This window comes from Rhinopithecus roxellana, chromosome 8 (genome assembly GCF_007565055.1).
Source record: "Rhinopithecus roxellana isolate Shanxi Qingling chromosome 8, ASM756505v1, whole genome shotgun sequence".
In the NCBI taxonomy this organism is placed as follows: domain Eukaryota; kingdom Metazoa; phylum Chordata; class Mammalia; order Primates; family Cercopithecidae; genus Rhinopithecus; species Rhinopithecus roxellana.
The window spans coordinates 773,327-844,891 of NC_044556.1; the positions used below are offsets into that span (position 1 = coordinate 773,327).

General features: G+C 44.9%; 2 protein-coding genes and 1 pseudogene across 2 annotated transcripts; all 3 read left to right on the forward strand.

Annotated features, from left to right (window-relative positions):
- The first annotated feature begins 4,356 nt into the window (after positions 1-4,356).
- On the forward strand, positions 4,357-24,168 carry LOC104661011 (cytochrome P450 4F11). The gene is given in 14 exon segments (XM_030936052.1): positions 4,357-4,399; positions 4,788-4,927; positions 4,930-4,967; positions 7,353-7,497; positions 9,463-9,516; positions 9,607-9,734; positions 12,121-12,242; positions 13,004-13,274; positions 14,850-14,916; positions 15,114-15,243; positions 22,995-23,128; positions 23,222-23,286; positions 23,501-23,583; positions 23,991-24,168. Coding segments are annotated over 13 exon segments (1,554 nt in total). The 5' UTR covers positions 4,357-4,399; position 4,788.
- A 1,789-nt stretch (positions 24,169-25,957) lies between these two features.
- On the forward strand, positions 25,958-27,202 carry LOC104661133 (annotated as a pseudogene).
- A 10,535-nt stretch (positions 27,203-37,737) lies between these two features.
- LOC104661012 (cytochrome P450 4F2) lies at positions 37,738-57,494 on the forward strand. Its single transcript, XM_010361508.2, has 13 exons — positions 37,738-37,826; positions 38,255-38,453; positions 40,272-40,416; positions 43,344-43,397; positions 43,489-43,616; positions 45,476-45,597; positions 46,223-46,493; positions 48,510-48,576; positions 48,777-48,906; positions 55,615-55,748; positions 55,844-55,908; positions 56,091-56,173; positions 56,582-57,494. The coding sequence occupies exons 2-13, from the start codon at positions 38,256-38,258 to the stop codon at positions 56,745-56,747; spliced, it is 1,563 nt and encodes a 520-aa protein (XP_010359810.2). The 5' UTR covers positions 37,738-37,826; position 38,255; the 3' UTR covers positions 56,748-57,494.
- The last annotated feature ends 14,071 nt before the right edge of the window (positions 57,495-71,565 follow it).

The following is a 71,565-nucleotide window of genomic DNA, read 5'->3' on the forward strand; positions in this document are numbered from 1 at the left end:
GCCTCTCAAAGTGCTGAGATTACAGGCATGAGACACTGTGCTTGGCCCATAAACATTTATATTCTAAGCTTAAAAATTATTCATGCTAGAGTTTATTTATATAAATATGACAGAAGTGTATGCACTTATGCACTGTCCACCTCATTTCTGTGAATATCTAGCAGACATACCTGCTGTTCTGTACCTCACTCTCTTAGCCTCATATCTTGCCTCCCTTGATGTGTGTGCACATAGAGGAAGATGCATTTTAAATGATCTTCTTTCTCATTGATTTAGAACTGGTTGAGTTCAAAGCTCATTTCTGTAGAGTGTGTACCCTCTAATATTCTGTAAAGCAGGGGCCCCCAACCCCCGTGCAGCAGACAGGTACTGGTCTGTGGCCTGTTAGGGACTGTACTGCACAGCAGAAGGTGAGCGGTGGGTGAGTGAGCAAAACTTCATCTGTATTTACCGTGGCTCACCATCACTTGCATTACTGCCTGCGCTCCACCTCCTGTCAGATCAGTGGCAGCATCAGATTCTCATAGCAGTGCAAACCCTAATGTGAACTGCACATGCAGGGGATCAAGATTGCATGCACCTTATGAAAATCTAATGCCTGATGATCTGTCACTGTCTCCCATCATCCGCACATGGGATCATCTAGTTGCAGGAAAGCAAGCTCAGGGCTCCCACTGATTCTACATGCTGGTGAGTTGTATAATTACCTCATTATATATTACAATATAATAATAATAGAAATAAAGTGCACAATAAATGTGATGTGCCTGAATCATCCTGAAACCATCTTTGCCTCTCCTCCCCTGCTGCAGCCTGTGGAAAAGTTGTCTTCCACGAAACTGGTCCCTGGTGCCAAAAAGGTTGGGGACCACTGCTGTAAAGGCATAGGCTGTGTGTGTGTGTGTGTGTGCGTGCGCGCGCGTGCTGAGGTCTCCATACTGCGGAGCATTCAAGCAGAGACTATCAGGGATGCAGTAGCTGGGCTGTGCAGAGTTCACGTCTTCATTGGATGGGAGGCTGAACTCCCTGGATGTTCAGTTCCCAGACACAGAACAGCTGATGTCTCCCCTGGAAGAATCCACCTGTGAGTCTGCCTTAACACCTAGTAGGTGTTCAAATCCTCTGTTGCTGCTTCACCACAGATAACTCTTCTGGATTGAGGCCAAGGCTCCTGTGTCCAGGAGGTTGCTCCCCTAGCCATAATCTACAGCCAAAGAGAGCAGGTGGTGAGGGCAGGCTGGACCTTTGGGGCCCTTCTCCAGTACAGCGCCAGGCCATGTCTCTGCCCCCTGCGGGATCCGGGTCAGACCCCATATCCAGCTTACACAGCAACCACAGCAACAGCAGGAACAGTGAGTTGCACTTGCTGAGCCTTTAGTCTGCCTTGTGCATTTTGCCTGCATTGTTTGTTTTAAATATTATTACAGCCATGTGAGGTGGGTGCTACTGAAACGCCCATTTACAGATGTGAAGGAGCACAGCCCGGTGGTGGGGGTGGCACAATGTGAGGCTGGGTGGGTAGTCTGGGTGTATAGCCTGGCTCCACCAGCTGTGTGACTGTGGGTGGTCACTTAAATATCTTCCAGGCTTAATGTTTCATTTGTAAAACAAAAAACAAGGTGGCTGATATACTTAAAGGACTTAAAACAGGCTATGTGAGTTATGTTGGCAAATGATGGTGGCCACCATTCCGGCTCTAGGCTGCCTGCTCATCGCAGGCACACAGCAGGTCCGCAGTGTGCCGAGCCCCTCTAGCTGCTGAGGACGCTTTCTTCTGCGTCCCTAGAACCCCGCCTGGTTCATCAAACTCTGGCTTTGCTCCCTGAGCCTAACAGGGATGGAACCACCAGCAGGTGAGGTCTGTCTTTGCAGAGGGAGTGGGGATTTTGGGGGATGCACCCTACCCCACTGAGGCTGTAGGGCCAGCTGCCTGAATCCACTGGCTGATTGAGCTGGCAGCGGTGGTGGGGTGGGGGAGGTTTAGGGGCTCCCCAACACCCAGCCAGTGTCAGGAGCAGTGTCTTCCCTGCTCTTCTGCTCAGCAGCTCTGCTAGGAGCCCCCTCCTTCAAGCACCCCTTCACCCGAGTCCACCCCACAAGGCAGTTCTGGACAGGATCCAGGGACAGCCAGGAGGGGAGCCCTGGGTCTGTGGGCGGAGCATCCTGCATGTGGGAGGAGGAGCCAGGTGCTGATCCAAGGGCCTCCAGATATTTCCCCTCTGGGGCCACTACATAGCCTGAGATTCCTTCATTATTAATGTCCCTGTATTACTATGACATTGACCCTAATGAATGGGCACAGAACAGCATGGCAGAGGAAAAAGGTTTGGGCTTGAGGGTCTCACAAACCTGGCTTCCTGTGAGCTCTGCAACTTGGGCTAGAGGGCTGCCCTCTCTGAGACTCAGTTTGCTCTTGTGTTAAATGGACGCATTCCCTTCTCTGGATGCCATCACTCGGGTCTCTCCAACAATCGGCTCAGAGAACCGAGGGGAGGTTGGTGTGAAGGCGTTGGGCATGGTGATGCAGGTGAGCATCTGACATGAGCAGATGCACTTGACCTAGAGTAGGTGGAACGCAGTAGGCATGCTTTACCTAGAGCTCCTGCCACACAGTAGGAGTGCTTTGTGGAGAGTGCCCTGCACACAGTAGGCATTCTTTATGCCAAGAACTTTGCACAGAGTAATTTTACTTTATGTAGAGCACTCAACACACAGAAAGAACACTTTATGTAGAGTATCTGGCACACAGTAGGTGTGCTTTATGTAGAGTATGGGACACACGGAGTCAGAGTTTATGAAGTGTACCCAGCACCCAGAGTAGGCACGCTTTATGTAGAGCACTTGACACACAGAAAAACACTTTATGTAGAGCATCTGACACACAGTAGGTGTGCTTTATGTAAGAGTACGTGTACCCAGCACCCAGAGTAGGCACGCTTTATGTAGAGCACTTGACACACAGAAAAACACTTTATGTAGAGCATCTGACACACAGTAGGTGTGCTTTATGTAGAGTACCGGACACATAGAGTCAGAGTTTATGAAGTGTACCCAGCACCCAGAGTAGGCACACTTTGTGTAGAGCACTTGGCACACAGTAGGTGCACTTTACGTAGATCACTAGGCACGTAGTAAACATGCTCTACGTAGAGCATCTGGCACACAGTAGGTGTGTTTTATATAGATCAGCAGGTGCGGAGTAGGTACACTTTACATAAGTTACTCTGCACAAATTTCATTTTATGTAGAGGACCGAGAACACAGAAGCAAGATTTTCTGTAGAGTACCCAGCATACGGTGGGCACACTTTACATAGAGCACTTGGCACACAGTACACGACATGTATATAGAGTACCTGGCGTAGGGTAGGCGTGCTTTATGTAGAGTCCAGCCCACGGTATACTGCAATATTGCATATTGTCTTTTGCAAAGAGCAGAGACTGACACACAGCAGCTACAGTCACTTCCTGTTTTTCAGGCTCCCTCCTCAGAATCTTGCATCTGTCCCTGTCTAAGGCCCATTTTCCTGTGACTCCCTCCTCTGTCCCCCTCTAAGGCCTCATCTGATGTCCCATTTCCCAGATGGGAAGCCTGAGTCCAGGAGGGGCTCACTGCCCACAGTTAGAGCAAGGAGAAGGCAGAGTAAGGACTCTACTCGGGGTCCCCTGTCTCTGCCCCCCGGCCCCATCCACTCATGGCCGCTCTCAGCCTTACCTGCCATCCCCCATCTCTGTCCTCCTATTCTGAGTCCAGTCTCCAGATATTCTCCTCCAGTGGGGCTCTTTATCTCTGGAATCTGACCAGGTAATCCCCAGCACAGTTAGGTAGTTTGTTCCTGCTCCTGTCAGTCATGTCTCGACCCAGGTCCTGGGTTACCTGGAGGCAGGACTTGAACTCCTGCCAGGCTGTGAAGCCAGAGGCCAGGAGCTTCTGTCTCTGAATCTCCTAAGTCTGCACTGAGAAATGGTGCATAGCGAAATCCTAGACCACACGTGGAGAGGAGCTCAGAAAATGATCTGGGACAAGGGTTGGCCTGGCCCTGCTCACCTGCTGCCTGAACTCTCAAGTTTATGCCTTTATCTGCCACACCCTTGCCTTGGAAGGGCAGGGTGGCTGTAAACTTTGGGACTCAGAGTCACCTTTGACTGTTCCTTAAGATCCCCTCCCACTCAACTGTGAGATGCTGAGACCTGAGGATCCAGAGTCCATGCTGTGTCACCCTCAGCCAGATCCGCTGCACCCAGTTGGCCCAACGCCATGTTTTGGTTGTCAGGCCAGGCACGGAAGACACCCAGTCTGTAGGGATTGGCTCGCCCAGCCCAGCCCAGCCTCCCACAACCTTCCCTAAATCGCAGAGCGGGAGAGGAGGGTGTGTGGGACTAGCTGCTCCTGACAGAAGGTGCCAGGCTGGGGGTGGCAGGGTCCTGGTCTGGGATGGGGAGAGGCACTGCCCAAGGCTGGGGTGGGTCCAGGCTACTGACCTGGGAGACTGGTGATTTCCTGGTAACCAGACCCCTGGCAACCTCCCAGCATTTCAGGCTGGGCCTTTTTGGATTCTAATCAGTTTCTCTTTCTCTCTCCCTTTCGGTGTAACTGGAGGCCACTTGGCTGCTGGTTTCCATTGGGTGTTTCTGGACTTTAGATCTCAGCTTTTGTTTACCCGTCTCAGACCCTTCCCTGATCTGCCTCCAGCACTGCCCTTCCTTGCACCTCTCCACTGTCCCTGGAGCTTCCTGGGCCCTTCCCTGGGCCTCAGGATCTCACCCTTCATCCCGTCTGCCCTTCAGGATGCTGCAGTTGAGCCTGTCCTGGCTGGGCCTCGGGCCCGTGGCAGCATCCCCGTGGCTGCTCCTGCTGCTGGTCGGGGGCTCCTGGCTCCTGGCCCGTGTCCTGGCCTGGACCTACACCTTCTATGACAACTGCCGCCACCTCCGAAACAGAACTGGTTTTGGGGACACCAGGGCCTGGTGAGTTTGGTAGCAGGACGGGTCTGGGATCTCAGGACGGATGGAGTTCCTGAGGGGCAGGAATGCGGCTCAGGGAGCCGGGTTTTGAGGGTGGCTGGGGTCTGGGAACACAGAGGAGAGAGGGAGGCAGCTCGCTCATTCCTCTCCTCACTCGCCCATTCCTCTGCTCACTTGCTCACTCCTCTGCTCATTCGCTCACTCCTCTCCTCGCTCGCTCACTCCTCTCCTCACTCTCGCCTTCTCCTCACTCACTCATTCCTCTCCTCACTCGCTCACTCCTCTCCTCACTCGCTCACTCCTCTCCTCACTCACTCATTCCTCTGCTTACTCACTCATTCCTCTCCTCACGCACTCATTCCTCTGCTGCACCACCCCAAGTCTTTTCTCTCCTCACTTTCCTCCCACTCCAGCCTGCTTGCATCTTTTTCCTGCCTGTCTTCCCTGTGTTACTGCACCTCTCAGGGACTCCTGTGGGAGTGGTATGGGTGCACAGAGCAAAGATCTGGCATTTGCACCTTCTGTACTGCTGGATTTGAGGCCTCCTGAGCCCACTGTCCAGGGGCTGCTTCCTGCCTGGCCCATTTGCTTGTGTCCGCCCATCTTTGGGCTGCTACTTTCCCACAGGAGTTAGCTCTGAGCCCCTTTCCCTATGCAGTGGGGCCAGAAGAGAAGTGTGGGCAGTCTCCCGCTGCCTCTTTTCTGGAGGCACCTTCCTCCTATCTTGCTTTTCCTCACTGACATGTCCCAGTCAGCCTTGTTGCCTGCCTGAATAAAAGCTGGTCACTCCCTTCTCTTTTCAGAAGCTGCCCTTGACTCCCCAGACCTTGGCCTCTGACTTCGACCTGCTCTCCCATTTGAGGAACATGGCCTTGGTCTGCTCACTTGTAAATGGCATGATTGATGGGCGTGTCCACGGGTGCAGTGGAGGGTGCACAGGACGCACTAGCACAGAGCCTGGCCTGCGGGAGGGGCTGATGTGGACAGTTAGAGTCACTCCTGTGCCCCTGGGGGCTGCTGAGAATGGAAGGACCCCAGTGTGGGAGCAACAGCAGCCCATGCAGACCAGCTGGGATGTGAGAGGGATGTGGAAACCAGCCACAGGGACACATCCTGAGGCTACACTGCTGTCTACAAACCTCCTTTCTTGGGGACTTTTCCATGTGGCCGTCCCCAGGTTGAAACCATTTCTAAGATGAGAAAATACATCCTCTTGAGCAGACAGCTTGCCTTCTCCATCTGCCTTGGTATTTACCCTTGGATCTTTATTTTTTAAAATTTATTTATTTCTTTTTTTTGAGGCAGAGTCTCGCCCTGTTGCCGAGGCTAGAGTGCAGTGGTGCGATCTCAGCTCCCTGCAACCTCAGCTCCCTGCAACCTCCGCCTCTCAGGTTCAAGTGATTCTCCTGCCTCAGCCTCCTGAGTAGCTACGATGATAGGTGCCCACCACCACTGTCCGCTAATTTATGTATTTTCAGTAGAGACGGGGGTTTAGCCGTGTTGGCCAGGCTGGTCTCGAACTCCCGACCTCAGGTGATCCATCCACCATGGCCTCCCAAAGGGCTGGGATTACAGGCACGAGCCACTGTGCCTGGCCATTATCTTTGGATCTTGGAGACAGTCCCAAGAGAGAAGGAGCAGGGATCAGTAGAGATTCCCTGCAGCTGTTCAGAATCCAGACACGCTGCTCAGGGCAGAGGCTGCACCACATCTGGAGGCTGCGGGGGGAACTTGCTGTGGCTCCTGGTGGGGAGTTGCATTACTCAGGGTTCTCTTTAGAAACTGAATTGACAGGATATCCTTCCTCTTATATCTTATGCATGTATGAGACAGAGAGAGAGAGAGAGAGAGAGAGAGAGTGAGAGAGAGAGAGAGAGAGAGAGAGAGAGAGAGAGAGAGAGAGAGAGAGAGAGAGAGGTTATTATGGGAATTGGAAAATGTGATGATGGAGGCCAAGGAGTCCCATGATATAGCATCTGCAAGCCAGAAACCAGGGACACTTGTGGTGTAAATTCAGTCGGAGTTCCAAAAGACCTGAGAATCTGGAGTTCTCATATCCAAGGACAGGAGCGGATGGATGAGCCAGCTCCAGAAGAGAGCTCACATCCACCCTTTCCTCTGCCTCTTTGTTCTATCTGCACCATCAAAGGGTTGAATGAAACCCACCCCTTTTGGGGAGGCGGATCATCCTTCCTCAGTTTACCTATTCAAATCCTATTCAAATGCGAATCTCTTCTGGAAATACACCGATGGACACATCCAGAAATAATGTTTTATCAGCATATTTTATCTGGGCATCTCTTGGCTCAGTCACATGGAATTCATGGTTAATTCAGGACACCTAGAATTAACCATCACAAGGGCTGATGGCCTCTGCCTTGCTTTCAGATCACTTCCACGGAAGAGGGCGTGAAGAAGTTCACCCAGCTCGTGGCCACCTATCCCCAAGGCTTTAAGTTTTGGATGGGTCCTACCTTTCCCATCCTCATGTTATGCTACCCTGACACTATCCGGCCTATCACCAGTGCCTCAGGTACCCATGCAGAGCTTGTGTTTTGTGGGGGGGCTGGGAAACATCAAAGGCCTTCTAGCCTCTCCCCTCCCCAAGCTTCTGTGTGGCCCCTGCAGGACCCAGGGCCCTCGTCCTGCTTCTCTCTCAGCCATGTTCCTCTTTCCTTCACGTATTCACCAACCCCCATCTCAGCACCTCCTCCCTCCACTGCCATCTGTCTCTGCCTTTTTTTGTGTTCTGGGCACCACTGTGGCCCCAAGAAGCCTCAATTTAAGGCCCTATCCTCGAGGAAGTCCCATGCTTGAGGAAATGGATGTGGACAGAGACATCTCAAACTTCGTGGAGTCAGGAATTGGCAAGAAAGAGATGGGTGTGAAACCGGGAGAACAAGATCTTTCCTGGGGGCAGGTTGGAAGGCTTCCTGGAGGAGGGGTTGCTGGAAAAATGAGTAAAAAGATGTTAAAGCAAGGGGAAAGGTGATGCAGTGGACATCATTAGTATCCAGGTCCCCCTGTCAGGCCTGGCATCAACCTTGTCTGTCCCTAAGTCTATAGCACTACGAGGATTTGAGGCGGTGGAGAATCTGGGCTGTGATTAATGTGATGTTCACCTCTGGTGAGTTTATTCCTTCTACCTCATCCTGTCACTCATCCACCCTATTCATGGTTCTGCTCCAGGCCCCAGGAATCTCCAGTAGGAGATCCCACTCCAGTCTGGGGCCCTTTCTTTCCCTCTGCTCATCCTGTCCTTGAACAGGCCAAGCCAAGCAGGGGCAGGGGCAGCATCCCACAGAAACTATGGCTGTAACCTCAAGATGGTGAGTGACTCTGGGCAGGTCCTCAGCTCTCTCTGACTGCTGAAATCTCTTTTAGTTGCGAGTGATGGAAACTCAAGCCCATGTGGTCTAAGCAAATAAAGAGAATCAATGTGCTGTAAGTCTGGGGAGAGTGGTCTTCAGGCATAGTTGGATCCAGGTGTCAATTAATCCACATCACTGGGAATCAGTCTCTTCTTGATTTTACGATTCTCTGTGTCATTTTGCCTTTTCATATGGTGTCAACGACGAGTCTCAGAAGCCCAGTTCCAATCAGAAAGCCCACCTTTCTCCCAAGGGTCCCACAGATAGCCTGTGTTTTCTACATTGTATTTGATTGTATCTGGTATATGCTTCCACCTGGGATCACACAGAGAAGTCATCATGTGTGGGGCTCAACTGTGGCTGAGGACATTTGGGGCATGTCAGAGTCTTTTTGGTTCTTGTCTGAGATGTAGTGTGAGGTTGTCTTTTTATCCTGCTTCACATGTCTTGGCCATGTTTGGTGCTTGTCCAAGGTGTAGGACCCAGGGTCTCTTTGAGAACTGTGTGAGGTACTATTTGAGTCTTAGTAGAGTTAGGTCTTAGGGTAGATTTGAATTATGGCCTGAAGAATAGGCTTGGTTACACCTGGGCCATGTTTAGGACATTAACAGCATCACATTTAAGTTATCTGGACCTGTCAGTGGAGTACACAGAGGTCATATTATACCATCTCAGGCTCACGGGAGAGCATGTTGTGTGATTTAGGGTTTGTCATGTGTGTTTTGGCCATGTCAGGAAATGTTAACACGTGTCAGGGCAATATCCCAGGTCCCAGATCCATGTCAGAAGATAGCAGAGAGTGCTGGGGACATACAGGATGTCCTAGATCCCTGTAAAGGCATTCTGTAGAGTGTTGAGCTATGCTCAGGTGTTGCAGAACATGTTGGACCTTGTAGGAGATATGTCATTGTGTGCTGGAGCATGCTGTGTTATTGCTGTGCTGCTGCAGCCTGGTCTGGTCTCTCCTTCCTCCACCATCCTCCCTTCTTCTTCTATCCTTGGCCTTTTTCCTGCTATGCTGGGTGGGAAAAGTGGAAGTGCACAGCCCTGGCTGGGAGCATTTCTCCATACTCAAAGTCCTTCTCTTACCCCTCTCCACGGCCCCTGATGGTCCTCAATGATGTCAGCTGCTGTTGCACCCAAGGATATGTTTTTCTATGGCTTCCTGAAGCCCTGGCTGGGTGAGTAATTGAGGTGAGTGGGGTTGGGGATGTCATTTAGGGATAAGGGAGGGTGCTGCCCTTGACCACTGTTCTTGATTGCCCTGCTAGGGGATGGGCTCCTGCTGAGTGGTGGTGACAAGTGGAGCCGCCACCGTCGCATGCTGACGCCTGCCTTCCATTTCAACATCCTGAAGCCTTATATGAAGATTTTCAACAAGAGTGTGAACATCATGCACGTGAGTTGCTTGAACTATGGGTCCCAGTGGAGCCTCGGGGCAGAAGGACCACAGGCATATCTGGTCTGCAATTTTGGTTGTGCTTTGGGGCCAATGCTCTTCCGCTCTGAGCCTTGGTTTCCCTATCTGTGAAATGGGAATATTAATCTCTACTTAAACGGTGGTAACACGATATAGTGGATTCATGTCCCTGGCACAAGTAGCTCTCAGAAGGTGTGAGATTCCATGTTTCTCTCACAGAAACCCTTCAAGCTCAAGAGAGTAAAGATGAAGATTGCATAGTAGCAATTGCTGAGTACAAACTGCCTCAAAACTCACTGGTTCAGAGCAATAAGGGTTTATGATACCTAACAAGTGTGTGAGACAGTTGGCTGGTTCTTCTGCATGTGGATGGGATCACTCTTGGTACATGTGCAGCTGTGGGTCAGGTGAGCAGTTTTGCTGATCCTGGCTCAGTTTATTCACATGTTTGTTTGGGGCTTCACTAGCTTCAGGTTGATCTAGGATGGCCTCAGCTGTGACACCTGGACTTTCCTCCATGTGTTTCTCTGCCTCCAGGAGGCACCCTGCTGTTCACATGGCATAGACTGGGTTCTGAGAGACTGCAAGGAGACTGCAATGTCTCTGGACATTCTTTCTGCAATGCTTCAAAGTTCAACCAGGCTTAGGTCAGCACAGACTCAAAGGGGCATAGAAGAAGCTCCATTTCTTAATAGAAGTTGCTGGAAAATCATAGTGCAGAGTGTGTGAATACAGGGAGAAGTGAAGAATTGGGCGTTGGGATTTTGTGAAGTGCTTAGGATGTTTTTCTTACTTGCAAGCTGATAAGCTAGCTCTGTTAATACTTCATGGATTCTGCCAGGAGATACGAGAGTCCTGGGTCAGAGACAAATGACTATTTATTACTCATGGCATCAATAACCACCCAAATCCCACGGGGTGCCACAGAGAGGTTTCAATAGTTGTCTGCTCATGCAGTACATTGCATGGAAGGAAAGGAGCACTAGACTTAGGGAATTTGTTTTTTTTTTTTTTTTTGAGATGGACTCGCTCGCCCAGGTTGGAGTGCAGTGGCGTGATCTCTGCTTATTGCAAGCTCTGCCTCCCGGGTTCACACCGTTCTCCTGCCTCAGCCTCCCGAGTAGCTGGGACTCCAGGCACCTGCCACCACGTCCAGCTAATTTTTTGTGGTTTTAGTAGAGACGGGGTTTCACCACGTTAGCCAGGATGGTCTTGATCTCCTGACCTCGTGATCCACCCGCCATGGCCTCCCAAAGTGCTGGGATTACAGGCGTGAACCACCATGCCTGGCCGGGAATCTGCTTTCTTAGCAAGCAGAAGCAAGCCTGATATTGGTCCAGGAGCAGTCATTGCCTCATCTCTCAATATTGTTCTCTGCAAACACAAGCCTGAGAAATGGCCCAAGCAAGAACAACAGGGTATGTGTGTGTGTATGTGTGTGTGTGTGTGTGTGTGTGTATGTGTGTGTGTGTATATACACACACACACATATACACACACACACACACACATATATATACACACACACACACATATTTGCTTTAAGTTCTGGGATACATGTGCAGAATATGCAGGTTTGTTACATGGGTATACATGTGCCATAGGTATACATGCACCCACCAAACCATAATCCAGGTTTTAAGCCCCACATGCACTAGGTATTTGTCTTTATGCTCTCCCTCCCTTTGTCCCCAACCCCCTGACAGGCCCCAGTGTGTAATGTTCCCCTACCACCTGACAGGCCCCAGTGTGTAATGTTCCCCTACCACAACAGGGATAATTTTGAAATGAATTCATAGCAATGGAGATGAGTAAAACTAACATTTACCAAGCACTCACCATATCCTAGAAACAGTACCATTTGCCAACTCCATGATATATATTTTGTAATGTAATTTTAATAACCCTGTGAGGTTTTGGTTGGTTTTGCCCTATTGTGGACTATGAAACTGAGGTCCAGAGAGATTACGGAGCTTGCCAAAGTTCAACCAGATAGTAAGTGAGCTAGGAGTGCTGAGGCAGTGATTCTATCCTGGTTTATCTGGCCCCAAAGCATATTGTCCTAACTGTTACCGAAGACTTGATAGATGGGACCTACAGGAGTGCAGGAGGTTGACCAAGAGCACACAGACCATAGGAGGCTGAGCTGGGACTTGAACCCAGGTCTCTCGACTCCCAGCCATGAGTCTTTATCTCCTAGTAGTAATAGTTTCTGGTCCTATCCAAGGCTGGTCCTTCCTAGGGATGGGTGCCTGGGGCAGAGGACCAGGAGGATGATTGCGGGGGAGCCATCTTGGTGTTTGGGTCTGGAAAGGCTCTCACAGGAGGCAGTTCTCAGCTTCAACTCTGTTTTTTCTCTGGCTAGGACAAGTGGCAGCGCCTGGCCTCAGAGGGCAATGCCAAACTGGACATGTTTGAGCACATCAGCCTTATGACCTTGGACAGTCTGCAGAAATGCGTCTTCAGCTTTGAAAGCAATTGTCAGGAGTGAGTCCTTTCCTATGACCTGAGAACTTGGGCCACGAACCCAACTGGAGTAGGTTGGAAAAGGATGACTGACTGGGGTAACCAGAAGTGTCTTTCTGAAGGCACTTTCTGTGTGTCATAGCTGGGCTTTGAAGGATGGGGAAGGGAAGAGAGAAAGTACAGTCCTTTCAAGTAGGTAGAAATATTTGAGTATAGGCAAGAAGACTAGGATGAGGCAAGCGTATGCAGCAGACAGTAGAGATGAGTTTGTGGAAGTAGACAGGGGCTAGATACCAGGACACTGAAAATCAGGAAAAATGGCACGAACTTTATCAGGAGGTTCCCGGGAATCTTTTCAAGGGGGTTGGACCGATGACAGGTGCAGTCACAGCTGAGCTCTGTGGAGGTCTGCCTGTCATGTAGACACTACACAAAGCTGACATTGGATGCAAGTCGGTGATGGTGGGGACTGGGCCAGAAGAAGCTGGAAGACAGTGAGGTCTTGTGAGTTTTGTTAACAGTTTTTGGAAGGAAAAGAGTCTAGGCTGGATACTGGGTGGCAGAGACAGGAGAGAAGCATGGTGTCCAAGCTATGCTCTGGGTACCTAGGTGCATGGAAGCAGCTCTCAGAGATGGGATGCCTGGAGAGAAGGGAGTTTGGAGAGTCAAGTCTCCTTGCTATTTCCGGATACTCAATTTCCTGATGGGCAGTAACTTCTAGCTGCTGGTGAGAGGTGCTCCTGGGACTTTGCATATGTTAAGTTGTTACCTCCCTCATGCAGGAAGCCCAGTGAATATATTGCCGCCATCTTGGAGCTCAGTGCACTTATAGAAAAAAGAAACCAGCATGTTCTCTTGTACCCGGGCTTCGTGTATTACCTCACTCCTGATGGGCAGCGCTTCCGCAGGGCCTGCCGCCTGGTGCATGACTTCACAGATGCCGTCATCCAGGAGCGGCGCCGAACCCTCCCCACTCAGGGTATTGATGATTACCTCAAGAACAAGGCAAAGTCCAAGACTTTGGACTTCATTGATGTGCTTCTGCTGAGCAAGGTGGGCTTCTCTGGGATGTGAATTCAAGTCACAGAGTGGAGATTTATGCCAATGTCAAATGAAAGAACTTGGAGTTGATCCAGAGGGCAGTGGGAGCCATGGAACATGCTTGAAAAAAACAGGTCAGAGATAGGTTTGAGAGATAACTCTGTGGAATTCAGCTGGCAGGGGACCGCTAAGTTCGAAATAGTGAGGAGCCTGAGATTTTACTTACATGTTAGTAAGTCAGTCTGACACATTTTAATGCGTATCTATATGTCTATGTCTATATCTGTGGTGACAGATGCACCAAACCCCTGGATCACAGCAGCCTGTTTTAATCATTTGCAGCAATAGCAGCAACCAGAGTAGGATTGTAGAGCTGACTCTCCATTCCCATATTCCTCCTAGGGTAGCACAATGTTTTTACCTGTAAATACATCAGAATGCACTGCAGATTACATCTTGGAGCTTATATAGGATAGCTAGCACATGTGCCCCTTCTTCCTTCCAGGGTGAGTGTGAGAATGGGGGAGAGAGAGAGAGAGAGAGAGAGAGAGAGAGAGAGAGAGAGAGAGAGAGAGAGAGAGAGAGAGAGAGGGAGGAGAGAGAAGAGAGGATGTTTGCTTTGTTCTGGAATAAAAACTACTACTTTCCAGTGAGATTGCCATCCCTGTAGGTTTATAGGTTTATAACCCAGATGACTTCTGGAAAGATAGGAAGGATTCTCTGAGTTTATCACTCTAGAATGTGAGAATGTGAGCATGTGAGCAAATATCTATACAGCAATTCCTTCTTTCTTTCTTTCTTTCTTTCTTTCTTTCTTTCTTTCTTTCTTTCTTTCTTTCTTTCTTTCTTTCTTTCTTTCTTTCTTTCTTTCTTTCTTTCTTTCTTTCTTTCTTTCTCTCTTTCTTTCTCTTTCTTCTTTCTTGTCTTTCTTCCTTTCTTCCTTTCTTTCTTTTTTTTGAGATGGCGTTTTGCTCTTGTTGCCCAGGCTGGAGTGCAATGGTGCTATCTCTGCTCACTGCAACCTCTGCCTCCTGGATTTAAGCGATTCTCCTGCCTCAGCCTCCCAAGTAGCAGGGATTACAGGCATGCACCACCACGCCAAGCTAATTTTTTTTTTTTTTTAATGGTAGAGACGGGGTTTCTCCATGTTGGTCAGGCTGGTCGCAAACTCCCGACCTCAGGTGATCCACCTACCTTGGCCTTCCAAAGTGTTGGGATTACAGGTGTGAGCCACTGCACCTGCACAATCCTTAATTTCTAACCTCCAAGCCAAATTGCCATTGAAATATGCTGTAACCCAGGTTGCCAGTAATGCTTCACTCCAAAAGTCCTCATTATTCAGAGACAAGATAATATTCATAGGTCATTGACTCTTCCCAGCAGGTCCAAATAGGAGGCAAAGAAGCCAGCGGGAAAGCCCGTGGTTGGTGGGCTCTGATGGTGGTGACCAAGAGACATCTAGGGGTGCACGATGGGCTTGGGTTTCTGGAAGGAGGATGGATCTTCAGAAATTGTCTAAGGTTTGACTCAAGAGCCCCCAGAGCTGGTGTGATTTGGGGCAGGGGTATTGTCTTGCCTTCTTTCCAGGATGAAGATGGGAAGGAGTTGTCTGATGAGGACATAAGAGCAGAAGCTGACACCTTCATGTTTGAGGGTGAGGGTCTCAGTGTGGGACTACAGTGGGGACAGGGGCCTCTCCATCCCAGGGACGTGGTGGGTGGACCCTGGATCACTCCATTCTGCCCATCCTCCCGCTCCGTACATTCTCCCAAGAGCCTCAGTGTATGGGTGCTGTCCACCCTCTGGTGCTGAAGCAGCCCAGAAATCCTGTTTTGCTTGGCTGCCCCTCAGGCCATGACACCACAGCCAGTGGTCTCTCCTGGATCCTACACCACCTCGCACAGCACCCAGAATACCAGGAACGCTGCCGGCAAGAAGTGCGAGAGCTTCTGAAGGACCGTGAGCCTGTTGAGATTGAATGGTGAGTGCAGGTGCTGGCCTGTTCTTGATCTTTTCTCATTGGTTCTGCTCCTCAGGTGGGTGGGGAGAGGGAGTTGCTTTTTGTCAATTCTTCCGTTATCTCTTAGTGGGAATCAGTGCAAATCTCAGAGGCAGGGCTTAACACCCAGCCCGACCAGCAGGGGATGGTTTGCAGGCTTTTGGGACCCGGGCTGCTGGGAGAATTGGTGACAATATGTAAAGGCAGATGAAGCCACTTAGCATGTGTTCAGCAATGAATTTCTCCGCCACCTCCTCTTTTCACTGAATTATCGTATTTTTTTTCAAACATCTTCACTTTCTGAATGTTTGCTCTTCTGTACCCTATTTCAATCCTGTTGTGCAGTCCAGGGATTTCTAAGGGAGACCTGAGGGTAGAAGTAATTCATTCCTGTCCAGAACACCTACATCGTTCATCCATCCAGTCTTCGTTCAGCAAACACTCCCACACTGCATTCCCATTCCCAGTTTTGTTTCTAGCACCTTTCAGTACTCTGGAGACCTTGAAAGGATCCAGCCCTGTGATCTGTTTTCCCGATGCTCCCAACCTGGTGGGGGAACAGTCCCAGGACAGGAAACTCCCAGCACAGACGGGCAGGGATGAGGTTGAGAGCAAGGGAAGCATGACTGGCAGTACAGAAAGTGTCTCAACCAGGCACAGTGGCTGAACCTGTAATCCCAGCCACTCAGGAGGCTGAGGTGGGAGGATCACTTGAGGTCAGTACTTCAAGATGAGCCTGGACCATATAGCGAGAATCTTTCTCTAAAAAATATGAAGACATAAAAATAAAAGTGAGGTGTCTTGGTTGAGACCCTTAATAATGATCAGTCGATATTTGGATGCAGCAGTGCCCTAGGTCAAGAACACAGCCTGGGCCAAGGTCGAGGGAGGAGAGAGGGAGGGAGGCAGTAGTGCCCTAGGTCAAGAAGAGAGCCTGGGCCAAAGTCGAGGGAGGAGAGAGGGAGGGATGCAGTAGTGCTCTAGGTCAAGAAGAGAGCCTGGGCCAAGGTCGAGGTAGGAGAGAGGGAGGGAGGCAGTAGTGCCCTAGGTCAAGAAGAGAGCCTGGGCCAAGGTCGAGGTAGGAGAGAGGGAGGGAGGCAGTAGTGCTCTAGGTCAAGAAGACAGCCTGGGCCAAGGTCGAGGGAGGAGAGAGGGAGGGAAGGAGAGCAAGAGAGAGAGAAAGAGAGAAAGAGAAAGAGAGAGACTGAGAGAGAGATCAAGAGAAAGAGAGAGAGAGAAGGGAAAGAAGAGAAAGAAAAGAGGGAGAAAGAGAAGTGGCTTGTGTGCAGGGGGAGGGAGAAAGTCATAGAGAATGGAGACAGAAAGAAAGTGAGAGAGAAAGAAAGAGAGAGGGAAGACAGAAAGAAACAGAGAGATGGATAGAGAGGGAGAAACTGAGTCATGATGAGATGATGAACCTGGAGATGGCAGCAGAGCCTGGGTGTAGAATACATGGGAAAAATGCGAAGAACTTCAATTTTAACTCAAGGTCCATGGGAAGGGACAGGTAGTAGACCAATCTTTTTAGGGCTAGTGTAGAGGGCATACTGGAGAGGACCAGTTGTAGAATGAAGTCCCAGGGAGGACATTCTGAGGTCTGAGCCAGGCGAGGAGCTGGGGATGGAGAGGAGACATTGAGCTGGACAAGTCTTTTGAAGGTAGCGCCCTTACGTCCAAGCCTTTGCTCAGCACAGCAGTCCTGTGAGGTGGAGAAACATTTTTATGCTTTTAAAACCAAGATTTCAAGCAAAATTTACACATTGTTAAAAAAAAAGTGTCCAAAAATTTTGATGAAAAATGAGCTACCTTCTTAAGCCTCACGCTGGCAGTTTCCATCATCAATGGTTTTCTGTGTGCCCTTCTAGAAAATGGCTATTCTGATGCCCGCTGTATATGAACGCACATTCTCTTTTTCTATATGAGTAGGAGTACATAAAACAGACACAGGTCTGCACACTAACTATGTATCTTTAAGATCTTCTGTTTTTCTCAAAATGTGAGTTTTGGAAAATGAGTTTGTTTTTCAATTTGTCTTTATTTTTAATTGACAAATTTTGATTATATATATTTATGAGGCACACTGTGATGTTATGATGTACGCAATGCAGAATGATTAAATCAACCTAATGGTCATATCCATTACCTCATATACTTATTATTTTAGCAGTGAGAACATTTGAAATTTTCTCTTTTAGCCATTTTAAAAAACATATTGTATTATTATTAACTGTAGTCACCATGCATATAATAGATCTGAAAACTTATTCGTCCTGTCTAATGGAAACTTGTACCCTTTGACCAACATCTTCCTGTTCTTTCTTCCTCTCTCCTCTGGCAACCACCATTTTCTTCTCTGTTTCTATGATTTCTGTGTTACCTATTTTAGCTCTCACAGATAATTGAGATCATTTGCTATTTGTCTTCTTGTGCCTGGCTTATTTCACTTAGCATAATGTCCTCCAGAATCATCCATGTTGTCACCAACGAAAGGATTCTTTTCTTTTGAAAGGCTGAATACCATTCTATTTTGCATTTATACATGGAAAATGAGCGTTGACTTACAAAAACAATGATGAGAACAGATTCTTCTTGGACTCAATGAGACATTACAGATAAGACAGGGTTTATCCTTGACATTCATGCCACCCCACCTACTATCCTCCCTTTCCCTAAAGGGGTCTCTTGAGACATCAATTTGTCATCTAACTGTCTGCTTATCTATCTATCTACCTATCTATCTGTCTGTCTATCTATACATCTATCCATATGTCCATCCATCCATCCATCCATCCATCCATTTATCCTATCTATTCATCCTTCCTGTCTATCTATCCATCCATCGATCTATCTCTATCATCTATTTCCATATATATGCTATGTATTTTATTGATATAAATAGGAGTCAATTAAATATATACATATGGATATATTTTAATATATATTAAATTTATTAATATATTTAATTTAATAATTAGGAGTCAATAAAATGTATATATTTCCATATACATAGAAATATATGTTTCCATATATATATACTATGTATTTTGCCCTTTGCTATTTACATATATGCATTTTGTGGCTTGTTTTTGCCTCTCAATAGTGTGTCTTAACAGCTGTTTTTTTTAGTATGGCATAACATTCCATATTTTATTTGTTTCACATCTTTGTTGAAAGCGCTTGTGTGAATCTTTCCAATTATTGTAGATATGGCCAATTTGCCTTCCAGAATCTCTGTACTGGTTTACCTTCCAGCTTGCATTGTGTGACACAGCTAGTGACCTATTTCCTCCTTTTTTGTAGTTGCATCGTATTCTGTGGTACTAGTGTTCTGCTGTGTGGATGTTTATCTAAACATCTTCCCACCATGTATATTTAGCTTGTTTCCGACTTTTGCTAAATTAAACCTGTTGCAGTCGGCATGTGCGTACAGTGACCATAGCTTATTTGTGTGAATATCTCTGCAGGACAAATTCCCAAAAGTATAATTCTACAATTTTAATAATGATAAAAAAAATCCATTCCTACTAGCTGAGTATGATGGCACCAGCTTTCCCATAACTTCACCAAGAGTATTACATTATTATTAATTTTTTTTCAATTTTTAAGTTTCTGGCTATGCAGGTTGGTTACATAGGTAAACGTGTGCCATGGTGGTTTGCTGCACCTATCAACCCATCACCTTGGTATTAAGCCCAGCATCCTTTAGCTATTCTTCCTGATGCTATCCCTTCCCCAACCCCTCCCCCTGACAGGCCCCAGTGTGTGTTGTCCCCCACCATGTGGCCATGCATTTTCCTTGTTCAGCTCCCACTTATAAGTGAGGACATGTGGTATTTGGTTTTCTGTTCCTGCATTAGTTTGCTGAGAATAATGGCTTCCAGCTTCATCCATGTTCCTGCAAAGGACATGATCTTGTTCATTTTTACGGTTGCCTAGTATTCCATGGATGGATACTAGTATCCATGGATGGATATTCGATGGATGGATAGATAGACAGGAAGGATGAATAGATAGGATAAATGGATGGATGGATGGATGGATGGATGGATGGATGGATGGATGGATGAACATATGGATAGATGTATAGATAGACAGATAGATAGATAGTGTATATGAACCGCATTTTCTTTATCTCAATTATCATTGATGGGCATTTGGGTTGATTCATGTCTCCACTATTCTGAATAGTGCTGCAATGAACATATGCATGCTTGTATCTTTATAACAGAATGATTTATATTTCTTTGGATATATACCCAGTAATGGGATTTCTGGGTCAAATGGTATTTCTGCCCCTAGATCTTTGAGGACTCATCACACTAAATTTTTGTCAGTCTGCCTATTTCTTCTTTTAGTGAACATTTCCTTAAATAAGAGTGGGATAGGACATCTTTTGCCATTTTCTTTTTATGGAAAAAATCATCTTACATTGTTTGCTGTTTTCTTTTGGGTTATTTTCTCATATTTACTTATGAGAAGATGTATTAAAGTTAATCTTTTTTTCTGTCACTTTTTGCCTTTTGACTTCTTGGGGACAGTTTTGGGTAGTTTATATGAAGCCAATTTTGTCCACATTTTCTTTTGTAGCTGTATTATCCAGCCATTTCCCAGGGTTTTGTGGGGCTTCCTTTATCAGATGTGAAGTTTCACTATTCACATATCTGTCTCTGAGCTCCCTATTCTGTTCTTTGGTCTGTTTTCTTGTTCTTGCAACTTTGCCATGATACATTTATTACTATACCTCAGTAATAGGTCTTAGTATCTGGTAGAGTGACTTTCTCTTCTGCTTTTATTTCAATAATTTGGGGGGCGGGGTACAGGTGGTTTTTGGTTACATGAATGAGTTCTTTAGTGGTGAGCTCTGAGATTCTAGTGCACTTGTCTCCTAAGCAGTGTACAGTGTACCCAATATGGAACCTTTTATCCCTTGCCTCCCTCCCTGAGTCCCCAAAGTCCATCATGTCACTCTGTATCTTTTTGCATCCTCAGCATAGCTTCCACTTGTAAGTGAGACTGTATGATATTTGTTTTTTCATTCCTGAGTTATTTCACTTAGAATAATGGCCTCCAGTTCCATTCAAGTTGTTGCAAAAGACACGGTTACATTCCTTTTTATGGCTGAGTGATGATGTATGTATGCCACATTTTCTTCATCCACTCGTTTGTCAGTGGGCACTTAGATTGGTTCCATATCCTTGCAGTTGTGAATGGTGCTACTATAAGCATGCATGCGTATGTGTCTTTTTCATATAATGCCTTCTTTTCCTTTGGGTAGATACCTAGTAGTGAGAGTGTTGGATGGAATGGTAGATCTACATTTAGTTCTCTAAGGAATCTCCTTACTGCTTTCCACAGAGATCGTACTAATTTACATTTGCACCAGCAATGTAAAAGTGTTCCCTTTTCACCACATCCACACCAACATCTATCGTTTTTTGACTTTTTAATTATGGTTATTCTTGCAGAAGTAGGGGGCATCTCATTGTGGTTTTAATTTGTATTTCCCTGATGATTAGTGATGAGCATTTTAAAATATGTTTGTTCACTGTACATTTTCTTTTGAGAAATGCCTATTCATGTTTTTGCCTACTTTTTGATGGGGTTATTTGGTTTTTTGCTTGCTGATTTGTTTGAGTTCCTTGTAGATTGTTGATACTAGTCCCTTGTCAGATGCATAATTTGCAAATATTTTCTTCCACTATGTGGGTTGTCTGTTTGCTGATTGTTTCTTTTGTTGTGCAGAAGCTTTTTAGTTTAATTAGGACTGATTTCTTTATTTTTGTTTTTGTGGCATTTGCTTTTGAGGTCTTAGTCATGTATTCTTTGCCTAAGCCGACTTTCTCTTCTCTAATATTTTATTTTCAGATTGACTTAGCTGTTCATAATTTTTTCTTCCCAAAAAAAGTTTAGAGTAACTTCATCAAGTTGCTAAAAATTAGATTATCATTTGCGCTGAATATATTCTCTCGTTTGACTTGATATATCCTATCAAGTAACTTCAGGTAACATCATAATATGGACCCATGGTTTGTCATAGTAAAACGGTTATTAATGTAGTCAAATAATATTTAAGCTTTTAATAGATATTAAAATACTTGCTTAGATATCATATGCATGTTTTGCTAGATCAATCCTTACATATTTTGTTGCTATGGTGAAGTGTCCCTTTTATTCAGATTGAGGGAAATGTATAAATTCATTTGAAATACAGAGACTTTATGTCTCTTGTTAAATTTTATTCAGATGTTTTATATTATTATTAACATCTTATCTTTTATCTTTTTATTATTTCTACATGGGAAAACTAATAATTTGTACATATAAATTTAGTTCCCAATGAACATAGTACATGATAAATATGGTATTTTGTATCAAGAGAAAAACATATAGATCATTAGGTAAAAGCTCTTAGGACAACTGGGAAGTTTCCTGAAAAAAAAATCAACTCAATCTGGTTGCCATGTCTTGTAATAAGACAATGTTCAGAGTATTCAAGTATATTTTTTTTAAAGGCTGTTAAAAGCTCTAGAAGAAACCATTGGAAAAGTATTTTATAGCTTCAGAGTAGAGATAACCCGATTTTGATACAAGTCCCAGGAGCTAGACAAGAAAAGACTGACATACTGTTAAATGAGAAAAGATATGGAATATGTGTATAGTATATGATGTACCCATATTTTTAAGATGCCAAAAATTAGCTCTAGAAAGATACATAAAAAATAATAATAACTTAGGCAACCTGTGAGGAGAAGAAGCAGGTGACATTGGGCCATAGGGGTAGATGATGTTTTATAGTTTTCAAATTTTGAACCACTTAAGTGTACAGTGTATTAAAATTTTAAACAGCCACAGAAAAAGAAGAAAGATTAAGCAAAGAATTCAGCTTTCTTACTGGATCTTAAATGTTTGTAAAAGTTTTCCAGTGAAGTGTTCTGTTTTTCTAAGTATAAAATCTCCATCTGCCAAAATGATACATTTACTGCCACATTTCAAATTGCATTCCTCTCCTTTTTTTTTCCCTTGTCTAATTGCATTTGCTACTATCTCTAGTACAATGATGAATAAGAGCAAAACACTGGATCTGGGTATTTTGTTTCTTATTCACTTGCATTTTGTGTTTGCTTTCTTGCCATAAAGGATATTTACTTTTATGCAAATATGTTAACTTTTTTTTTTTTTTTTTTTTTTTTTTTGAGATGGAGTCTCGCTCTGTCACCCAGGCTGGAGTGCAGTGGTGTGATCTCAGCTCACTGCAAACTCTGCCTCCCAGGTTCACACCATTCTCCTGCCTCAGCCTCCCGAGTAGCTGGGACTACAGGCACTCGCCACCACGCCTGGCTAATTTTTTGTATTTTTAGTAGAGATGGGATTTCACCATGTTAGCCAGGATGGTGTCAACCTCCTGACCTCATGATCCACCCATCTTGGCCTCCCAAAGTGCTGGGATTACAGGCATGAGCCACCGTGCTCGGCCCAAACTTTTTTTTTTATAGCTGGCTTCAGGGTGTTGTGTTTTCCTCAGAATAATCTTTAAGAAATTGGCACCATTTTTTTCCGGTACTTTTCTAATTCTCTGCTTTTCTAATTTTGCTCTGCTTTTTAAATTATCCAGTATTTCATTCGTGTGGAATTTATTTTGTGATAGGGATAAAAAGTCTCGCTTGGAAACAGAGAAGCTGGAGAATTGTGTCTTTGCTCACTTGATAACCATTGGGGCTGGGGTGTTTTCTTAGGGATGACTTGGCCCAGCTGCCCTTCCTGACCATGTGCATTAAGGAGAGCCTGCGGCTGCATCCCCCAGTTCCTGCCATCTCCCGATGCTGCACCCAAGACATTGTGCTCCCAGATGGCCGGATCATCCCTAAAGGTGCTCACAGCCTCATGGAGAGGAGCCTCCTGTGTAGCAAGAGAGGCCTTCAGGCAGGGGGGCTTGCCCTGACTGCCCTCTTCTCTCATACAGGCATTGTCTGCATCATCAGTATTTTTGGGATCCATCACAACCCAAATGTGTGGCCAGACCCTGAGGTACTGCCTCCCTCACCCCACCCTTTTAGGGATCTGTTCCAAGGTTCCTAGAGGAGGTGACAGGGTTTTGACCAGGAAAATCCAACATGACTTCCTCTCAATGGAGACACATCTGCCAAAATGTCTCTCCAAGGCTGGCGGTCTTGGAGAAAACTGGGAGAACCCACCCAGCTGGGAGACCCCACCCAACAACGATTCTTGGTCTCACCTCCAGGTCTACGATCCCTTTCGCTTTGACCCAGAGAACATCAAGGAGAGGTCACCTCTGGCTTTTATTCCCTTCTCGGCAGGGCCCAGGTAAGGATGGCCTGAGTCTGAGGCAGAGATGGCCTGATGAGGTGGAGATGGGTGCAGGGGTCACAAAAGGGGGAAGTTACAGACGGTCCCAGTTCCAGCTCTCCTTCCCTCCCTTCCTCAGGAATTAATGGGCAATAGTTCACAGAATGGGGTTGGGCAGGTCCTAGAGGGGTCTGTGGTGTGCTCAGAGTCCTCTCCTTCATCTGCTGATCTAAAGTGGAGGTGGGAACCTGGACCAGGTTTGGGGGATATGCAAGCACACATGGGAGTCCTATGGACACTTAGCCCCTCTTTCTGCTCCTCAAGCCGATCTGGGTGCGATTCGGGGTCCCAGGCCAGGTTCTAAGCATGATGGGGCTGGGATGGGGGTCATGGGCACAGTCAGATTCCCTCACTTTCGCCCCCAGAAACTGCATTGGGCAGGCGTTCGCCATGGCTGAGATGAAGGTGGTCCTGGCACTCACGCTGCTGTGCTTCCGCATCCTGCCGACCCACCTTGAGCCCGGCAGGAAGCCGGAGCTGATATTGCGTGCAGAGGGTGGACTTTGGCTGCGGGTGGAGCCCCTGGATGTGAACTCACAGTGACCGTCCTACCCATCCACCCACCTTTGTAGATTCCCAGGAATAAAACTATGCTGACACCTCTGCTTCAGCCTCATTGACAACCAGCAAGGGGCTCTTGGGGACTGGTGGGATCTAAGAAAGAGGAGTGAGTGGGTGGAGGCAGGGTGATGTCTCTAAACTCAAAACCCTGACTGCCTCTCTGACTGAGCACAGAGCACCTAGGCCCTTAGTGGGTTTTCCCAGAGCCCAAGTAAAAACTTTATCCTGTGGGCAGTAGGGAGCCCTGGGAGGTGTCTGAGCAGGAGAGGGAAGAGGATTAAGAATGGATTTAAGGAGCAAGACTGAGATTCTGATTCAGCGAGAAGCAACCATAGAGGCTGATCACTTCATCTGTCCTGGGAATGTCCCCTCAAGACTGGAGTCCCCAGCTCAGAACTAAGGGAAAGGGGTGCAGCTTCCACCCTGGCAGGCTCTCAGAAATTTTTAGTTCCTTTTCCCACCAACATCCCACCTCTGTTTCTCCCTCTCCCAGTTGGTTCCCTCTGTGACTCTCTTCCCAAACCTTCAGAGGCATAGGATCTGGAGCCAGGCTGCTTGGGCTCAAGTCCTGGCTCTGCTGTGTGACTTGAGCAAGTCAATTCCTCTCTGTGCTTCGGTTCCCTCAACCATGTAATGGAGACAACAGCATTTTCTATATCAGGGTTTTCCTGAGCTCTCCATATAAGGGACTCAGAACTGTGCCTGGCACACAATGAATGCTAAATATATGGGGCCATTATTATTTCCGCTCTCAGAAAGTCTGGCTGTTAAAGAATGTTGTCTTTCAAGATGGTTATTTCTACCATGACTTTAAAGGCTGTATTTTGGAACTCAAAGGCAAAAGTTCTAACATCTGTGCTCTTTGAACAATCTCTTCTCCCTAGAGGGCTGTGCATATAAGAGGTATATATATACTTTTTTTCCTGAGGGTGGTGAAGGCACCTGACTGTGTGAGGTGGTAGGAGAATGAGAGAAACCTCAGTCAGTGTCTCAAAATAAAATCCTGCTACAAATATTGATCTCTTTTCATAGTCTAAGGGATGTTGCATCACTAAATCCTGTTGACTTCTCTAATCTCTTCTCTAGCTGATCTCCTTCCCTTGCTACAGGCAGTTACTCTGGCCTTAATTCTGATCTCGAAATACATTATATTTTTTTTATCTGGGGCCATTGTATTGCCTTTACACCTTTATCAAACATAAGTTGCCTGTATTTATGTGGATCTATTTTTGGGGCTTTTAATATTCTGTTCCATTGACCTATTTGTCTTTTCTTTGACCAATAGCACAACACCTGGGTCAGTGTAGCTTCATAGTAAATCTTGAAGTTGGATATTGTCAGTCCTTGAACTATGTTCTACTCCTTCAATATTGTGTGGGTTATTCTGAGTCTTTCGTCTCTCCATATAAATTTTAGAATTAGATTGCTGATATCCATAAAAATAACTTTCTGGAGGGCCCCAGAGAGCTCGGAGCGCCGCTGCTGATGCTCCTCGGCTCGATGCTGTGTACCGGGCAGCGCCGGGGCCGGCGGCTGCCGCGGCAGAGGGGCGGGGACCGGGAGCCGCGCTCCACCGAGAGTTGGGCAGAGCAGCGCCCGCGCCCCCGAGGCGTCATGGGCCCCGTCCCTGGGCCTTAGCGGGCACCAGCCGCGGGAACCCCTGGGCCTCCTCGCGCCCGGGCCTGAGTGATGCCCGGTTCTCTGGCGCCCCCTCCCTTGCCCTTTTATTTTTTTCCTGCTCTCGCTGCCCCTACCGCTTCTGTTCTCCCTTATGGCAGCAGAGCCACCATCCCCCATCCGGGTCGAGGCGCCAAGCCCCCAGAAATGCGGACCCCACCGGCGATCGAGGCCACCCATGAGGATACCCCGTAGCTGGCGGGCGGCAGACTCCGCTTCCTCAACGGCTGCGTGCCCCTCTCGCATCAGGTGGCCGGGCACATGTACGGGAAGTGCAAAGTGGGTATACTGCAACATCCAGATGGCATGGCATAGTTTTGAAACAGTTACAATCACCTCCAAAAGGCCAAGAGAGCTGGAATTCTATAATATTGTTTGTTCTGCTAACTGTACCGATGGTGTTCTTCTAGAACTACGAAAATCTTTGCCAAAATATTATGGCATCTGGCCACCTCCCACTGCACCAAACGATTTATACCTAAAAATGGAAGATGTGACTCGTAAATTTAATAAGCCCTGTACAATGAATGTAAAGATAGGGCCAAAAAGCTATGATCCTTTTGCTTTATCTGAGAAGATTCAGCAACAGGTCAGTAAGTACCTATTAATGGAAGAGATTGGGTTCTTGGTGCTTGGCATGAGGGTTTATCGTGTTCATTCTGATAGCTATGAGACACAAACCAACACTATGGAAGAAGCTTAACAAAAGAAACTATAAAGGATGGAGTCTCCGGACTTTTTCCACAATGGGTACTGCTTAAGAAAAGCAGTTGCTGCCAGTATTCAGAAGATTGAGAAAACTCTGCAGTGGTTTGAAAAGCAGAAGCAGCTTAACTTTTACACAAGTTCATTACTTTGTTTGTGAAGGTTCGTCTCAGCCAACATCCACAAAACTGAATGACAGAAATTTGGCAGAAAAGTTTTTGTCCAAAGGACAACTGTCAGACACGGAAGTACTAGAGTACTACAGTAACTTTCATGTGTTCAGTTCCACAGCGAATGGAAAAATAGAGGCTTCGGTAGGCAAAAGCTTATTCGAGATGTATGCTGGTCACAGGAAAATGTATACGAAAAAGCATCACAGTCAGACTTTATTGAAAATTGAAAATCTGGAGCAAGACAATGGGTGGAAAAGCAAGTCACAAGAACATTTAAATGGAAATGTACTTTCCTAACTGGAAAAAGTTTTCTACCACCTTCCCACTGGTTGCCAAGAGATTGCTGAGGTGTGCATGATAGATTTTGCTCACATATGTTCCCCAGCAACACAGTAGATGAGGGATATGCTTATGGACTAAAGCATTTAATTTCTGTACTTCGAAGTATTTTATACAATTGAATCGTCTGTTGCAGTCTTTTTTTTTTTTTTTTTTTTTTTTTTAGACGGAGTCTTGCTCTGTCGCCCAGGCTGGAGGGCAGTGGGACAATCTGGGCTCACTGCAAGCTCCGCCTCCCGGGTTCACACCATTCTCCTGCCTCAGCCTCCCGAGTAGCTGGGACTGCAGGCGCCCACCACCTCGCCTGGCTAGTTTTTTGTATTTTTTAGTAGAGACGGGGTTTCACCGTGTTAGTCAGGATGGTCTGGATCTCCTGACTTTGTGATTCGCCCGCCTCGGCCTCCCAAAGTGCTGGGGTTACAGGCGTGAGCCACCGCGCCCGGCCTCTTGCTGTCTTTTTAAAGGGGTGGGCCAATCATAATGAAGAGGAGCGGTCAATATCTCTGTGCCTTTAAGGCTATGTAAAAAAAAATTGTATTTTATTTATCTTTATACTTTTGGAAGAAAGGTTAACTTTTTAATAATCTTACTCAGGAAAACTATATGTTCATTAGAAAACTATGAAGAGTAAAGAAACTTAGGAATGTTAAGCAGGGAATGTGGTGGTACATGGCTTAAACATCTTTTTTGGCTCAAGCAAAATGCAAACCATTATTCAGTCATTAAGAGTTTAGTTAGCTTTCTGTAGGCAATGCATGACATCTCTGTCCACCCAACCTTGACAATGAGCCATATCTAAAATATTACATTATTAGAACACCTACCAAAATCTTGAAAGCACGGGCTGATGTCCTTAGTATTGCTACATATGAAGTTATTAAAACTGGAGAAAATTCTACTTCTGAAATAAGTACTGTTTAGGTTTCATATTAAAAGTTCAGACCAGCATATCAAAGGGTGCTTCTTAGTGAAATGATTTAGAATTGTTGCATTCCAAAAGCAGGTTTTCTCTTTAATTTTTACATCTCTCTCTCTCTCTCAAAATATTATACTTCATGAAAAAGTCAATTGACATGGATGACAACAACAGTCTTGAAATCAAGGGCTCACTAATTGTTCTTACCAGGGTTAGGAGAAAAGAGAGACTATTTTCAAGGAACAAAATATTTTGCTTTACGATCTTTCATTTATGAGAAAATTGGAATATAAATTTATTACATTGTGCAAAGTGTCATAAGCCATATAACTTTTTATCTAAAATGCAGCTTCAATATGTACACGTTGTGCACATGTACCCTAGAATGTAAAGTATAATAATAGAAAAAGGAAATAATTGAAGTTTTATTTCTCCTCTAAATAACTTGAATTTTTTTCTTTAAAAATTTATGTATTTATATGTCCCCATGTAGTTAAGTGGTAGTGTAAATGTATGTTTTTAAAAGCAGTTTCTCAGAATTATAACAAGTAATGAAAGACAATATCTAATTAGGTTGTTATAAAAAATACTACATGTGAATTAGTCCATCATACAGGGTTTGGTGCATATCTAAATTCATGCTTCTATTTCACTCTTACTCAAAACAGTTTTATATTATGTTGAACAGTGAAATCATAATTTAATTTCATGGGGACAGGGGAGTGCTATAGTTCCTGGAAAAATTAGATTTGTATTATCTTCATTTCACACCTACCACTTTAAAAAATCAACTAGTTCTTTGTCATCGACAACATTTAAAACTTTGAGTCTTCAAATACATTTGATGTTAGTGCTGTCATTACCTGCACTTTGATTCACTAATAACATTTCTAGGTAGTTACCAGTTTTGTCATTTTTCTGGAAAATATTTTGGGATTGTAAATTGTTTCTTCTCTTTTTCTTCTAGAGTTGCAAATTGAATTTTTAAATCCAAGCACCTTTGTTGTGGTGTGGAGAAAAGTATCACAATTTTATGTTTATTTTACCTTCTCAACCTTCTCTGGGGGTACTTTGCAAATTAACCCCTCTGGATACTAAACAGAAGTACCAAATACATGCTGTGTGAACTCTGTCCTTAGTAAATCTATTAAACCTGAATAACTTAAAAAGAACATGTGCATTCTGTAATAGTAAAATTTGATTTTAATTTTTATTTATAATTGGTGTATTTATCATAGGGACTTCCAATTTTTCTTCACTTTTCAAATGGATATTGGCTATAGTTTTATGTTTTCATGAGAATGAATTTCAAATCATAATAATCAGAAAATTTTTAGTTTTACTTTTTTCTTTTACAATATGGACTTTTGTTGTTATTTGGATAGTGGTTCAATAAATCTTAAGCTCAGATAATTAAACACTATTTTGAATCTTAACAAGATACTGAGGCTTTTTTTGTATGGGATGATATTGGCCTGTGTACAATGAATTTAATAAACTTAAGTATTATCATATTTTTTGCACATTTTAGATCAATAAAATCTGAATTAACTGTTCAAGACTTTTTTTATCTGTATTTGGAAATACAATTTTGTAAAATCAATGTCTTACCTTTTTGATACAATAGATCATGATTTGTTTTTAACAAAGCAAGAAGCCCTTTTATCTGTTACTTTTCATGGAAGGGATTAGCATTTAATTCTGTGTGTTTTCATTTGTTATCATTGTTATCCAATGCTCATTTTATGTTGCTTTGTAAGTAAGCTTAGGTATAACAGAATAAACATCTGTTTATCTAATCTACATGTGACTATTTTAGTCTCTCTGAGTCACTTAATATTATGATGAAATTTACCACTGTGGGGATGAATGATCACTATCCACCAAGCATATATGAACATATAAATGCTTAAGAAATAAGCATAATATGGATCAAGTTTGGGTTAATAGGATTCTCATAGTTTCTTCCCCCTGTGAAACATAAGTCATGATTTTAGTGTATTTCTTTTTTTTTTTTCAGTATCTTTTTTTTTTTTTTTGATTTTAGTGTATTTCTTAAGGAATACACTCATTTAAAAAGGACTTTAAGAAATCGTGAATATGAATAATATCTTTCTCTAATAAAAATTTAAATTGTAAAAAAAAGCCCAAAAACTTTCTGATATTTTCATTGTGATTTCATTGAATCTATACATTTAGTTGGGAAGAACTGACATCCTGACACTTTTGAGTTTTTTGTCTTACAAGAAATGCTCAAGGGAGTCCTGCATCTGGAAGTGCAAAGAGGATGATTATCATCATGACAACATGCAAAAGTATAAAATCCACTGGCAAAGTAGATACACTTAAGAGAAAAGAATCAAACCTTATTACTATGGAAAACTACCAAAACCACAATCATAAACAATAAGAAAGGAAGAGAGGAATAGAAGATATACAAAACAACTAGCGGACAATTAATAAAATGATAGAAGAAGGTTCTTACCTATAATAACTTTGAATGTAAATAGATTAAATCCCCCACTTAAAATATATAGACTGGCTGAATGGATTTTTTTAAATGAACCAACTATGTACTTCCTACAAGAAACTCACTTTACCTATCAAGAAACATATAGACTGAAAGTGAAGTGATGGAAAAAGACATTCTACCTAAGTGGAAACCGAAAGCAAATAGGAGTAGCTATGTTTATATCAGATAAAAATAAAACAGACAAGGGATAGATTCAGCAAGAACATATAACTATAGTAAATATATATGCATCCAACACTGGAGCACCTAGATAGACAAAACAATTATTATTAGATCTAAAAGGAGAGAGAAACTCCCATACAATAATAGCTGTGGACTTCAGTAACCCACTCTCAACACTGGACAGGTCATCTAGACTGAAAGTCAACAAAGATACATTGTATTTAAATTTCACTTTAGACCAAAGAGACTTAACAGACATTGACAGAATAGTTCCTGCAACAGCTGAGGAATACACATTTTTTTCTATTAGCACATGGAAAAATCTGGAGAGATCACACATTGGGCAACAAAGCAAGTCTCAACAAATTTAAAAGTACTGATATCACATCAAGTGTACTTTCTGATGGCAAGGAAATAAAGCTAGAAATCAATAACGGAAATAACTTTCAAAACTGTACAAATACATGAAAATTAACAACATGCTCTTGAACAACTAATGAATTAATAAAAAATTAAGAAGAACATTTAAAACTTATTGAATCAAATGACAGTATAAACACAATATATCAAAAGCTATGGGATAAGGCAAAAGCAGTATTAAGAAGGACGTTATAGCATCAAAAAGAGTAGAAATATTTCAAATAATCAAATGATGCACCTCAAGGCACTAGAAAAGCAAAAGCAAACCAAACTCAAAATTAGTAGAAACAATGAACTAATGAAGATTAGAGCAAAAATAAACGAAACTGAAGGTAAAAATAAAAAAATGATCAATAATACAAAGAGTTTGGTTTGCAAAAAAAATAATAAAATTAACAAATGTTTAGCTAAACCAAGTAAGAAAAAAGAAAGACTAAAATAAATGAAATCAGAAATGAAAAAGGAGACATAACAAGTGATACCATAGAAATACAAAGAATCATTAGAGCCTATTACAATCAACCATAAGCCAACAAATTGGAAAACCTAGCAAAAATGTATAATTTCTTGGGCACATGCAACCTATTAAGATTGAACCAAAAAGAAATAGAAAGTCTAAACAGACTAACTACAAGTAATGAATTATAATCAGTAATAAAAAAGCCCAGGACCTGATGGCTTCAGTACTGAATTCTATCAAACATTAAAAAAAAAAAAAAAAACTTAATACCCATTCTTCTCAAACTATTCCAAAAATCAAAGAAGAGGGAATTCTTCTTAACTCATTCTGTGAAGCCAGCATTACCCTTATACCAAAACCAGAATGGGACACAAGAAGAAATGAAAGCAACAGAACAATATATCTGATGAATACAAGTGCAAAAGTTCTCAATAACATACTAGCAAATCAAATCCAGCAGCACACTATAAAGATAATTTATTATGATCAAGTGAAATTTATCCCAGGGATGCAACGATGTTTTGACATATTCAAATTAAAAAATGACATCACATCATATTTATTAAAGAGCAACAGAGTGAATAGCAAAAGCCATATAATCGTCTCAGTAAATGCAGGAAAAGCGTTTGATAAAATTCAACATTTCTTCACGATAAAAAGCACTAAACAAAGTAGGTATAGAACAAGTATACATAACAAAATAAAGGATAGGCACGACAAATCCACAGCCGCCATCATACAAAATGGGGAAATACGGAAAGCTTTTCCTCTAAGAACTGGAACAAGACAAGTATGCCCACCTTCACCACTTTTATTCTACATAGCGCTGGAAGTCTTGGCCAGAGAAATCGGGCAAGAGAAAGAAATAAAGGACAGGGACGTCAAATTTCCCCTGTTTGAAGATGACATAATATGTGCACGGAAAACCCTAAAAACTCCACCAAAACTCTCTTAGAACTGGGAAACAAATTCAATAAAGCAGCAGGATTCAAAATCAACATACAAAAATCACTGGTGTTTCCATATACAAAAGACGAGGTAGCAGACTAAGAAAGAAAGTAATGCCATTTATAATAGATGTATATATAATATATAATATATTATATATTATGAATATTACATATTTATAATATTAAATATATATCAAATATTAATATATAATATATTCTACACAATATGTAATATATAATTATATATTACATACACAATAGGTGTATATATGATATACAATGTATATAATATATAATATATAAATATATAATATAATATATGATATAATATAATACATAATATAATATATAATAAAATATAATATAAATATATAATATAATATATAATATAATATAATACATAATATAATATAACTATATAATATATAACATACAATATATAATATATTATATATTATTATAAATTATATGTATTATATACATAATATTTAGGAATAAATTTAACCAAGTAGTTGAAAGATCTCTGCAAGAAATACTATAAAATGGTGATGAAAGAAATGGAAAAGGTCACTCAAAAATGGAGCATCATCCCATGTTCATGGATTGGAAGAAATAATATTGCAAAAACGAGCCTACTACTAAAAGCATACAGAGATAGAATGCAATTCCTATGAAAATATCAATGAGATTCTTCACAAAAATACAAAAAATTCTAAAATTCATGTGGTATCACAGAAGACCCCAAATAGCCAAAGCTGTCCTGAGAAAAAAGAACTTAGATGGAAATATTACACTGCCAACTTCAAATTATACTACAATGCTACAGCCAAAACCATATAGTACTGGTATAAAAAGAGATGCACAGACCAGTGGAACAGAACAGAGAACCCAGAAATAAATTTATGAATTTAGAGCCAACTAATTTTTGACAAAGGTGCAAAGACCATTCAGTTAAAAAAAAACAGTCTCTTCAATAAATGGTGCTGAAAAAAACTGGGTCTTCATATTTAGAAGAATGAAACTAGACCCCTTTCTCTCACCCTATTCAAAAATAAAATCAAGATAGATGTATTAGTTAGGGTTCTCTAGAGGGACAGAGCTAATAGGATAGATGTAGGAACCCCACTCCTGGTACCAAAATCTGTATTAATTAGGGTTCTCTAGAGGGACCAAACTAATAGGATAGATGTATGAATCCCACTCCTGGTGCCAAAATCTGTATTAGACAGTTCTCTTTAGAGAGACAGAACTAGTAGGACAGATGTATCATAAAGAGGGGGTTTATTAAGGAATATTGACTCACACGATCTCAAGGTGAGGTCCCACAGTAGGCCATCTGCAAGCTGAGGAGCAAGGAAACCAGTCTGAGTCCCAAAGCCGAAGAACTTGGATTTTGATGTTCAAGGGCAAAAAGCATCCAGTAAGGGAGAAAAATGTAGGCTGGGAGGCTAAGCCAGTCTAGTCTCTTCATGTTTTTCTGCCTGCCTTTATTCTGCTGTGCTGACAGCTGATTAGATTGTGCCAACCCAGATTGAGAGTGGGTCTGCCTTTCCCAGTCCACTGACTCAAATGTTAATCTCCTTTGACAACACCCTCACAGACACACCCAGGAACAATACTTTGTATCCTTCAATCCAAGCAAGTTGACACTCAAAATTAACCATCACAGTAGATTAAAGACTTAAGTGCAAGACATGACACTTCAAACTAGTAGAAGAAAATATTTGGAAGACACTTCAGGACATTGGTCTGGGCAAGGATTTTTTGGGTAAGAACTCAAAAGCACAGGCAACAAAAGCAAATAGACAAATGGGGTCACATGAAACCAAAAAGCTTCTGCACAGCAAAGTAACAAATCAATAAAGTGAAGAGATAACCTACAGAATGAGAAAAAATATTTGCAAATTATCCATCTGACAAGGGATTAGTAATTAGAATACACAGGGAACTTAACTCAATAGCAAAAAAAAAAAAAAAAAAAAAAAAAAAAAAAAAATTACCTCAAAATAATCCTTTTAAAAAATAGGCAAACTATCTGAATAGACATTTCTCAAAAGAGGTGATACAAATGGCAAACACATACATTGAAAAATGGTCAACATCATTAATCATCTGGGAAATGCAAGTTAAGACCATGATAAGACGTCATCTCACCCCTGTTAATGTGTGTAATTATTTTTATACTTTGCTGGATTTGATTTGATATTTTCCTGAGAATTTTGCATCTAGGTTTTTGAGCAATATTAATCTGCATAATTTTTTAATTTCTTCTTTTTTTTCCTTCTTTCTCTTTTATTTGATTTCTTATAATGTCTCTGTATTTGGCATTAGGGTAATGCTGGCCTCATAAAATGAGTTATGGAATATTCCCCCTGCTTCTGTCTTTCAAAAGACATAGAAGAAAATTGGTATAATTTCTTCCTTAAATATTTGATAGGATTCATCAGTGAGCCAATTGGGGTCTTGGCTTTCTGTTTTGGAAGGTTATTAAATATTGTTTCAATTGCTTTAATAGATATAGGCCTGTTCAGATTATCTACTAGCACTTTCCTTTTATTCCTTTCTTTCCGCTTCTCATATCTTTTGGATAGATGGAAGGTGAATGATGGTATATAAATGTGATTCAAAATTATGTGGCTGATAAAAATTATAACATTGATAGAGAAACATAGGGCCTATATGCATTATTTAAATACCTATATAACAAGCATAAAACATGTTTATGCTGTAAGTACAAGGATTGAAGGACAATATGAAAAGTGTGTAGTTAGATGAATCTTACAAGTTATTTAAAGTGACTGTTTAAGGTTAGTCAAGCAGAGCGACATACAGGAGAGAAGACTAGTATTAAATCAATGGCAATATCCTTCTGTATTCGGCCACTCTTGTGTTGCTATAAGGAAATACCTGGCTGGGTATGGTGGCTCATGCCTGTAATCCCAGCATTTTGGGAGGCCAAGGTGGGAGAATCGCTTGAGGCCTGGAGTTTAAGACCCCTCCCCCACCAAAAAGGAAATATTTGAGACTGGGTAATTTATAAACAAAAGAGGTTTAATTGGATCATGATTCTGTAGGCTGTACAGGAAGCATAGTGGCATCTGGTTCTGGGGAATCCTCAGGGAGATTTTACTCATGTTAGAAGGCAAAGTAGGAGCAGGCACACCACTTGGCAAAAGCAGGAGCAAGAGAGAGGGGGGCAGGTGCTACACAGTTTTAAATAACCAGATCTTGCAAGAACTCGCTAACAGGAAGACTGCACCAAGCCATGAGGGATCTGCTCCCATGAGCCAAACACCTCCCACCGGGCGCCACATCCAGCATTGGGGATTACAATTCAACATGAGATTTGGGTGGGGACACAGACCCAAACCATATCAACCCCTAATGCCAACAGAAACACTGACGAGCTTCGGGATCTCAAGAAAGGATTTTAAAGCTCGAATAGTCCCAGCACTGTAATAATTACAAGATAAAATGTAACTTCAAAGTAGCATCTACACAATAATTGTGATTCTCTTCTCTGTTCTTGTTCAATCCAATGTTTGTACAAAAATGTAAGTGAAGGTAAATAAAAGCAGTGGGGAATGACCTTGTCGTGTGGTATTAAGGAGAAGATTCTCAAGCACAGCTGCTTAAGTTGAAATGACCACAGCTATATCTAGAAGGAAGATGTGAGATTTTTTATTGTACATTAACTAGAAACCTAGCACGAGGCAGATGGCTGGGAGCAGTCCAGGGAGTGTCCAGGATCTTACACAGAAAATCGCGTTCGGAGAGGAAGCTTGTTGCTCATTGCCTTTTGTGCCCAGCTGCCTGGGTTCCCTTCTCCACCATTTTATTTGATAATAAGCTAACTAGAGAACTTGCAGTCTGTGCTGAGCCAAGAAGGGAAATGTGTGAGCTTTGAAGGGTGCAGTTTCTTTCGAGGAATGAAGAATATCTGTGCAAACTTGGGGCAGTTCAGAGCAGAGTGCGCTGCAAACTGTTCTGCAGGTATGGGGCTGGAAGGCTTCACACAACCTCATAGCCCCAGGACCCAAACTTTTACTCAGACCATGGGAGCAGGTGAGACAAGAGTCAGGCAAGTCAGACCTTTAATCCACCCTGATAGGAGTGTGGGCTTATGGCGTTTCTCCTTTGACCCAATTATTAGCCTCCACTCCCAATGTATCTCTGTGCAGAAGGCTCAGCTAGATGTGTCAGACATTGCAAATTCCCAACATAAATTAAAGTTTAACCCAGAATACAGAGACTAGGCAGGAGGAGGAGAGGAAAGGTAGAGATATTAAGCTCTTCTCCCTTATCAGAAAGAAACCTAGCAAAAGAAATTTCATGCTTAATGGGACAAAGAGTAAATCAGAAAACTCCAGGGGTGATGGTATATCCCTGGTGGTGGTGGTGGTGATGGGGAATTCTTTGCCCTGTGACCTCCCTTGGATTAATTTCTCCCCAGGACAATGGGAAAAATCATTTAATCCTTGGAGGTTTTTATTTTTTATTTTATTTTTATTTTAATTTTGCTTGAGAGTGACTCTGATCCTGTTTCTGATGGTTCTTCAGCATCGTACTGAGTAAGTCACTGGCCGTGTAGCATCTGGAGTGATTGGAGTGACCCAGGATCCCCAGTTCCCATGTCACAAATGAGGATCCCGCATATCTGGGGCAGCGATGGAACATTGTTTCTGGGTGTGTCTATCTAATCTACTCATCCTATCTATCTAATTTCTCTATCTATATATATATCTGCTTACCCATCCATCCATCCATCTTAGCTGTAGGTTCATCCATTCATCTATTTACTCATCCTATCTATCTAATTTCTATCTATTTCTATCTATCTATTTCTATCTATCTATTCCTATCTATCTATTTCTATCTATATATATATCTGCTTACCCATCCATCCATCAATCCATCTTAGCTGTAGGTTCATCCATTCATCTATTCATCCTATTATCTATGTATCTATCTATCATCTATTAATAGCTATCTATCCATCTGTCTAATATATCCATCATCTATTTCTACTTTGTGTATCTACCTAAACTATCCATCCTATCTACTCTATTTTCTATCTACCCATCCATCCGGACCTTGAGCTGATTCCTCTGCACTCAGCTGGCCTGAGGCCAGGTGTTGGTTGACTGCCCAGGCTCAGGAGATGCACCCAGGCTGCAGGGATTGGTTGGCCCAGCCCAACCCAGCCAGCCCTCCCACAGCCTTTCCTACATCAAGGGCCAGGGTCAAAGGCCTCCCAGCAGACAGGGAGAGGAGGTTGTGTGGGACAAACTGCTCCTGACAGAAGGTACCAGGCTGGGAGTGGCAGGCCCGGGGCGGGGGTCCTGGCCTGGGATGGAGAGGGGTACTGCCCAAGGCCCATGCAGCTCCCAGGTGCTGTCCTGGAGGATGGGAGGTTTCCTGGTGACTGAAACCAAGCCCCTGGCAACCTCCCAGTGATTCAGGCTGGGCCTTTCTGGACTTTAATCAGTCTCTCTCTCTCTTTCCCATTCTGAGTGTTTACTAGGGAACTGGAGGCCACTTGGCTGCTGGTTTTGGCTGGGCCTTTCTGGACTTTACCTCTCAGTCCCTTTTTAACCATCCCTGAGCCCTCCCTGCTCTACCTCCAGCACTGCCCATCCCTGCCTCTTTACTGTCCCTGGAGCTCCCTGGGCCCTTCCCTGGGGCCCTTTCCTGGGCCTCAGGATCTCACCATCCATCCCATCTGCCCTGCAGGATGTCCCAGCTGAGCCTGTCCTGGCTGGGCCTCGGGCCAGTGGCAGCGTCCCCGTGGCTGCTCCTGCTGCTAGTCGGGACCTCCTGGCTCCTGGCCCGTGTCCTGGCCTGGACCTACGCCTTCTATGAAAACAACCGCCGCCTCCGGGGTTTCCCACAACCCCCGAAACGGAACTGGTTTTGGGGACACCAGGGCATGGTAAGTGTGGCAGCAGGATGGGTCTAGGTCTCAGGGTGGATGGACTTCCTGAGGGGTACGAGGCTGATGGAGTGGGGGTGAAGGGGTGGGCTGGGATCTGGGGTGGCAGAAAAGCAGGGGAGGCATCTTACTCATTCCCCTGTTTATTCACTTATTTCTGTGCTGTGCCAACCCAAGCCCTTCTCACCTCCTCATCCTCCCACTCCTGGCCTGCATTGAATCCTTTTCCTGCCTGTCTTCCCACACTAATGCACCTCGGCGGGGCTTCTGGGCAGAGGGTTGGCTGCACAGAGAGGTGAGTCCCTGACATTCCCACATTCTCCATTGCTGGACTCGAGGCCCTGCACCCACTGTCCAGGGTCCTCTCCCTGCCTAGACTATTTCCTGTTGTGAGGGTACAGCTGGGCTAGAGGAGAGGCGTGGGCCGTCTCCCACTTCCACCATATCTGAAGGCACCTTCCTCTTATCTTCCTCTTCCTCTTATCTCCCTCTTACCAGTGAGACCTGTTACCAAACCCAGAAAGATGCTGGTCACTCACTTCCCCTTTCAGAAGCTTTCCTTGGCCTTTCCCTTCCCCGAGCCCTCTGACTTAGACCTGCTCTCTTCTTTGGGGGACGTGGTCTCAATCTGCTCATTGCAAATGGCAGGATTGATGGGTGTGTCCACAGGTGAAGTGAGAGGGTGCACAGGACGCACTAGCACAGAGCCTGGTGCAGAAGCTGCTCCACAGGTGAAGTGGGAGGGTGCACAGGACACACTAGCACAGAGCCTGATGCAGAAGCTGCTCCCAGGGGGGAGACACTGTCCTGATGGACAGTCAGAGTCACCTCTGCTCCCCTAGTGGCTGGTGAGAAGGGAGGGTCTCCTATGTGCAGAACCTTCTCCATGGGAGGAACTGGAACCTCTGTGGACCAGCCAGGACATGAAGGGGTGTGGGGACCAGCCTTAGGGACATGTCCTGAGGCCATACTGCTCCCTATGAATCTCCCCTGTGAAGACCTCCCCATGTGGCCGCCTCTGGGCTGAAATGACTCCCAGAACAAGAAAATCTTTCCTCTCAAGCTAACTGGGCCTCTGTGAGCGGACAGTGTGTCTTCTCCCTCTGCCCTGGGATGCACCCTGGGACTTGGAGGTGGCCCCAAGAGAGATAGAGCAGGAGGAATGTGGATAGATACATAGACAGACAGATAGATAGATAGATAGGTAGATAGATAGATAGATAGATAGATAGATAGATAGATAGACAGAGAGAGAGAGAGAGAGAGAGAGAGATAGATCGATCAGGAGGAATGTAGATAGATAGATAGATAGATAGATAGATAGATAGATAGATAATAGGATAGATAGATAGATGCACAGATAGGATGGATAGATGGTGGATGGATGGGTGGACAGGTACGTAGATAGATAGATAAAAGGATAGATGGATGCATGGACACATGGATGCACAGATAGGATGGATAGATGGATGATGGATGGATGGGTAGATAGAGTAGATAGGATGGATAGATTAGGTATACAGATAGAGTAGGTATATATGATGGATACATCAGACAGATGGATAGGTAGTTATTAATAGATGATAAGTAGACAGATAATAGGATGAATATATGGATGGATGAAAGTACAGATAAGATGGATTGATGGATAGATGGGTAGGCAGATAGATATATAGATAGAAAAATTAGATAGATAGGACGAATGGATTAGACACACCCAGAAATGTTTGACCAACTACCTGGGCATCCCTTAGCCTAGTCAAGTGGACACCTAGAATTAACCATCACAGAAGGTAACGACTCCTGCCTTGCTTGCAGGTCAAATCCACAGAGGAGGGCATGAGAGTTCTGACTCAGCTGGTGGCCACCTATCCCCAGGGCTTTAAGGTCTGGATGGGCCCTGTCTTCCCCCTCCTCAGTTTGTGCCACCCCGACATCATCCGGTCTGTCATCAATGCCTCAGGTACCATCTGGAACACCTGGTGGTGGGTGCTGCGGTGCATTTGAGGTCTGTACTTCCTCTATCCCCAAGCTCCTGTTTGGCCCCTGCAGTACTCTGGCCTCTCCTTTCCTTCTCTCTCAGCCATCTTCGCTTTTCTTTCATGTATTCATCAATTCCCATCTCAGCGTCTCCTCTCTCCATTGCCGTCTGAACCCCTGTTCTGGTATTCTGGGCTGCCCTGGAACACCCTGAGAGACCTCAACTCAAGGCTCTGTCTTGGAGGAAACCCCAACCTTGAGGAGATGGACCTGGATAGAGATATCCCCAACTTCATGGGATCAGGAAAGGGCCAGAGGGAGATGGATGACAGTCCAGGGAAGAACAAGGTCTCTGCTGGGGCAGGCTGGAAGACTTCCTGGAGGAGGAGTTGCTGGAGCTGTGTCTGGAACAATGAGTAGGAATGTTTGAAAGGAGAGTGCAGGGTGATGCAATTGAGCATCATTAGTATTCAAGGCCCCTTGCCAGGCCTAGCATCACCTTGCCTGTCCCAAAGCCTAGAACAATGAGGAGGACTTGTGGCTGGTGGGAGGTCTGGGCTGCTATTTCCATGATGTCCACCTCTGGTGGGTCAATTCCTTTTACCCCATCCTATAGCTTGTCTACCCTAAGTTCATTGCTCTCCTGCTGCAGGCCCTGGGGATCTCCAAAAGGAGACTCCACCCCAGCTTGGTACCCTTTCCTTGACCTCTGTGCTTCCCATCGTTGGACAGGCCAGGCTGAGCAGGGGGAATGGGCAGCATCCTACAGAGACCATGGCTCTGACATCAAAATGCTGAGTGACTCTGGGCTGGTTCCCAGCTGTCTCTGGTTATTGAGGTCTCTTTCCATTGTGAGTGATGGAAACCCAACCTGGTGTGATCTAAGCAAAGAAAGATAATCTATTGACTTTAAAGTCCAGGGAGGTGGCCTTCAGGCATGGCTGGATCCGGTTCTCACACAATGTTACTGGGAATCTATCTTTCTCTCTTGGCTTTAGCTTTCTCCAGGCTGCTTTTCCTTTCAAGGCGGCCTTTTCCTCATGACGTCAAAGATGAGTCCCAGAAGCTCACTTCCCATGGGAAAGCCCACCTTTCCCTCAGAGTTCCCAGAAATGGCCCATGATTTACTTCTCCTTGCCTGAGTCATAGGACCAATTTTTCACCAAATCCCTGTGACTCTGATTGGCCAGTCTTGGCAGGCCTGGTTTCTCAGAGCTACTGTTTTGGGGGAGCAAAGAAGTTTGTTGGTAAGGATTCAGGCCATGGGTGCAGACAGACCCAGTCTTAGGCCTCAGGCTTGCCATGGTCTGGGACTGTGGGCAAGTGACTTTATTGTTCAGAGTCTCAGGCTCTTCATCTGGAAAATGGGATGAATGACAGCCCAGGAAACACGGTGTGTGGATCCACATGGGGAAAGACCTTTTCTGTCTGTGTAACTGAAGGACTGGAGAGTCCTGCATGGAGGATGTGAGGAGGAAGCCCAGGTGGGGCTCAGCACTGAGAGGAGGAAGAGATGCTGCTTAAAATCCTCAGGGTGAGGGCTTCGACCTCTTCCCTGCAGATCCTTCTCTCTCACAGCCTAGGAGAGCATGAATTGGGTCCTGTTTGTTTTTCTCCAGATTCACAGCTCGGAGGAAGGTCTCCTACACACACAAAGCCTGGTGGGCACCTTTGGTGATATGTGCTGCTGGTGGGTGGGGCCCTGGCAGGCAGTCATCCATGTCTTCCTCCCCACCTGCATCAAGCCTGTGCTCTTTGCTCCAGGTAGACATTGCACTGGCCACGCCTTGCCCACAGCTGGGATCTCTGCTGCCTCCAGCTGATCACGTGACCCATGTGTAGCCAGGTGGGGCTGTGGTGGAGACCCCATTGCCTCCATCGCCCCTGGACTTCCACCTTTCTGACCTCTGTTCCTGCTTGCTCATGTCTGGGACGTGTCTCTATGATGGCTGTTATAAGGCCAGGACTGCCATGTATATTTACACGTGGGTCCTGGTTACACCTGAAATATGTTATACCTGGTTACATCTGGTGTATCAATCCAACTGGGGTCATGTAGAGCTGGTCATGTGTGGGGTTTATCTGTGGCCAAGGACATGTGGGGCATATGAGGGCCTGTTTGGTTCTTGTCTCAGGTGTTGTTTGACATTGTCATTTTCTCCTGCTGGTCACATCTGGGCCATGTTTGGGGCTTGTGTGAGGTCTGGGACCCAGGGTCCCTACGTGAACTGTCTGAGACATTATTTGAGTTTTGTCTGAGGCTGTGTTATAGTATGTTTGGGTCATGCCTGAGGAACAGTCTGGATCACATGTGGGCTATGTCTGGGACGTTAAAGGTACCATATTTATATTCAACCCGGAGCTTGTATGTGGAACGTGCTTTTGAGGTCATGTTAGACCATCTCATGTGCATGTTAGAGCATACTGTCTCGTGTTAGGAATTGTCATGTATTTTGTGGCCATGTCAGGACATGTGAACACATGTCAGGGTCATGCCTCATCTCATGTCCAGGTCCATGTCAGAAGATGCCATGCCAGAAGATGTCAGAGAGTGCTGGGGTGGACAGAGTGTCCTAGGTCCATGTAAAGGCATTCTGTAGAGTGCCGAGCTGTGCTCAAGGGTTGAGGAAAATGTTGGATCATGTAGGAGGTGTGTCAAGGCATGCTGGAGCCCCAACATAGCTTCTCCGTGCCAGGTTAGGCAGTGTCATTGCTGTACTGTGCTGCTGTAGGCTGGTCTAGTCTTCTCTCCCCTCCCCCATCCTCCTTTCTTCCTCTGCCCTTGGCCCCCTTCCTGCTATGTGGGGCTCAGAAGGCAGAAATGCAAACCTCTTGCTGGGAGCCTCCGCCACCCCCAAAGTTCCTCTTTCACCTGCCTCCATGGCCCCTGATTGTCTTCATTTATGTCAGCCACCCTTGCACCAAAGGACAAGTTCTTCTACAGCTTCCTGGAGCCCTGGCTGGGTGAGTATCTGCAGGTGAACAGGGTTGGGAACAACGTGGAGAGCCAGGGGAGGGAGACGCCCTTGCCCATGGCCCTTGGCTGCCCTGTTAGGGGATGGGCTCCTGCTGAGTGCTGGTGACAAGTGGAGCCGCCACCGTCGGATGCTGACACCTGCCTTCCATTTCAACATCCTGAAGCCCTATATGAAGATTTTCAATGAGAGTGTGAACATCATGCATGTGAGTTATTTGAAGCCAAGGTCCCAACTGCAGCCTTGGGGTGGAGGGACCACAGACAGATCTGGTCTGGAATTTTGGCTCTGCTTGTGTCATTGGGTCATTGCTCTTCTTCTCTGAGCCTTGGTTTCCTCATCTGTAGAATGGGGCTAATAATCCCTACTTAAAAGATGGTCAAGGTGATGTAATGGAGTCATGTCCCTGGTGCATAGTAGGTGCCCAGAAGGTGTCGTTTCTATGTTTCCGTCACCCAAGCCCTGTAAACTCAAGAGGGTCACGACGACAATTGCATAGTAGCTGTTGCTGGTAAGAAACTTGAAAACTGATTGGTTTAAAACAATAAGGACTTATGATTGCTAAGAAGTCTGTGGGACAGTTGACGGGTTCTTCTGGATGTGGAAGGGATCACTCATGGTACATGAGCAGCTGGGGGTCAGGTAGGCAGCCTTGCAGGTGTTGGTTGAATTCTGTCACATGTTTGGGTTTTGGCTGGGACATGTTTGGGTTCTCTCACGTGTCTGGGTTTGGCCTCAACTGGGACCCCTGGATGTTCCTCCCTATGATTGTCTCCTTCCAGAAGGCACCCCGTGGTTCACAATGCAGGCAGGGCTCCAGGGAGTAAGACCAGTTTTAACTTCATTAGTTATTACCTCATCGTTTTCACCACATTGTATTTTGACATTGAAAGCCAGAAGTCCAACACGGAATCAAAGGCAGGGGGTAAAATAGGCTCTGTCTATTAATGGGAGTTGCTGAAAAATCACATTGCAAAGGGTGTGGATATGGGAGGAAGGGAAGAATTGTGGCAAGGTTTTGTGAAGTGTCTAGGATTTATTTTAACTTACAAATTGATAAGTTAGTTTGTTACTGTTTCATAAATTCTTCCAGAAGGACAAGAGACTCCTGGGTCAGAGACAAAGGATAGTTTACTACTCATGACACAGAGAGCAGCATGTGTTTCTTGTTAGATTGCACTTTTTTTCTCCAAGCTTCTCAAATCCCATGGGCTGACACAGGTGGGCTTCTATAAATGCCTGCTGACATAGCATATTGCATTACAGAAAAGGAGAATTAAGCTTAGGAAATCTGCTTTTATAGCAAACAAAAGCAACATGTCTAGGGGGAGTCTTTACCTTATCCCTCAAAGTTATTCTTTGCAAACACAACTCTGATAAATTTTCCATGTCAAGAACATCAGTGTCTTGTATTCATGACATTCCCAGAAAGGATGCTCAGGACTCACGAAGGACTACCTCCCCAAAACAGGGAGATTGTTGAAATCAATTTATTACAATGCAGATGGGGAAATCCAACATTTATTGAGCATGAACCATATGCCAGAAACAATGCCATGTGCCCATTCCATGACACGAGTATATATTGCCTAATTTTAAGAACTCTGTGAAGGAGAGATGATGTGTTTCTGCCCCATGGCAGATGATGAAACTGCACGTCTGAGAGATTAGGGAGCTAACCCAAGTTCACCCAGCTAATGACTGAGCTTGGTGTGGTGGAGCAGAGTTTCTAACGTGGATTATATGGCTCCAAAGCACATCATCTTAACTGTTCCTGAAGATTTGACAGGCGGGATATAGGGGAGGGTAGTGAATTGACTAATGGCACACAGAGCACAGGAGCCAGAGCTGGAACTTGAACCTAGGTCTCCTAACTCCCAATCTTGGGTCTTCATCTCTTAGTAGTAACAGCTTTTGCTTGCACCATAACCTGGTTCTCCCTGGGGAGGGGTCCCAGGGGAGAAGATGAAGAGGCTTATTCTGGGGAGTGCATCTTGACGGTTGGGGTTGGAGAGGTGCTCAAGGGAGCAAGGAGCCTGCCCCAGCTCTGTCCCCTTCTCTGGCTAGGCCAAGTGGCAGCTCCTGGCTTCGGGGGGCAGTGCCCGTCTGGACATGTTTGAGCACATCAGCCTCATGACCTTGGACAGTCTGCAGAAATGTGTCTTCAGCTTTGACAGCCATTGTCAGGAGTAAGTTCTTGCCCAGGGTCTGGGATCTTGGGCCATGGACCCAAAGTGGGTAGGTGGGGGAGGGAGGACTGAGCAGGGAAATCAGACAAACCTTCCTGGAGGAGTTTCGTTATACCTGATCATCGAAGGACTGGTGTGAACTTTATCTTGAGGCTTCCAGGGAGCCATCGAAGAGGTTTGAACTGGTGGGTGTGGTCAGAGCTGAGCTCTATAGGGAATTGACTATAATGTAGCACTACATGGAGTTAACACTGATGTAAAGAGGCTAGGGTGGAAGCTAGACCATAGATCGGTTGGAGGAGGATGAAGTCTGAACTTTGTGGACAGTTTCAAGGAGAAGGGTCAGGACTGTATACAGGGAGGGAAAGAGAGAATAGGAGAAAAGTGTGCAAGTTACACTCTGGATGCCTAGCGGCATGGAGGCATCTCATAGAGATTGGATTCAGGGAGAGAAGAGAGCTTGGAGAATCAATCTCATTCTGATCCCCACCCTGTATCTGTGGGGTCACCTGTTCCTGGAAAATCCGTTTACTGATGGGAGGTAGCTCCCGGCTGCTGGTGGGAGGTGCTCCTGGGGCTTCAGGTGTATTAAATTGTTTTCTCCCTTTCTGCCCTTATCCTGCAGGAAGCCCAGTGAATATATTGCCGCCATCTTGGAGCTCAGTGCCCTTGTATCAAAAAGACACCAGCAGATCCCCCTGCATATAGATTTCCTGTATTATCTCACCCCTGAAGGGCAGCGTTTCCGCAGGGCCTGCCGCCTGGTGCACGATTTCACAGACGCCGTCATCCAGGAGCGGCGCCGCACCCTTCCTAGCCAGGGTGTTGATGACTTCCTCCAAGCCAAGGCCAAATCCAAGACTTTGGACTTCATTGATGTGCTCCTGCTGAGCAAGGTGGGCTTCTCTGGGATCTGAATTCAAGAAGTAGAAGGGAGCTTCATGTGAAATGTCAGATGAAAGAAGTTGAACTTGGTCCAGAGGGCACTAGGGAGCCGTGGATGGTGATTGAGGAAGAGAGGGACAGGCAGAGATAGGTTTTAAAGATGACTCTGTGGAGTGCACATAGCAGGGAGCTGCTTGGTTTGAAACTGACAAGTCTGAGAGTTGGCTCTATTTACAAGCTCATGAGTTAATTGGCCACATTTAAATATGTACATCTACATCTATGTCTATGTCTGGATCTATGTTTATGTTTTTGCCTATGTCTTTCTATATCTTTGTCTCTGAGTTTGTGTCTCTATGACTGTGACTGTGTGTATGTCTTTGTCTTTGTCATTGGCCATATCCGTACGTCTTTGTGTCTGTGTCCTCATCTTTGTCCACGTCTACGCCTTCGTCCTGTCTTTCCTATGTCTAGGTGTATGTCTTTGTCTCTGTGTATATTTTCATCCATGTCTATGTCTTTGTGTGTATCTGTGCCTGTGTTTATCTCTCTGTCTTTTCTCTGTTTGTGTCTTTGTCTCAGTGTCTGTCTATGTCCATGTTTTTTGTCTGTGTCTGTGACTGTGTCTTCGTCTATGGCTGTGTCTATGTCCATGCTGTGCCTATATCTTTGTCTGTGCCTGTGCTTGTGTCTGTTTTTGTCTATGTCTATGTTTACATCTATGAGTATTTGTGTCTGAGTGTGTGTCTATGTTTATGTGTATTTGTGTGTCTGTGTTTCTAAGTCTGTGGCTTCATTTGTGTGTGTTTGTGTCTATATCTGTGTCTATGCCTATGTTTATGTATATTTGCGTGTCTGTGTTTCTAAGTCTGTGACTTCATCTATGTGTGTTTGTGTGTGTGTCTATATCTGTGTCTATGTTTATGTTTATGTGTATTTGTATTTGTGTGTCTGTGTTTCTAGGTGTGACTTCGTCTGTGTGTGTGTGTCTGTATCTGTGTGTATGTCTATGTGTATTTGTGTATCTGTGTTTCTAAGTCTATGATTTCATCTGTGTGTGTGTGTCTGTATCTATATCTGTGTGTATGTCTATGTTTATGTGTGTTTGTGTGTCTGCGTTTGTGTCTAAGTCTATGACTTTGTCTATGTGTGTTTGTGTCTGCGTCTGTGTCTATGTCTTTGTCTATGTGTATGTCTGTTGTGACAGATGCATTAAACCTCTGAATCAGAGCAGCCCATGTCTCGCTCACAGCAATACTACCAGCCAGAGCAGGATTGTGGCACTGGCTCTTCAGCCTCAAGTCAAATTTCTCCAAGGGCAATGTTTTCACCTGTATGTCCAGAAGAGTTTGCACCCTAGGAGAGGGGCCCTACATTATGAGTCTTGGCACATTTTCTATTTCTTCCCAAGAAAGAGAATGAGATACACACACACACACACACACACACACACACACACACACACAGAGAGAGAGAGAGAGAGAGAGAGAGGAGAGAGAGAGAGAGAGAGAGAGAGGGAGAGACTGAGTGAGAATGCTTTCTAGCTTTGTGAGACAGTGTGTGTTTTTTGCTCTGGAGCATAAACAGATCCTCTTCAGTGAGATGCCATAGTCCGTAGGCTTACAACCCAAATGTCTCCAGGGAGATAAGATTCTCTAGATGTATCACTCTAGAATGTGGGCCAATATCTTTGGAGCAACACTTAATCTCTAATTTCTGAGGGAAATTGCCATTTAATTCTCCTGTAACTCAGGTTGCCAGTAACTTTTTCTCAGAAACTTTTCACTAAAATGTTCATTGAGTCTTCCCAATAGGGACCAAGAGGAGGCAAGGAAGCCAGAGAGGAAGGTCATGAGGTGGGGGCTCTGGCCGTGGTGACCAAGAGGGGTCTAGGAGTGCAAGATGGATTTGGATTTCTGGAAAAAGGATAAATCTTCAGAGATTGTCTCAGATTAGACTCAAGAGCCCTCAGAGCTAGTGTGACTTTTTGTTGGGGGCGGGGTTTGGGGTTATTGCCTTCTCTCCAGGATGAAGACGGGAAGGAGTTGTCTGATGAGGACATAAGAGCAGAAGCTGACACCTTTATGTTTGAGGGTGAGGGTGCCGTGTGGGACTACAGTGGGGACTGGGATCTCTCCATTCCACAAACAGGGTGGTTGGACCTGTTGGTCCAAACCCCCCAGCCTTCCTGTCCCCCTTCCCGCATCCTCCCTGAAGTCCTCAATGTATGGTTGCTGTCCACCCTCGGGTGCTGAAGCAGCCCAGAAACCCAAGCCTGCCTTGCTGCCTCTCAGGCCATGACACCACGGCCAGTGGTCTCTCCTGGGTCCTGTACCACCTTGCAAAGCACCCGGAATACCAGGCGCGCTGCCGGCAGGAGGTGCAAGAGCTTCTGAAGGACCGTGAGCCTAAAGAGATTGAATGGTGAGTGCAGGTGCTGGTGCCCTCTTCCTGAGACCCTCTCATTGGCTCTGCTCCCCAGGTGGAGAGGGAAGGAAAAGTTGTTTTTGTTGATTCTGCCACTATTGCTTAGAGGGAATAGGAGCAGAGGACCATAGGCAGGACTTAATACGCAGCCTGACTGTCTGGGGAAAGGTTACCGGCCCTTAGAACAGAAAGACCTGGGCTTCTGAGAGAACTGGTGATGATATGTGAGGACAGATAATGCCACTTAGCACATGTTCAGCAAATGAACTTCCCCTCCACTCTCTTCCTTTTCTCCCAGAAATATAATTTTTTTCAAACATCTTCACTTGTTGAATGTTTGCTCTTCTGTTCCCTAATTCCTACTCTCCAGTCCAGTCCAGGGATTTATAAGGGAGACCTGGGGGTAAAAGTCATCCATTCTTGTCTTGAACACCTGCATCGTTCATCCTTCTATCCTCATTCAGCAAACGCTCCCACACTACATTCCCACCCCCACATCTGTGCACAGCATCTTTCTGTGCTCTGGAGACCTGGGAAGGACCCAGCCCAGAGATCTGTTTTCCAGATGCTCCCAGCCTGGTGGGGGAACTGTCCCTGGGCAGGACACTCCCAGCCTACGTGGGCAAGGATGGGGTTTACAGGAAGAGAAGCAGGACTGGGGAGTATAGAAAGTGTCTCAGTTGAGAGCCTGAATAATGATCTGAATAATGATTAGTAGATAATTGGGTACAGTTGGGAAGCAGTGCTCTAGGTCAAGAAGACTGCCTGGGATCTTCACAGGAGGAAGAGAGAGGAGAGAAAGAGAGAGAGAGAGAGAGAGAGAGAGAGAGAGAGCGCGAGCGAGCAGGGTAGGGGGCAGAAAGGAGAAGGAGAAGGGGAGAGAGAGGGAGAAACTTGGTCATGGTGAGATGATAAAACTGGGGCTGGCTGTGGAAACCTTGGCGAAGATGTTAATGGCTTCAGTTTAAGCCCAAGGGCAATAGGGAGCCATGGGAAGTGTTTGAGCAGGGGAGGGACAGGTCACATCTGGGTACCAGGAAGATCTTTCTAGGGCTAGTGTGGAGGGCATTCTGGAGAGGACTAGCTGTAGAATGAGGGCACAGTGGGGACATTCTGAGGTCCAAGCCAGGCCAGGGGCTGGAGGAAGGAGAGGAAGCATTGGAGTGGACGGTTGTCTTGGATTCAGTGTCCTCCTGTCCATGCCTTTGCTCAGCACAGCAGTCCTGTGAGGAGGAGAAACATTTTCCGCTTTTAAAACCAATACTTTTTCTGCATTTTTAACAAACAATTTTTTGTTGCTGCATAGTAGATGCACATAGATTTGAAATGCACGTGATAATCTGATACATTCATATAATTGGCAAAGATCAAATCAGTGTACCTGGGATATCTGTCGCCTGAAATATTTGTCTTTTCTTTATGCTAGAAACGTAACTATCATAAGCTAACTATTTTGGTATGTACAGTACATATCGTAAACTATAGTGAGCCCACTGATCTATCGAGTGCTGGGTTTTATTTCTCCTACCAAACCTCTCATTTGTGCCCGTTAATCAACTCCTCACCCCTCCCTCCCTTCTACCAATCTACCTTCTATCTTCATGAGATCCACTTTTTCAGTTCCCACATGTGAGTGAGAATATGTGATATGTGTCTTTCTGTGCTTGGTTTATTTACTTACCACAGTGACCTCCAGTTCCATCCATGTTGCCGCAAATGACAAAATTCCAGTCTTCTTAATGGTGGCATAGTATTCCATTGTGTATACACGCCACATTTCCTTTCTTCCGTCCTTCCTTCTTCCTTCTTCCTTCCTTTAGGACGGTCTGACCAGTTTCCTGCCTGCTTCCTGCCTTCCGTCCTTCATATCTTGCTAATTGGTCCTTTCCCCTCCCTCCTCCCTCCCCTCCACTCCCTCCTCCCACCTTTCCTCCCTCTCTACCTCTCTCCTAGTCCCCTCCTTCCTCTCCTTTCTTCTTTCTTTCTTTCTTATTCTTTTTTCTTTCTTCTTTCTTTCTTTTTTTTCTTTCTTTCTTTCTTTCTTTCTTTCTTTCTTCTTTCTTTCTCTCTTTCTTTCTTTCTTTCTTTGAGACAGAGTCTCGCTCTGTCGCCCAGGCTGGAGTGCAGTGGCACGATCTTGGCTCACTGCAACCTCTGCCTCCCGGGTTCAAGCTATTCTTCTGCCTCAGCCTCCCAAGTAGTTGGGACTACAGGTGTGCACCAACCATGCCTGGCTAATTTTTGTATTTTTAATAGGGATGGGGTTTCACCATATTGGCCAGGCTGGTCTCGAACTCCTGACCTCATGATCTGCCCACCTCAGCCTCCCAAAGTGCTGGGATTACAGGCGTGAGCCACCGCACCCGGCCACCACATTTTCTTTATCCATTCAGTTGATGGGCACTTAGGTTGAATCCATATTTTGGCTGTTGTGAATAGTGCTGCAATAAACACGGAAGTATAGGTATCTCTTCAACAGATTTATTTTCTTTCTTTGGGATAGAAATTTCTTGTCTTTCCTTTCAGTAGTGGAATTTCTGGGTTATACGGTAGTTCTAGTTTTAGTTTCTCGAGGAACCTCTGTGCTGTTGTCTGCAGTGGCTACACTAATTTATATTCCCACCCACAGTGTGTGAGAGCTCCCCTTTCTCCATGTCCTCACCAGCATCTATCGTTGCCTGTCTTTTTGATAAAAGCCATTTTAACTGGGATGAGACAATATCTCATTGTGGTTTTGATTTGCATTTCTCTGACGATTAGTGACATTGAGCATTTTTCCATCTACCTATTGGCCATTTGTATGTCTTCTTTTAAGAAATGTCTATTCAGATCTTTTGACCATTGTTAAATAAGATGATTTGATGGTTTTTTTTTTCCTATTGAATTGTTTGAGCTCCTTATATAATATATTCTGGTTACTAATCACTTGTCAGGTGGGTAATTTGCAAATATGTTCTGCCATTCTGTGGGTTAATTCTTCACTTTGTTGATTGTTTCCTTTGCTGTGCAGAAGATTTTACCTTGTTGTAATCTCATTTGTCTATTGCCTGTGCTTTTGAGGTCTTACGCAGAAAATCTTTGCCCAGACCCACGTCTTGGAGTATAAAACCCAGATTTCAAGCAAAAATTGTGCATGTGGTTAAAAGAAAGGGTCCAAAAAAATTATGATAAAAATGAGCTTCCTTATTAAGCTCCACCTTAGCAGTGACTACGGTCAGTTTTCTGTGTATTCTTCCAGAAAATGGCTATCCCGATGTCCACGTTTATATGAACTGCCACTGTGATTTTTGTTTACATGAACATGTACTGTGTTTTTCTTTGTAAATAAAACTATAAAAATAGATGCAGTTCTGCACTTCATCTCTGAGATTTTATATTTCTCTCAAAATATGAGTTTTCAAAAATGAGTTTGTTTTTAAAATTGTTCTTTCATTGATAAATTTTAACTATATATATTAGAGGTACAATGTGATGTTATGATGTAGGTGTACAACCTGAAATTATTAAATCAAGGTGACGAACAAATCCAACACTTCATGTATTTATCATTTTTGTGTTGAGAACATTTGAAATGTACTCTCTTAGCAATTTCAATGAATACATTGTTCACTAAATCACCAGGCTGTGCAGCAGATCTCAAAAACTTATTCCTCTTGTGTAACTGAAGCTTCTATCCTGTGACCAACATCTCATCCTTCTCTGTCCCTCCCTCAGCCCTGGCCTCTAGTAACCATCATTCTACTTCTATTTCTTTTTTTTCTTTGGTTTGTTTTTGAGACGAAGTCTTGCTCTGTCACCCAGGCTGGAGTGCAGTGGCATGATCTCAACTCACTGCCACCTCTGCCTCCCAGATTCAAGCGATTCTCCTGCCTCAGCCTCCTGAGTAACTGGGATTACAGGCTCCTGCCACCACGCCCAGCTAATTTTTTTTGTATTTTTATTAGAGATGGGGTTTCACCATATTGGCCAGGCTGGTCTTGAACTCCTGACCTTGTGATCTGCTCCCCTCGGCCTCCCAAAGTGCTGGGATTACAGGCATGAGCCACTGCGCCCGGCCTCCACTCCTATTTCTATGAGCTTGACTATTTCAGGTCCCTGGACAAGTAAGATCATGTGTGTTTGTGTTTCTGCACCTGGCTTACTTCACTTAGCATAAGTTCCTCCAGGTTCTTCCATGTTGTGGCAAATGAGATAAGTTTTTTTATTTTTATTTTTTAAGGCTGAATGGTATTCCATTGTATATACACAACGCATAGAAAATGAGCATTAAATTACAAAACCAATGATAAGGACAAGTTCTTCTTGCACCAAATGATATATTACAGATAAGACTAGGGTTTTCCTTGACAATCCTGCCACCCCACCTAATCCTTTCTCATTCTGCAAAGGTGGGCTCCAGAGCTGGAGAGGGGCTGATATAAGCCACCTAGCTACATCTATCTAGCATGTCTATCTCGAATCTCAGCCTATCGACCGATCGCACGCTCACGATCGAGGCGGATCTACGCGCGAGAGCTAGCGCGATCGCTATCGAGCTTCAGCGAGTCTAGCGCTCGAGAGCGAGCGAGCGATCAGCGCACATCATCTCGATCGATCGACGATCGATCTAGCTATCTATCTACCTATCTATCTATCTATCTATCACCTATCTCTATTATCTATCTAGCTATCTATCATCTCTCTCATCTATCTATCTATCTATCTATCTATCTATCTATCTATCTATCTATCTATCTATCTATCTTTATTATCTATCACCTATCTATCTCTATTATCTATCTATCTATCTATCTATCTATCTATCTATCTATCTATCTATCTATCATCTCTCTATCTCATCTATCTATCTCCATTATCTATCTATCTATCTATCTATCTATCTATCTATCTATCTATCTATCTATCTATCTATCTCTATTATCTATCTAGCTATCTATCATCTCTCTATCTCATCTATCTATCTATCTATCTATCTATCTATCTATCTATCTATCACCTATCTATCTCTATTATCTGTCTATCATCTATCTATCTGTATTATCTATCTATCTCTATTATCTATCATCTACCTATGTATCTATCTACCTATTATCTATCTATCATCTATGGGTCTCTGTTTCTATCATCTATGTATGTATCTATTATCTATCTCTCTATATCTGTCGTCTATTATCTGTCTATCATTATCTATCAATCTTTCATCTACCTCTGAATCATTCATTTCCATAAATATATATTCAATACTTTTTGCTCTTTTTACACGCACATATGTATATGTTTGTTACTTTTTTTCACTAGACAGTGTGTCTTAATGCTATATTTTTCTGAGTGCTAAATATTTTATTCCTTATTTATTCATCTCATTCCTATGTTGAATACACATAAACATTTTCAATGATCGTAGATATTTCCAGTTTGCCTTCCAGATTGTCAGTACTGATTTACCTTCTAGTTTATAGTATGTGATGAGACTAGTGATCCCTATTTCCCCCTTTTGGGTAGCTGTATAGTATTCCCTTGTGTGGCTATTTATCTAAACATCTTCCCATCAATGTATATGTGGCTTGTTCCTAACCTTTTGCTAAAAGTGGACATGAAGCAGTCAGCATGTGTGCACAGTGACCATTCCTTACATGTATAAGCATGTCTGCAGGACAAATTCCCTCAAGTGCAATTGCTGAATCAAAGAACATTTGCATTGTACAATTTTAATTATCATTGCAAATCCTTTCCTATTAGCTGAGTTTGATGGCACAAGCTTTCCCATAACTTTACCAATACTACTAAAGTATTATTAAATGTTAAAATCTATGCCAATCTTCACCTTTCTTCTTTTGATGGACGTTGTTTTAAATAAGAGTGAGGTTAAACATCTCTTGGACGTTTTCTTTTCGTGGAAGTTGTTCCTTTACTTTTTTGCTCTTTTTCTTTGGATTCTTCAAAAATATTTACTTTTAAGAATGTGTATTAAAATTGATTTTTTTTTTTTTGAGATGGAGTCTCTGTTGCCCAGGTTGGAGTGCAGTGGTGCGATCTCAGCTCACTGCAACCTCCACCTCCCGGGTTCAAGCGATTCTCCTGCCTCAGCCTCTGGAGTAGCTGGGATTACAGGTGTGCACCACCTCTCCCCGCTAAGTTTTTGTATTTTTAGTAGAGATGGGGTTTCACCATGTTAGCCAGGATGGTCTCGATCTCCTGACCTTGTGATCTGCCCGCCATAGCCTCCCAGAGTGCTGGGATTACAGCCATGAGCCACCACACCTGGCCAAAATTGATTTTTTTTTTCTGTCTTGCGTTGCAAAATATTGCCTTTTAACTTTTGAAGGGTACTTTTGATTAATATCCTTTATTTGCAAAAACTACTACCTTGAGCATATTCAACTTCCGTGCAGTTAAATTGGTCCACATTTTTCTTTCACAACCGTAAAATCCATCAGTTTCCCAGGATTTTGTTTTGGACAGGGGCTCTCTTTATCAAACGTGAAGTTTTCACTTACGTCTTTCTCTGAGCTCTCTGTTCTTCTCCATGGGTCTGTTTTCTTGTTTTTGCCACAGTGCCACACTGTTTTTATTACTGCAACTTTGTAACAATTCTTTTTAAAAGTTTATTTTGTTACAGGGAGAAAAGGTCTTACTTGCAAACAGAGAAGTTGATAGTTGTGTCTTTGCTCCCTTGATAATGACTGGGGCTGGGTGTTTCCTTAGGGACGACTTGGCCCAGCTGCCCTTCCTGACCATGTGCATTAAGGAGAGCCTGCGGCTGCATCCCCCAGTCCCGGTCATCTCCCGCCATGTCACCCAGGACATTGTGCTCCCAGACGGCCGGGTCATCCCCAAAGGTGCTCACAGTCTCACGAGAAGGAGCCTCCTGGGTAGGAAGAGGGCCCCCTCAGGGAAGGAGGTCTTCTTCTGACTGCCCTCTTCTCTCCCACAGGCATTACCTGCCTCCTCAGTGTTTTTGGAATCCATCACAACCCAACTGTGTGGCCAGACCCTGAGGTGCGGGGCCCCCCTCCCTCACTCTGTTTTTGTCCATTCCAAGGCTCCTAGAGGAGGGGGCAGGGTTTTGATCAGGAGAATCCAACATCACCTCCCTCCAAGACACACACAACTGTCTGTTTCTCCAAGGCTGGTGGACCTGGGAGACCCCACCCAACAATGATTCTTGGTCTCACCTCCAGGTCTACGATCCCTTTCGCTTTGACCCAGAGAACATCAAGGAGAGGTCACCTCTGGCTTTTATTCCCTTCTCGGCAGGGCCCAGGTAAGGGCGGCCTGTGTCTGAGGTGGGGACGGGTTGATGGGTGCAGGGGTCTGGGCATGACAGTGGGGAGAAGGGGGACATTGTAGATGGTCCGAGTTCCAGCTCTCCTTCCCTCACCTCCTCTGGAGTTTATGGGAAGAGGTCCATAGAGTAGGGTTGGGTTGGTCCTAGAAGGGTCTGTGGTGTGCTCAGAGCCCGCTCCCACCCCACCTTGGTCTAGGGTGGGGGCTGGAGCTGGGCTAGGTTTGCAGGATATGCAAGCCTACATGGGGATCCAGGCACGGATACCCACTTCTCTATTCTCAAGCTACTCTAGGTGGGGTTGGCTGTCCCAGGCCAGGTTCCCGGCTTGATGGGGCCAGGATGGGGTTCTTGGTTGCAGTCAGAGTTCCCAACCCCCTCCCGCAGGAACTGCATTGGGCAGACGTTCGCGATGGCCGAGATGAAGGTGGTCCTGGCGCTCACGCTGCTGCGCTTCCGCGTCCTGCTGGACCACACCGAGCCCCGCAGGAAGCCGGAGCTGGTCCTGCGCGCAGAGGGCGGACTTTGGCTGCGGGTGGAGCCCCTGAACTGAGTTCAACAGATACTTACTCTGACCCCCACTAAAATGACCCCTGATTTATCAAAAGTGAAGCATAGAATTTGCCCTATGACCCTATTCCACAGTCCTGTATTCCATCCTAGATACCTACTCAAAATAATTGAGACAGGTGTTCAAACAAAAAGACGCTTGTGCATGAATGTTCATGGCAGCCCTATTCACAGTGGCCAAACGATGAAAACAACCCCAAGGTGTATATTACCAGAGGAAAGGATAAACAAAATGTGGTCCATCCATACAATGGAATATTACACAGCCATAAAAAGGAATGAAGCAGTGATCCCTACTACACTGTGGATGAACCTTGAATACATGATACTGAATCAAAGACATCAGATGCAAAAGGTCATACAGTGTGCAGTCCTTTTATATGAAATTTCCAGAACAGGCCAATCTGAAGAGATGTATAGCAGATTGGTGGCTTTCAGCAGCTGTGGGAAGGTGGGACTGAGGAGCGACTGCTAATCAGGATGGGGTTTCCTCCTGGGATGGTGAAAATGTTCCGGACCTAGATAGTGACGAAGGTAGCACGACATTGTGAGTGCACTAAATGCTGTTGAATTGGACACTTTGAATTGGTGAATTTTGTGGTAGGTGAATTCTACCTCAATAAAAAAATGCTATTTTATCTCACACATTTATTTTTTTTCTGTGCGATTGTTCATATAGTAATATGCTGTGAGCATCTTTCCATGACGTTAAATCATCTTAGGAAACATTTTGTGGTCTTCAAAATGTGTGTGTTAAGTGTTCAAATCAGTCTTGATTTAAAAAAAAGACATTGTTAGAAAATAAAAGTGTTTTGTCTCACGTTGTAAGAATTATCTTCACACACATTGACTGTTAGTAACAAATTGAGTTATTCTTCATCAAGTAATGTTTGGGGTAGAGATCACATTTTCATAGCAATAGATGCACAAATATTCATGTAAGATACAGGTGTGGTTAGACACCTTTCATAGAACTGGCATGGTTTGGAAATTCCACAGACACTGAATGTTTTGGTCATATTAACAGAAGTAGATCACTGAGAAGGGAGAAGGTGACTTTTCAGCTCCCTCAGGTAAATGCTGATTTCATCCTCGCACTGATCTTACAGATTGTAGATGAACTCACTTGTTCAAGGTCAACCACTGAAGGGTGGAGTTGGGGGTGAATCTGAGCAGTTTGGCATCAGAGGTCACGCCTTATCGTATCGAGGACATGATTTTTCAAAGCGGGTCTCAGCTCTAGGCACATCAGATCACCTGGGAACCCCTACAGACTCCAGACTGAGTAGAAAAGACTCTCTGACAGGTGGTGCGTACATTTGCTTTGTTTTGCTTTTTGTTTCTTTTTTTTTTTTTTGTTAATTCATTTTGTCTTTTTGAGACAGAGTCTCCCTCAGTCTCTCAGGATGGAGTGCAGTGGCACCACCATAGCTCACTGCAACCTCCAACTCCTGGCCAAAGTGTTGGCATTAAAGGTGTGAGCCATTCCTCCCGGTCCCATTTTTTTTTTTTTTCTTTTTTTAGATGGAGTCTCACTATGTCGCCAAGCCTGGAGTGCAGTGGCACCATCTTGGCTCACTGAAATCCTCTGCCTCCTGGGTTCCAGCAATTCTCCTGCCTCAGCCTCCTGAGTAGCTGAAATTACAGGCATGCACTACCACGCCCAGCTAATTTTTTGTGTTTTTAGTAGAGATGGGGTTTCGCCATGTTGGCCAGGCTGGTCTTGAACTCCTGACCTCAGATGATCCACCCTCCCCGGCCTCCCAAAGTGCTGGGGTTACAGACGTGAGCCACTGCACCCAGCCCCAAGGTTTTAAATATAATATTGTTGACCAGAAATACATTCATTCATGTAAAAAATAAAATGCCCAGTGAGAAGTGATGGTGCTACCTATGCCCTTCATCTGCCCAGTTTCTTCATGTGTATAAAGATAAATACTTTCATATCTTGTGCATCCTTTCATAGTATATTTAGCCAAACTATATATAATTAGTCACCCTAATTACGTATTAGTATGCCTACATTACAATGAGTGTGCTTACTTGCCACTCCTATATTTTCATGACTCATCTTAAAATCACATTAAATTTTCAGAATTTGTTCTCTTTGGTGCATAGTTCAGTTTGTTTTTTGAGACAGTCTCACTCTGTCACCCAGGCTGGAGTGCAGTGGTGCGACCTCGGCTGACTGCAACCTCCACCTCCTGGGTTCAAGCAGTTCTCCTGCCTCAGCCTCCCGAGCAGCTGGGATTACAGGCGTGTGCCCCCACAGCTGGCTAATTTTTGTATCTTTAGCAGAGACAGGGTTTCACTGTGTTGACCAGGCTGGTCTCAAACTCCTGACCTCAGGTGATCTGCCCGCCTCAGGCTCCCAAAGTGCTGGGATTACAGGCATGAGATAGTTCAGAGTTTTGACAAATAGCTAGAGTCATGTAAGTACCACTCCCATAGCCACCCTTGGTAGTCAAAAACCTCCTTCCACCCCTGACCCCTGAAAACCACTGCTGTCTTCTGTCTTTCTATAGAACTGCTTTCTTCCTGTTGTGTGAATGGGGTTACACCATAGGGGGTCTTGGAGTCTCGCTGCTCTCGCTTAGTGTGAAGCATCTGAGAGTCTCCCATGTTGTCTGTATCGAGACCCTGTTTCCTCTTATGGCCGGGTAGAATTTCCGGACGTGGATGGGACACTCTTTTTTCGTTGGCTAAAGGACAAGTGGATTGTTTCTGGTTTTTGGATATTATGAATAAAACTTCTATGGATATTTGCATACTTGTTCTTGGGGGAAACTAAGTTCCCATTGCTGTTAGAATGGGATGACTGAGTCATATTATCAGTGTATGTTTACCATGATGAAAAATTATCAAACTGTTTCCAAAAGGTACGTGCCATTTTTAATTCCTATCAGGAATGTATTGAAGTGGCATCATTGTCTGGGGTAAATACCCAAGGTTCATCATCTCACATCAAGGAAATCAAGGACACAGACACACAAGAAGTAAGTTTGAGAGTTGAGGTTTAGGCTGGGCACAGTGGCTTACGCCTGTAATCCAGCACTTTGGGAGGCTGGGGCAGGTGGATTACCTGAGGTCAGGAGTTTGAGACTAGCCTGACCAACATAGTGAAACACTGTTTCCACTAAAAATACGAAAAAATTAGCCAGGTGTGGTGGTGCACACCTTTAGTCCCACCTACTTGGGAGGCTGAGGCAGGAGAATCGCTTGAACCCAGGAGGCACATGTTGCAGTGAACTGAGATCGCGCCATTGCACTCTAGCCTGGGCAACAAGAGCAAAATTCTGTCTCAAAAAAAAAAAAAAAAAAAAAAAGTAGAGGTTTAATAGGCGAGAGAAAAGAGAAAAGCTCTCTCTCCTTCAGAGAAAGAGGGGCTCCTGAGTGGGTCTTCTGGTTTTGTGGTGAAATGCACAGGGTTTTATAGACAAGCTTGAGGAGGTAGTGCCTGCTTTACATAGGGCATGAAAGATCGATCAGACCAGCTGTGCTGTTTGCATAGTGTGGGAAGAAGCTGGCCATCCCACCCTAATCTTTTATTATGCACATAGGGTCTCTACCTGGCTGGTGCCATGTTGCCTGCTTTTTCACTGCACACATGGCAACAAAGAATAGGGAAGAGGGAACCTCCATGTTGAATACACGTGGCTTCCAGTTATCCCTTTTCTGTTGGCACAGTTGCCGGCATTTACCCATGCAAGCTTCCAGCTTGGTAATCTATGCTTGCAGCTTGATTTTTCAGGCTGCTTTTTGTTAGAAAAGAAATGACTTGGGGGCTGCTTTTTATGAAAAGGAAACCTTCCTTTTACCCTCACTATCTGCCAAAATAATTTCTTTCTAGTTCCTGTATCAGTATGAGAATTCTAGTTCCTCCAAATATTCACCGGAACGTGATGGTGTCAGTTTTTTATTTTTCAGTCTTCCTTGTGGGTATTTTTTTTTTTTTTTTTTTTTTGAGACGGAGTCTCGCTCTGTTGCCCAGACTGGAGTGCAGTGGCCAAATCTTGGCTCACTGCAAGCTCTGCCTCCCAGGTTCACACCATTCTCCTACCTTGGCCTCCCGAGCAGCTGGGACTACAGGCACCCGCCACCTCGCCTGGCTAGTTTTTTTGTATTTTTTAGTAGAGATGGGGTTTCACCATGTTAGCCAGGATGGTCTCGATCTCCTGACCTCATGATCTGCCCGTCTCAGCCTCCCAAAGTGCTGGGATTGCAGGTCACAGAGCTTTTAATCTGCATTTCTCCATCTTTTCATTTGCCTACTGGCCCACTCCTGTATTTTCTTTGGTAAAGTGTCTGTTCTAATCTTTTGTCCATTAATTTTTCTTGGGTGGTTTGCTTTCTTATTGTTGGATTTTGAGAGTTCTTTACAGATTATATTTTGCAGACAAGTCTTTTGTCAGATGTGTGATTTGCAAGTATTTTCCCCTAGTCTGCAGCTGGCCTTTTCATTATCTGAAGTTTCTTTTTTTTTCTTTTTGAGACCGAATCTCGCTCTGTCACCCCAACTGGAGTGCAGTGGCACCATCTTGGCTCACTGCAGCCTCCGCTTCCTGGGTTCAAGCAATCCTCCTGTCTCAGCCTTAGGACTACAGGCACCTGCCATCACACCCAGCTAATTTTTGTATTCTTAGTAGAGATGGGGTTTCACCTCATTGACCAGGTTGGTCTCGAACTCCTGACCTCAGGTGATCCACCTGTTATAAGTAAAGTTTCAGTGCCACAAAAGAAATAGCACTCAAATATAAAATTTTCTTTTTAATTCTCATCAAGGAAAGGTACCTCTATAGAAGGGTGCACCCTTACAGATGGAGCAATAGTGAGCTTACACCTGGACAAGGGAGGGGAGGGGGTTCTTATCCCTAATGCACGTGGCCCCTGCTGCTGCGTTGTCCCCCTATTGGCTGGGGTTAGACTGCACAGGCTAAACTAATTCCGATTGGCTAACTTAAAGAGAGTGGTGGGATGAGTGGTTTGGCGGGAAAGATGGTTATGACAGAGCAGGTAATCGGAATGAGTCACGGTGGAGTAGGTAATTGGAATGAGTAAGGGTGGAGCAGGTAATCCGAAAAGGTTGCTTTATAAGGAAGTTAAGTTTAAAAGTAGAAGGCAAAGAGTTGAACATCCTGGCATATTGATTCTTTGAAAAGAAATTTAGAACTCCTATCTAACACACTTGCCTCGGTCTCCCAAAGTGCTGGGATTACAGGTGTGAGCCACTGAGCCCAGCCCTGAAGTTTCTTTTACAGAGCAAAAAGTTTTAATGTTTATGAAGTACCCTTTATCAAGTTTGATTTTTATGATTACTTTTACACCATTATATATAAGAACTATTTGCCTAATCCCTATGTCCCAAGGGTTGAAATATTGCTATAGCCCTGGGACATGGGAGTTAGGCAAAGAGGTTTTTTTTTTTTTTTTCTTTTTAGACAGATTCTCACTCTGTCACCCAGGCTGGAGTGCAGTGGTGCAATCTCAGCTCACTGCAACCTCCGCCTCCCAGGTTCAAGCAATTCCCATGCCTCAGCCTCCAGAGTAGCTGGGATTATAGGAGCATGCCACCATGCCCAGCTAATTTTTGTGTTTTTAGTAGAGACAGGGTTTCATCATGTTGGCCAGGCTGGTCTTGAACTCCTGGGCTCAAGTGATCTGCCAGCCTCGGCTTCCCAGAGTGCTGGGATTACAGGTGTGAGCCACTGTGCCCGATCAAAGAGTTCTTATATGTAACAGTGTAAATACGTGGGATGCAGAAATATAATTGAGTTTTGTTTATTGACCATGTATTCTGCACTCCATTTGATCATTCCTGTTGGAATACATATAATGCTACATTTCCTCAGTCTTAAAACAGTTCTTCTCTTAGCCTCACTTTCATACTAGCTGATGTTTGCTATTTTCCCATGTTTAGATTCCAGCCATCCTAGGGGCTGTGAAGAGGCATCACATTGTGGTTTTGATCTGCTTCTCTCTAATAACCAAAAATGTTGAGCATCTTTTCCTGTGCTTCCCAGTGTTTAAAACAGCATTTTTAGGCTGAATGCAGTGGCTCACACCTGTAATCCCAGCACTTTGGGAAGCTGAGGCAGGTGGATCACTTGAGGCCACGAGTTTGAGACCAGCTTGGCCAACATGGTGAAACCCCCGTCTCTATTAAAAATTCAAAACATGTAGCTGGGCGTGGTGGTGCATGCCTGTAGTCTCAGCTGCTTGGGAGGCTGAGGCAGGAGAATCACTTGAACCTGGGTGGTGGAGGTTGCAGTGAGCCAAGATTGTGTCACTGCACTCTAGCCTGGACAACAGAGTGAGACTGTCTCAAACAATAAAATAAAATATAAAATAACACTTTTTGTTTTAGATGGAGTCTTGCTCTGTCGCCAGGCTGGAGTACACTGGCGTGATCTCAGCTCACTGCAACCTCCGCCTCCCGGGTGCAAGCGATTCTCCTGCCTCAGCCTTCCGAGTAGCTGGGACTACAGGCGTGCGCCACCCCACCCAGCTAATTTTTGTATTTTTAGTAGAGTCAGGGTTTCACCATGTTGACCAGGATGGTCTCCATCTCTTGACCTCATGATCCACCTGCCTCAGCCTCCCAAAGTGCTGGGATTACAGGCGTGAGCCACCACACCAGGACTAAAATAGCACTTTTAAACAAAAATATTGCATGTAAATGTAATACATTTAGATATTAATAAACATTTCCCAGATAAAAAGATTACATATAAATAAAAAAACCTGGACATGTGAGAGAATATTTCCAGTGATTATTTTGACATGGATTGTGGATAACTTCTATTTCTTACTTTTGCTTTTATTTTTTATGGGAATATTCATCATTTTGGAATAAAAGATTTAAATATGAACTCTAAAGGCAAAGAGAAACGAATGTGACATAACTTAGGCTATGTATCTAATGTATATTTATTTCATTTTATAACACTGCTTTTCTCTTTTGCAGCCAGTAATCCTCTCAGAGCTGTGCCTGGTTTGGGGGATGGTGCCAGGATGGGGCCAGGATGCGGGTCTTGGGCACAGTCAGAGTCCTCTCATCTGCCCGCAGGATCTGTATCAGGCAGGTGTTCGCCATGGCCGAGATGAAGGTGGTCCTGGTGCTCACGCTGCTGGGCTTCCGCTTCTTGCAGGACTTCATGGAGCCCGGCAGAAAGGCAGAGCTGATCATGAGCGGGGAGGACCGACTTTAGCTGCTGGTGGAGCCACTGAGCTGAGGCCTGCAGGGATCCACCCTAACCCCACCCACCCAACCTTGCAGATTCCCAGGAATAAAATGTTTGTCACCTCTGCCTGAGTCTCATCTAAAGCCAGCAGGGGCTGCTTGGGGACTGCAAGGATCCAGGGTGTGGGTGGGTGGAAGTGGCACAGTGTCTCTGAGGCCAAGACCCTGACTGCCTCTCTTGCTGACCATGTGGATCGCAGGTTCAGAGCCCAGCTATGGACTTTATCGTGTGGGCAATAGGGAGCTATGGGAGGTGTTTGAGCAGGAGAGGGACCAAGTTTTAGGATGGATTTAAGGGGCAATACTGAGGCTCTGAGTCAGAGAGATGAATCCATAGAGGCAGATCCCTTCATCTCGGCCTGCAGGACCAAGGCCCTTGGCCAGCCCAGAACATAGGGAAAGAGGGGTGCAGCTTGGACCCTGGCTGGTTCTTTGGAATTCTTCGTTCCCTTCCTTGCCAATGTTCCACTAAATAGCAGTGGAACACCCTGCCAGTTGGTTCCCTCTGTGAACCCCTTCCCTTACCTTCAGGGAGCCCTATCCCTTTCTCTTCTGGGTCCCTGATGCTGCCCAGGCAGCCTGGCCAACAGATGCTACCTGAGCCCCCCTCCCTCCCAACTGTGTGCCAGGTGCTCTCATAAGAATGTCCGGGGGGAAGGCGCATCCCCATCCTTTCACTTCTAAGTTCCTCCTCCATTCCCACCCAGCACAGGCCTCCCTGGCCCATTTTGGGGTGGGGTCAGGGTCAAGGTCATCCTTTTTGGCTCTCGAGATTCAAAGCCAGATCACTGGATGCAAACACCAACCAAAGGCATGGGATCTGGAGCCGGACTGCTTGTACACAAGCCTCAGCTCTGCTGTGTGACTTGGAAAAGTTAATTCCCTTCTCTGTGCTTCAGTTTCCCAACCGTATAATGGAGACAACACCTACATCAGACTCATCCCAGGGACTAAATATAAGGGGCTCAGAGCTGTGCCACTTCATAGAAAATGCACTATAAATGTGGCCATTATTACTTCCTGCCTCAGAAAACCTGGCTCTTGCAGAGCAAAAGCAGGTCTTTTGACACTGTTATTTGTGTCTCCTGGAATTCAATGGCAAGTATTTTTTTTTTTTTAAGACAGAGTCTCACTCTGTCCCCCAGGCTAGAGTGCAGTGGTGCGACCTCGGTTCACTGCGACCTCCGCCTCCCAGGTTCAAACGAGTCTCCTGCCTCAGCCTCCCGAGTAGCTGAGATTACAGGTGCACACCACCACGTGTGGCTGATTTGTGTATTTTCAATAGAGGTGGGGTTTCACTATGTTGGCCAGGCTGGTCTCGACCTCCTGGCCTCAAGTGATCTGCCTGCCTTAGCATCCCAAAGTGTTGGGATTACAGGCATAAGACACCGCACCAGTCTGGCAAGAATCTATTTTAAAAATTTTTTTTTTTAATTTTTTGAGACGGAGTCTCACTTTGTCACCCAGGCTGGAGTGCAGTGGTGCAATCTTGGCTCACTGCAACCTCCACCTCCCGGGTTCAAGCGATTCTCCTGCCTCAGCCTCCAGAGTAGCTGGGATTACAGGCACACACCACTACGCCTGACTGATTTTTGTATTTTTAGTAGAGACGAGGTTTCGCCATATTGGTCAGGCTGGTCTTGAACTTCTGACCTCATGATCTGCCTGCCTTGGGGTCCCGAAGTCCTGGGATTACAGCAGAGAGCCACTGCGCCTGGCCAAGGATTCTAACATGTGTGCTCTTTGAATGAGCTCTGCCTGCCCTCTCTGCTGTGCATATAGCAAGCACTTTTTTTTTTTTTTTTTTTTTTTTCTGAGAGCGATGAGGGCACCTGGAAGTCCAAGGGGGTGGGGAATGAAGGAAACCCCAGTTAATGTCTCCCAATAAGATCCTGCCACAAACATTTATTTCTTTTCATAGCGTAAGGCACTCGGCGCCACTGATCCCTGCAGATCCCTCAAACCTCCTTCCCAGCTGCTCTCCCTCCCTCGCTGCACTTAGCCACCCTGGGCTCAATTCTGCTTCCCTAATAGACTCAGTCTGTTCTTGTCCCAGAGTCTTTGGATTTGCGGTTCCCTGTGCTTGGAATGCTTTTCTCCCAGCTCTTTAGTGACTTGAGTCTCATCTGATTCCGGGATTGGCTGAAATGGCACCTTCTCATCCAGGTTCTTCCTCCTCTATCTAAATAGCCCCCCATGCCAGATAATTTTTATCCCATGATCCCTTTTTGTCGTAGCATTTTATTGCTCTGAGATCGTGTTTGTTTCCTAGTTTATTGAAAGCAGATAGGGTATGCAATCCTTTATGGTTTGTCTTCTTCATCGAGCTGCAAGCTCCATAAGGCAGAGATCTGTTTTGTCCTGTCTGTTCTTGTGCTGTTTATTCAATCACAGTAGATTATGTTAGAGCTCTGCCTGTAACTCTTTGCATATTGCTGTTGCAATATTTACTGTCCTTCCAACTGCCAAGGTCTCTTTGCTGCAGGGCTTCCTGTAGCGGGATCTCACTCTGCCTTTCAGACAAGCCCAGAAGTGTTGGGAAATTAACCTCTCATAGATTGGTTCTTAACCAAGGACTGATGGGAACTGGCAGATTAATCCTTCAACCCCCTACCCCCCAGCCCTTTTCCTGGAATAACTCAGTGCATTTCCTACACTGTCCTCTAGAGGACCCCAGTGCACTGCTCACACTTTAATCTCCGATTAAGACCCACACTTAAAATAGGCCCAACACCAGGCTCTTTATCTTAATCTGCTTCTGGTGACCCATCTAAGACACCTGCTTGAAGAGAGCCTCGACATAATTCAGTAAACATTTCCCCTTCCCTTCCCTCCCCTCGCGTACCCTTCCATACCCTCCCCTCCCCTCTCTAATGACCAATAATGTTGAGAATCTTTTCCTGTGCTTCCCAGTGTTTAAAACAGCATTTTTAGGCCAGACGTGGTAGCTCACACCTGTAACCCCAGCACTTTGGGAAGCCGAGGCAGGTGGATCATTTGAGGCCATGAGTTCGAGGCCAGCCTGGCCAACATGGGTGAAATGCCGTCTCTAATAAAAATAAAAACATGTAGCCGGGCGTGGTGGCGGGCACCTGTAGTCTCAGCTACTTGGGAGGCTGAGGCAGGAGAATCACTTGAACCTGGGTGGTGGAGGTTGCAGTGAGCCAAGATTGCACCACTGCACTCCAGCCTGGACTACAGAGTGAGACTGTCTCAAAAAATAAAATATAAAATAGCATTTTTTTTTTTTTAGATGGAGTCTCACTCTGTCTTCAGGTTGGAGTGCAGTGGCGTGATCCCCTTCCCCTCCCCTCTTTTTGTTTTTGCCCTTCCTTCCTTCCTTCCTTCCTTCCTTCCTTCCTTCCTTCCTTCCTTCCTTCCTTCCTTCCCTCCGTCCTTTCCTCCCTCCCTCCCTCTCTCTTTCTCTTTCTTTCCCTTTCTCTCTCTCTTTCTTTCTTTCTCTCTTTCGTCTTTCTGTCTTTCTCTTTTTTCCTCTTTCTTTCTTCTGTTCCCAGGAACATTTATTGAATAGGGAAGCAGCCAACAAACAAATGAAAAAATGTTCCTCTTTATTAATCATCAGAGAAATGCAAGTCAGAACCACAGTAAGATACCATCTCACACCCATTAGAATGGCTGTTACTAAAAAGTAAAAAAAAAAAAATAATAACAGATACTGGTAAAACTGCAGAGAAAAGGGATCACTGCTGGTGGGAATGTAGATTGGTCCAGCCACTGTGGAAAGCAGTTTGGAGATTTCTCAAAGAACTTAAAACAGAGCTACCATTTGACCCAGCAATCCCATTACTGGGTATCTACCCAAAAGAAAATATTTTGTTCTACTAGATAGACACATACACTTGTATGTTTATTACAGCACTATTCACAATAGCAAAGACATGGAATCAGCCTAGGTGCCCAACAGTGGATTGTATTTTTTTTTTTTTTCGTGATGGAGTCTCGCTCTGTCACCCAGGCTGGAGTACAATGGTGCGATCTTGGCTCACTGCAACCTCCGCTTCCCAGGTTCAAGCGATTCTCCTGTCTCAGCCTCCTGAGTAGCTGGGACTACAGGTGCGTGCCACTTGTTTAAATGTGGTACATATACATCATGGAATACTATGCAGCCATGAAAAAGAATGAAATTATGTCCTTTGCAGCAACGTACATGGAGCTGGAAACCATTATCCTAAGCAAATTAATGCAGGAACAGAAAACCAAATACCACATGTTCTTACCTAAAAGTGACCTAAACATTGGGTACACATGGACATAAAGATGGGAACAGTAGACCCTGGGGACTACTAAAGCAGGGAGGGAGGGGGGGCATAGGTTGAAAAACTACCTATTGAGTATTATGCTAACTCCCTGAGTGATGGCATCCATACGCCAAACCTGCACTTGTACCTCCTAAATCTAAAATAAAGGTTGAAACTATAAAAAAAATTGAGACCCATGAAATCGTACAATGAACTGGTATATGTCCTTCAACTAGATTCACTCTTCGCTAACACTCTGCCACGTTTGTATTATTGAGGTATCTATCTATCTATCTATCTATCTATCTATCTATCTATCTATCTATCTATCTACCTACCTACCTACGTACTTTTGTATCTATCTCATACTCTTCATTGCTGATTCTTTTTTTGAGGGGAGGGCGCAGAGTCTTGCTCTGTCACCAGGCTGGAGTGTGTGGCGCCATCTCGGCTCACTGCAATCTCTGCCTCTCAGGTTCAAGCAATTCTCCTGCCCCAGCCTCCCGAGTAGCTAGGATTACAGGTGCGCACCATCACACTCAGCTAATTTTTGTATTTTTAGTGGAGATGGGGTTTCACCATGTTGGCCAGTATGGTCTCGATTTCCTGACCTTGTGATCTGTCCACATTGGCCTCCCAAAGTGCTGGGATTACAGGCATGAGCCACTGCACCCGGCCCATTGCTGATTCTTTTAAGAGTAAATTGCAAGAACTGCTTTTGAACACTTTTTTTTTTTTTTTTTTTTTTTAGATAGGGTCGCCTTCTGTCACCCAGGCTGGAGTGCAGTTGTGCAATTCTAACTCACCACAACCTTGAACTCCCAGCCTCAAGTGATCCTCCTCCCTCAGCATCCTGAGTTGCTAGGACTACAGGTATGTGTCACCACACTTGGCCTGAACAATTCAATTTTTTTTTACTTATGAATAGACACTGCTTATGTAGCATTTCATGTCTTATTCATTTGTTTGTCATTCAACATTATAAAATTTGGAAGATTCCTCCTAGTGCTCGTGTGTAGTTTTAGCGAGCTCATTTTCTTTTTTTCTTTTCTTTCTTTTTTTTTTTTTTTTGAGGTGGAGTGTCGCTCTGTCGCCCAGGCTGGAGTGCAGTGGCGCGATCTCGACTAACTGCAAGCTCCGCCTCCCGGGTTCACGCCATTCTCCTGCCTTAGCCTCCCGAGTAGCTGGGACTACAGGCACCCGCCACCTCGCCTGGCTAGTTTTTTTGTATTTTTAGTAGAGATGGGGTTTCACCATGTTAGCCAGGATGGTCTCGTTCTCTTGACCTCGTGATCCGCCCGCCTCGGCCTCCCAAAGTGCTGGGATTACAGGCGTGAACCACCGCGCCTGGCCTAGTGAGCTCACTTTCATTGACAAATGCTTCTCCATTGTTTGGATGTAACACCATTTATTCCTCATTGTACCCAAATGGGTATTTGGCTGATTCTTAATTTTGTCTATTACAAAAAAATGCGATGAACATTCTTATACATACCTCGTGGTGCAAATAAGCACGCAATTCTGTTAGATATACACCTAGCAGTGGACCTGCAAGGGAGTGTGTGTCCTCAATTCAATGGTACAGAGCCGAACTGCTTCCAGAACAATTGCTCCAATTTATACTCACACCAGCAGCATATGAATGCCCTGGTTGCTTCATATCTTCACCAATACTTAGTGAAACTTCTCAATTTTCCCCAATGTGATATGCATGGAATCTCCTGGTCATCTAATTTGCATTTCTATGACTACTAATGAGTGTGAGCACATTTTTCCTGCTTCAAAAATTGTTAGGATTACCTAGAAGCATGGGGAGCACTTATGACCTATGCTACTATGGCCATAATAGTGTAAAACATACATGCATGTGGCAAAGGATTGCAAAACAATATGCAAAATAGGTGGTGTGTTAGTTTCCTGGGGTTCTGTAACAAGGTGCCATGAACTGAGTGGGTTAAACAATGGGAAATGGTTGTCTCACGGTCCTGGAGACCAGAAATCCTAGATCAAGGGACCGGCAGGGTCGGTTTCTTCTGAGGCTGAGGGAGAATGTGTCCCATGCTTCTCTCTTAGCTTCTGGTGGTTTTCTGGCCATGTTTAGGGTTTGTTGGCTTTTGGAAGCATCACCCCATCTCTGCCTTCATGTCCATGTGGTGTTCTTCCTACGTGTGTGTATCTGTGTTTGTCTCTAGATTTCCCTTTTTTCAATAAGGACGGCCAGGCATGGTGGCTCGCACCTGTAATCCCAGCACTTTAGGAGGCCAAGGCGGAGAGATCACTTGTGGCCAGGAGTTTGAGACCACCCTGGCCAACATGGTGAAACCCTGTCTCCACTAAAAATACAAAAATTTGCCGTATGTGGTGGTGCATGCCTGTAATCCCAGCTACTCTGGAGGCTGAGGCAGAAGAATTGCTTGAACCCGGGAGGTAGAGGCTGCAGTGAGCTGAGATCACACCACTGCACCCCAGCCTGGGCAACAGAGTGGAAAAAAAAAAAAAGGACAACTGTTATATTGGATTAGGGGTTCACCCTATTTCAGCATGACCTCATCTTAATTTAACTAATTACATCTGCAATGACTCTATTTCTTGATAAGCTCACATTTTGAGATGCCAGGAGTCAGGAGTTCAACATACGATTTTTTTTTTTTTTTTTTTTGAGATGAAGTCTTGCTCTGTCAGGGAGAATGAGCAGTGTCATTCTCAAGAGTCATTGCCCGGATTCAGAGCCTCCTCTTTTCTTCTTCCTTCCCCCTCCCCTTCCCCTTCCCCCTTCCCCTTCCCCCTTCCCCCTCCCCCTTCCCCCTCCCCCTCCTCCTCCCCTCCCCCTCCTGTCCCCTCCCCTCCCCTTTCCCTCTCCTTCCCCCTCCCCCTCCTTCTCCCCTCCCCCTCCTGTTCCCTCCCTTCCCCTTCCCCTTCCCCCTCCCCTTCCCCTCTCCCTCCTCTTCTTCTCCTCCCCTCCCCTTCCTCCTCCCCTCTCCTTCCTCCTCCCCTCCCCTTCCTCCCCCTCCCCCTCCCCCTTTTCCCCTTCCTCCTCCCCTCTCCTTCCTCCTCCCCTCCCCTTCCTCCCCCTCCCCCTCCCCCTTTTCCCCTTCCCTCCCCACCACTTCCCCTGGGCTATGTTGCCCAGCCTTGTCTCACACTCCTGGGCTCAAGCAATCCTCCCACTTTGGTCTCTGAAAGTGCTGGGATTACAGTTGTCAACTGTAAATCTACATCTAACCTGGGCCTCCACTTTAAAATCATCACATCAGTGTGCTGCAAAATATGGTGGTCCTCTGCAGCATGTCAGATGAATGCAG

Excerpts from the sequence above, each read along its gene's own strand:
- LOC104661012 (XM_010361508.2), top strand. The coding sequence starts at position 38,256 with ATGTCCCAGCTGAGCCTGTCCTGGCTGGGCCTCGGGCCAGTGGCAGCG. Across the intron at positions 43,617-45,475 it reads AGAGTGTGAACATCATGCAT|GCCAAGTGGCAGCTCCTGGC; the intron begins GTGAGTTATTTG and ends TTCTCTGGCTAG. Across the intron at positions 56,174-56,581 it reads CCCTTCTCGGCAGGGCCCAG|GAACTGCATTGGGCAGACGT; the intron begins GTAAGGGCGGCC and ends CCCCTCCCGCAG.